This window comes from Rhamphochromis sp. 'chilingali' (assembly GCF_963969265.1).
Source record: "Rhamphochromis sp. 'chilingali' genome assembly, chromosome: 4".
In the NCBI taxonomy this organism is placed as follows: Eukaryota; Metazoa; Chordata; class Actinopteri; order Cichliformes; family Cichlidae; genus Rhamphochromis; species Rhamphochromis sp. 'chilingali'.
In genome coordinates this window covers 21467555-21538964 of record NC_137948.1, presented here as the reverse complement: position 1 = coordinate 21538964, position 71410 = coordinate 21467555, and the positions used below count along the sequence as shown (strand labels likewise).

The 71410-nt window shown below is 41.2% G+C and overlaps 3 protein-coding genes and 1 long non-coding RNA gene across 4 annotated transcripts; 2 read left to right on the top strand and 2 right to left on the bottom strand.

Annotated features, from left to right (window-relative positions):
- Nucleotides 1-5020: 5020 nt before the first annotated feature.
- On the bottom strand, nt 5021-8697 carry LOC308395522. Its single transcript, XR_013971400.1, has 3 exons — nt 8304-8697; nt 8012-8214; nt 5021-7303 (listed from the first exon to the last, which is right to left on the bottom strand). It is a non-coding gene; the product is annotated as an uncharacterized lncRNA (long non-coding RNA).
- A 4847-nt stretch (nt 8698-13544) lies between these two features.
- doc2g (double C2-like domains, gamma) lies at nt 13545-50826 on the top strand. Its single transcript, XM_080880755.1, has 11 exons — nt 13545-13653; nt 16798-17203; nt 17705-17784; nt 18349-18423; nt 21319-21428; nt 29426-29552; nt 30461-30517; nt 31118-31242; nt 41015-41096; nt 41338-41434; nt 48217-50826. Exons 2-11 carry the CDS (start codon nt 16816-16818, stop codon nt 48354-48356), a joined length of 1281 nt encoding a protein of 426 aa, XP_080736881.1. The 5' UTR covers nt 13545-13653; nt 16798-16815; the 3' UTR covers nt 48357-50826.
- A 225-nt stretch (nt 50827-51051) lies between these two features.
- On the bottom strand, nt 51052-59941 carry serping1 (serpin peptidase inhibitor, clade G (C1 inhibitor), member 1). The gene is made up of 11 exons (XM_080879560.1): nt 59753-59941; nt 56446-56493; nt 56215-56326; nt 55972-56121; nt 55568-55867; nt 55219-55440; nt 54011-54154; nt 53716-53919; nt 53499-53638; nt 51768-51990; nt 51052-51517 (listed from the first exon to the last, which is right to left on the bottom strand). The coding sequence occupies exons 2-11, from the start codon at nt 56491-56493 to the stop codon at nt 51270-51272; spliced, it is 1791 nt and encodes a 596-aa protein (XP_080735686.1). The 5' UTR covers nt 59753-59941; the 3' UTR covers nt 51052-51269.
- An 11-nt stretch (nt 59942-59952) lies between these two features.
- Nucleotides 59953-68540, top strand: tmem134 (transmembrane protein 134). Its single transcript, XM_080879563.1, has 8 exons — nt 59953-60150; nt 60512-60753; nt 62602-62669; nt 62756-62842; nt 62911-62987; nt 63486-63530; nt 68010-68063; nt 68168-68540. Exons 2-8 carry the CDS (start codon nt 60556-60558, stop codon nt 68248-68250), a joined length of 612 nt encoding a protein of 203 aa, XP_080735689.1. The 5' UTR covers nt 59953-60150; nt 60512-60555; the 3' UTR covers nt 68251-68540.
- The last annotated feature ends 2870 nt before the right edge of the window (nt 68541-71410 follow it).

The following is a 71410-nucleotide window of genomic DNA, read 5'->3' as shown; positions in this document are numbered from 1 at the left end:
ATACGTCCACTATCTGCAAACGTCCAAACCATCTCAACCTTGCCTCTCTAACTCTTTATTCCCAAATTTAGTCGTTTCTGATGCAAATTACTAAGAATAATATTAAGAAAGAATTCAGCTGTAAATTGTTGTTATCTGAGCTGAGTGTGTTAACAAATGAGCAAAAGCGAGACGCTAAAGAAGAGAGGCTATTGGAGGGTTTTGTGTTTAATGAAGTATTCACTTATTGTTGACTGATAATGTCCTATCAGGGACTAATTGCCTGCACGGTTGCCTCATTAAACATAGCATGACATCCTGCCACGGGACGCTGGCTGCACACCTCGCTGCAATCGCTGCGATCTCAATACGCTCCCATTCTCCCCCTTCATCTGCTGCCCCGATGCTCATGGTTGCAGTCACGCTCTGTTTGTTGTTTGATAGAAAAGACCATTATGAAAGGACCTGGAGTTCTGGAAGTGCTCATGGATTTCCTGTTTTTGCTGTGGAAATGTTTCATTCTCTTTTTAAGCTCGTGTTTATTCCCTCCTCTTTTCTTTTCTCCCTGCTTCCTGCTCTTTAAAACGCATTTCTGACTTCTTCACTGCAGTCACCTTCACACTCCTGATCTGAAGCAGTTGGCTCGTCTCTCCCCCTTCCCTCTCTGTCTATTCAACCCTCTATTTCGCACATGCCCACCGCTCTGCCTCTGGGCCACACTTCCCTCCACCGCTCCCTGCAACCACCGCAACCTCTCCCCCTGCTTTATTTATGGGAATATGCTGATGGGGCAAACCCAGGTAAAGATAGATTTCTTTTTTTTTTAGGGCCAGAAACATAAATTGAAATAGAAAAAGGAGGGGGGCAGTGTAAGAGAGAAAGACCACGTGCAATTAATCACTGAGTTGTCATTTTTTCTAAAAAGCAAAGTCATTCATCAAAAGCAGTGGAATAAAACTAAGAAATCAGGGAGCTGGCAAGGACAGCGAAAGAGTGTATCATGGTATCTATTCAGGATCTAATTGGGTCAGTGGCAAATAATGTGGCTGTGTTTGTGCTGAGCTTTGCTTCAGAGTTGAAACAGCAGGCTGGAGATCAGCGTCAGCAGGAGAGTAATTCAATCTCATGAGAGACAAAACAAGAAATAAGGAAACCTCAAAGCTCCTGAGCAACCCGACTCAGATCCAGCGGCATGTTTCTGGCTCCACACTGCACAGGAAGTTGCTATATGAAAACAGTCAATCGAAAGTGAAACAACAGCGAAGCTAAATGCCACAGGGGGGCATTGTGCACGTAAACTACAAAAGAGCAAGGGGACACATATAAAATAAACAAAGGGGGGAAAAAAATGAAATAACACATTTAGCCTGAGGGAATATCCTTCTGTCAGTCTGTCATTTAATTTGACAGAGGTCATTCTTTCTTTTGCGTTGCTGGCTGTGCCTGTCACAAAACATTAGAAAAATGAAAACTTGCTTGGTGACATTGTGCGTGAATGTAGACGGGAAAAAAATTCCACACCTGTTTTTTTTTTTCTTCTTTTTTGGGGTGTGTGTGACCCTGCTTGTCAAAGTTAAGGCAAATCAGAGAGAGAGTTAATGGAATCTGTCTGTGTCAAAAAAGAAGAAAAAACCCTCAGAGGGAGAAATGGAGAAGGAGAAAGGCGTAGAAGTTGAGGTTGAGCCTGGTAGTAGATCATATCAGTGAAGGGAGGGAGGGCTGAGAGCGACTGAAAAACAAGGACGGGGGAGCGGCTTCTCGTGCGAGACTAGAAGCTCCGCATGCAGGATTTAGCATGTGGTGAGAAGAATAATGTACCTTGACAGAGCAGCGCTCTCTTCCAATGCGACCGATCACTCCACCCCCACCTCGAAGCGGAGTGATGTGGAGCGCGAGCACCACCTGTGACACCAACTGCCACCCTGGGGGAACATCCGCAGCTAGCCACCTGTTAAAAAATGCAGCCGCCAACCTGTCTGTTATATTCATTCAGTTCCCCGTTATTGACGTTGATTTGAAATGCGATGAGTGCCTCTTAACAATTCTTGAGCAGAATTCAAATGCCACTCAAACTGTTTCTCACAGGAGGAAAATTTGCATCATGCACATCATGTGCTCATCAGGAAACATCCTCTGGCGGCTGCTTAATAAGATGTTGATACAGCGCCTCACTGTTCCACACTTCAAAGAAGGAAAAACTGTCTTTGGCTAACGCATACACGAAGAAAGAAAATAAAGTGTTTTGCTTGATATAAGATACTGTTGATGTCCCCTTACTCCTTTTCCCAGTCTTTTCTATTCCCAGTGGCAGAAAGGTGCAGTTTCTCCAATGGCCACTTGAGGCTGGCTCCAAACGCAAGTCAACCTCCCATGACTTTCATGTTAAAAGCATATTTCAAAACTGGTTACACACTCGCACACACACAAATACAAACACTTTGTTTGTCCTGAAAAATAACATAGCCTACTGTGTGTTTAGGTGAAGGAAATTCTTGTGTTATATTAGCAGACACGTCCCTCAAACACAAACAAACACGACTGAAACAGCATTTTTATATTTCAGGTCAACAATGGTTGAAGTAAGGTGGCAAAAAATATAGAGTAGAACGGTCAGATTGTTGAGGTTGTTTCCACCTATTAAAGGCCCAGTGAGACAAAGCAACTGAACTCATTTTATTATGATGAAATGAAGAAACAAAATTTCTTTTTTTTTCTAGTCCTGTGAGCGATATGGTTTTGGCTTTTGGAGCTGAAAGTAGGAAATGCTAGAAAACGCTAAAACACAGCTGTGTCACGGGTGAATTTTTATTTTAGTTTGACTTTAGCAGCCATGCCATTAATGTGGCTTTGCTTTTTGCAAAAAGTAGCAAAGTTACTCGGGAACTTAATATAGTCTGGCAGTCTGTCTGCACACATTTGCAAGGGCAAGTGTAGGAAACGGTAAGCAGTTCTTTTGATCTCTATCAGAAGATTTATGCTGTTTCTTAGCCTGTGCTGTGGTCAAATGTTAAAAAATTCACCATATGCTAGTGCTGAAGTATGTAAATAGAGTTACTTAATCTCAGAGCTAATGGCTGGGTGAGAGGCTTGGGAGGCTGTGGTTATACACTTAATGGAAAACCTGCACTGCTTTGTGCTGTAGTAATGGGAGGAGATTATCTTGCCATGCAGAAGGACTGGATAAATGCTTCTCCACAAATTGCTCACAGCCTCTCCCTCCTTCCCACCAATCTCTTTCTCACTTATTCTAGATGTTTATTATTCATATTATACTCATGAGCGATGTGGATGCTTTAATCACGCTGACACGGAGGCTGAGGCGTGTGTGGCAGCTGAACGGCTTTGTTCAGAGATTCTGTTTTCCAGCATTGTTTCCCTCTTTACTTCTCTCTATTTTTTTTACTGTTTATTTAGGTTTTTAGTCGGTGATATCACTGACTAATATTTTCAGTTTATGCAGCTCCTTTCATCATTCTTTGTCAGGGTTTACGTTTTTTGTTTTTTTTTTTTGGAACTCACTTCACTCGTTTTCTTTGGATGTTGCTCGCCGTGCTTCACTTTTGTCAGCTCATGGACAATGCAATGTTTACCCCTAAGAAAGATCAATACCTCAACACCACTGAGCAGACTTCATTCTTCAAGCACAATTGATTGGATTTCTTCCTCACAGCTTGCCTGGACATGTTAAACCAGACAAATCCATGACACCCTGAATGAAGAACAGCGTAAACCGAGCATGTGCCTGTTGAATTTACCACCTCACTCCCCTCATTGGTGAGCTGTAGTTATGATGTTTTCACTGCTAGCATTGAATACATTTTTTAGGTGTAGACTCCAAATTTGAGCCATTGATTGGGCAAAAACTCGTTTAATGGAAGTAACTCAAAATTTTGAGCTTTTATGTCATTATATAAACTATTTTGCCAAACCTACAGTTTCAGTGTAGCCAGTTAGGACGATAACTATTTGTACAATAACACACCACCACAGAGGAGTTTACAAACTGTGATTGAAGCATGGAGTTTCATCTTTAATTAAAGGATTTGAACAAAAAGATTTTGCATTAACTTTTTTCTGAATTACAGCCATCAGCCACAACATTTTCAGAGGCTCAAAGGTTATCAGACAAGCTAACATAATTTTAGATATAAGTATTATTTTTTAATGCTTACAAGAAATGAGTCTCTGAAGTCTAGAAGCTATGGACGGCACCAAATGTTGTGTTTGCTCTCTTGCTATACTCTGTCAGGCCTTTACGGCAGCTCGCTTCAGTTGCTGCTTGTTTACGGGGATTTCTTTTATTCAGTTTTGTATTTAATAACTAAACAGCATGCTCTTTTGGATTATGATCAGGTGACTGACTTGGCCATTGAAAATGTAATAATATCCCTTTTTTTGCTTTGAGAAACTCTTGGGCTATTTTGCAAGATGCTTTGGGTCATTATATCCATTTGCACCGTGAAGCACTGATCAGTCAGTTTTGCAGCATTTGGCTGAGTAGAGAGTCCTGTACACTACATTTTCACACAGCAGTCACACAATCAGCAATCATCAATAAACACTAGTGGTTTACATCTTTCTAGATAGATGTTGTGATGGTATTTTTCTTAACCATGGAAATAATTCAGTTATTACAGACTTAAGCTGTAATCTGTGGCCTCCAGACTTTTTGGAGCTGCTGTGCCGGCCAGGATTTAAAATGTCTTCGGGTGGAGAAACAAACTCTTTAGAACTGAGTTGTATGTGAACGGAGGGCCGAGAGCATGTTGGTGAAGGAAATAAAAAGCAAGATACAGGAAATCTTGACTAACTGCATTTTATTTATATATATATATATATATATATATATATATATATATATATATATATATATATATATATATATATATATATATATATATATATATATATATATATATATATATATATATATATATATATATATATATATATATATCTCCATCTTCATCCATTTTATCCGGGACCAGGTCGCGGGGGCAGCAGCCTAAGCAAAGAGGCCCAGACCTCCCTCTCCCCAGCCACCTCCTCCAGCTTATCCGGGGGAACACCAAGGCGTTCCCAGGCCAGCCGAGAGATATAATCTCTCCAGCGTGTCCTGGGTCTGCCCCGGGGTCTCCTCCCGGTGGGACATGCCTGGAACACCTCACCCAGGAGGCGCCCAGGGGGCATCCTTGTCAGATACCCGAACCACCTCAGCTGGCTCCTTTCAATGTGGAGCAGCAGCTGCTCTACTCTGAGCCCCTCCTGGATGGCCGAACTTCTCACCCTATCTCTCAGGGAGAGGCCAGCCACCCTTCGGAGGAAGCTCATTTCCGCCGCTTGTATCCACGATCTCGTTCTTTCGGTCACTACCCACAGCTCGTGGCCATAGGTGAGGGTAGGGACGTAGATCGACCGGTACATTGAGAGCTTCGCTTTTACACTCAGCTCCCTCTTCACCACGACGGACCGGTGCAGCGTCCGCATCACTGCAGCCGCCGCACCAATCCGTCTGTTGATCTCCGGCTCCCTTCTCCCATCACTCGCAAACAAGACCCGAGATACTTGAACTCCTCCACTTGGGGCAGGAACTCATCCCCGACCCGGAGTGGGCACTCCACCCTTTTCCGGCTGAGAACCATGGCCTCAGATTTGGAGGTGCTGATCCTCATTCCCGCTGCTTCACACTCGGCTGCGAACCGTTCCAGTGCTGGAGGCCCTCACCCGATGAAGCCAACAGAACCACATCATCCGCGAAAAGCAGAGATGAGATTTTGAGGCCACCAAAGTGAAAGCCCTCCGCCACTTGGCTGCGCCTAGAAATCCTGTCCATAAAAATTATGAACACAACCGGAGACAAAGGGCAGCCCTGGCGGAGCCCATCACCCACCAGGAACGAGTCCGACTTATTGCCGGCAATGCAAACCAAGCTCTTGCAACGGTTGTATAGGGATCGAATGGCCCGTAGCAATGGGCCAGACACCCCATATTCCCGCAACACCTCCCACAGGACACCCCGAGGGACACGGTCGAATGCCTTCTCCAAGTCCACAAAACACATGTAGACTGGTTGGGCAAACTCCCATGCACCCTCAAGTATCCTCGAGAGGATAAAGAGCTGGTCCAGTGTTCCGCGACCAGGACGAAAACCGCATTGTTCCTCCTGTATCCGAGGTTCGACTAACGGACAAACTCTCCTTTCCAGCACCCTGGCATAGACTTTCCCAGGGAGGCTGAGGAGTGTGATTCCCCTGTAGTTGGAACACACCCTCCGGTCCCCCTTCTTAAAGATGGGGACCACCACCCCGGTCTGCCAGTCCAGGGGTACTGCCCCTGATTTCCACGCAACATTGTAGAGGCGTGTCTACCAGGACAGCCCTACAACGTCCAGAGTCTTCAGGAACTCAGGGCGGACCTCATCCACACCAGGGGCTCTGCCACCAAGGAGTTGTTTAACTGCCTCAGTGACCTCGCCTCCGGAAACTGGCGGGTCATTCCCCTCATCCCCAGACTCTGCTTCCTCCTCGGAAGACGTGTCAGTGGGATTAAGGAGGTCCTCGAAGTATTCCTTCCACCGCCTATATATGTATAATAAAATGATCTTCAAACTAATTTTAGAAGTTAAAAATGTCACACGTTATTCCAAAATAACTTCCACAAGAAGGAGGCCCTTCTATTCTACAGTCTACCTCACTTAATGGTGAGGTAGAGATTTCACTTTTAAAGACCATCAATTATTATCCAGAGTGTTTGAGTCATACTAATTTTTTGCCTTGGTTCAGTTTTTAGTAGCTATTAAATTTCATTTTACCTTGCTGCTTGGTTTAGGAATTGTAGCCAAGTACAGGATAGGGTAGGGGAAATTAAAGTAAGATGGAGAGAATGGGCCAATAGCTAGATTCGCAGGAGGGATAAAGGGAGTTGCGTGGAGAAGAATGACTGGAGCCACAGGTAAAGTTGCTATGAATTGTATTAAACTATTTAGCAACAATTTAACAGCATTTTATGAACAGGAATGAAAACATAAAATAAAATACAGTGACAGCAATAATAATAACAGTCAGAATCCTATCTGAGCTCAGATATGTCAGTCTTGCCGGCTTAATAGTCAGTGTTCAGTCAAGTCAAATCCAACAGGTCAAAAGTTTGTGATTGGTGCGATTTCGTCCTACCGCACTGTTGCAATTGTTCGTGAGAGAAGAGCAACCTGCCCTTCTGGGCCAACTCAGAATGGCTGTGGTTCGGTTCGGTTCAAAGGGAAAGGCTCGCCATCTTCCTCGTCAGGAAGAGATCCAGGTCTCACGATCCCATAAAAAAACCTAGCCTGTAAACAACAGGACTATTACTAATTCAGTTCACACTCTAATGATATACATGGCCATATGTAAATAATGTAAGTGCTATAACAAAACAAGCACAAAACATTAATTCTAATTTCTAACTATAGTCTATACAGTGCATCTTAATCATGAATGCAATCTTTAAATCACAATCAGCTTATTCTATCGTCAAGGTGCACATTTCTATCAGAAATCAGAAATAAACCATAAACTATGGTAGATTATTTTTTTACAGTATTGCCCTTTAACTGAATTACAGGAGCATTGCTTTACACTGCATAGCAATGAAGCAATATATTATTTACACTCAATGTACAGAATAAAATTACCAAAAGAATATACAAAAACCCACAGGCTGTAGTTTTACAGTATGTGGTAACGTATCAGCACAGTAAGAATACACACTGACATCTATCCAGTGCCGCTCGAGCATCAAATGTAACAAAATAAAGTAGATTCATGACCTTTAAGATCAACATTAACTTATTCCATCATCTAATTTTAGTGCGTTTAATATTCAACAAGTAATACTAGAACATCATCAGCACACAAGCTGAGTGCTCAAAATGGCTGAACTCAGTGAGAAACCCCGTGTGTTCTCCCACAGTGAAAACGTGGTCAGCTACAGCTATGAGCATTAGGCTAGTTAGCTTTTCAATTAGCCTGATTCGCCCAGTCCCAGTTTAACTCACCAGCACACTTCTAATGTTCAACTCTCAGAGAGGATCTTGTTCAACTCTCAGAGAGGATCTTGTTCAACTCTCAGAGAGGATCTTGTTCAACTCTCAGAGAGGATCTTGTTCAACTCTCAGAGAGGATCTTGTTCAACTCTCAGAGAGGATCTTGTTCAACTCTCAGAGAGGATCTTGTCCACTTCATCCGCTCCCGCGCAGATCTACAACATTGAAATCGGGCCATTATATTCCCTGTTAACTTCTTGTTAGCTTTTTAGCTTCAAGGTTAGCTTAACAGCTTCTGACTCACCGCGATGGTTTCAAGGTCCGAAATGTTCACAATAAATCAGGTCCGTTTCTCCAAGGTCCATGCAGATCTCCGGTATGGATATTTGCTCAATTTATCAAGTTAATAGTTATTTTCCAGCGAAAAGCTTGGCGGTGAAAATCAGTGATGGTCTCGTGCACCTCCGTCTCTCTCTGTGTCTGAGCACGTGACGGTACAGAGCAGGGGAAGGCGGGGCTTGTTCCTTCCTAACCAGTAGGGGTGTTAAATATACTCTTTGGGTTTTATTCTTATATTTATAGTATTTATCTTTTATTATTGATTTATTTTTGATCAACTCAGTGATTAACAGAGTAATGATAAATCCCAATTAACAATAACATGTTGTAGTGCATTACTGAGTCGTGTAAACTCACTGGGTTACAGAATCAAAATAATTAGTAGTGAGGTTGAAACGTTCACCTGAGATGTTGCATGCACTTATTAAAGTAGCCAGAGGCTTCACACACCTATTCTGGGTTGTTTCCTGTTTATCACTGATGATGTCTACTAGCCACAGAAATGCAAGTAAATAAAGCTGATATCAGAGATTTAACAGCCATAACATTCAAATCGAGTGATTCTGGATACAGGGTACTCATGTTTCACAAACATTTATATTCCCTTCATTTTGCTCATACAGTGTGTAAAAATCACAGACATTTTCTTTCATAGGAAAATGTTACTGTGAAAAACAATGCCTGTGATTAATCCAGAGTAGCAGAGGCATTGTTTCTGGGCTGTGTTTTGGCTGTTTAATGTTTTGGATGGATGATTTCAGTGCTTTGAGGAGAGCAAACAAAATGAAAAAAAACTTCATCTGCAATGGTGTAGAACAGGATTTTAAGAAAACCCCACAAATCCTAAAATTATTCAGTTATTTAGACATGATTCAATAAAGGTTTTCTTATATAGTAACCTACATTTCATTTAAATGGTTCTTTAGAGCCCTTTTGTATAGAGAGATAGATATAGAACAGCAAGAAGCTTTAATACACAGTGTTGATAACAGTATGGATGATTTCCTGAAGTATTCTTTATGCCATCAATAACTGAATAATGTTGAGGAAGAATGAGCTCCGCTGCTTGTGTGGTGATGAATGGAGCTGATGTGACAGGTATCCATGATGGAGAGCAGTTTTTCAGTGACCTCTTGTCCTCACTTACTCAAACACCTCCAGAATCTGGCCAGTGATGACTCCTGGCTTGTGAATTAGTTTGTTGATCCTGCACAGCTCTCTCCCACTGATGCTGCCCCCCAGCAGACAACAGTAAAATCGCCTCCACAGTCAGGTGGAAGATCTCAAGCATCTTTCTGCACACACTGAAGGACCTGAGCTTCCTCGGAAAGTAGGGTGTGTTGCTCATCCCCTTCTTGTACACATCATCACGGTTGCTCCACCAGTTCAGTATGTCATTCAAATGAACACTGATTTAACCTCCTCACCTCCTCACCTGTAGTTTTTTCCCCTCCGGGAATCAACCGCCATCTCTGAATGTCTGACATTCAGGAGCAGGTGATTTCTGCCTGACAAAATTCTTCACCGGCTCCCTGTGCTCCAACTGGTGCCCACCCCTAACACACCCAACCACTGCGATGTCATCAGTGTACCTCTGCAGGTGACATGAATCACTGATATACTCGATATCTGAGGTGTACAAAGTAAACAGGAATGGAAACAGGACTGGCCCCTGTGGTGCTTTGGTATTACTAACCACCACATCAGACATAATGTCTCCCCCAGCCACACAACTAAATAGCCTAAATACACTACCTACAAAAGCCAACCAATATAGCTCTCCTATAACCTTGTTCCTCTATATACCGTCCAGCTTAAAAAATAAAAAATAAAAAGAACAAACCCCCCTGGTGTTCCAGACACCACTCAGATAATTGAAAACTTTTTTTTGCAATTGTTTTGCTAAACTAACTCAGCAAAAGTGCCTCACAAATCTGTGGTTCATTGTTCATCCATGACCTGAACATGCTGCAAGAGCCCTCCTGGTGGACTACAGTGCACAGACACATGAAGAGCGTCTGAGAGTTTTGGAGGTCAGCTATGAGCACTCTAATAACTGACGCTGTGGGTGGAGTGAAATTGCTCACCTATGCTTCTTCATTTTCACCAGACGGCTGAGTAGCTGTGTGGAAACCAACACCATGAAGACTTTGTGTCTGTGTAGCCAGAACTCAGGCAGATGTTTACTGTAGGAGAATCAATTTCAAGCCCCTCGAAGCATGTGGCGCATGTCGAAAGCACCTATTTAAAAATAGTTCATTTTGGCACCGGTACACTGAGTAATCATTTATCTCATTTCAACTCATTTAGCCAACATGTTCTTCTTGCAAATTAATGAATAAACAGTGTAATGGTTTGTTAACGCAATATTGATGTGGTAATCCTGATAGTGATGACATGCCCAGACTAAATCTGCCTATAAACGGATGAGCTGACACACCCACATGCATTTACCCCTCTTCTCCTCCGACCATTAACATAACTGAATATGCTTGATGTTGATCATTTGTTACTTTTTAACAATGCAAAATGACATTGTTAATGTTTACGCCAACCCACTGAGTGCAGCTCAGACCAGCATTTACTACATATATTAGTAATTATAGGACAGGTGTAATTCTGTAATTCTGAGAATAGCTGAGCTGCTATCAGACAACTCTTGTCATCTTGGTTGCCAGAATAAACACACTGTTATTATTAGACAAGGGTCAAAATGCTGCACTCCCACCTGAAAGCAATTTTTCAGCAGCTCCAGTGACGCTCCCCTCATCCACCATAAACTTTGTGCTCTATGACCACAGTACTCCACTTTACCCTTAGCATGACTTGGGGTTTTTTTGCCAGTCAAGATTATCACAATGAAATAGGAGGTAATCATAGACTGTATATAAATGATGGATGCAGCCAGCCTAATATTAGCCACTAGTTTGTACAAAGCTTGGATCTAACTGAAAACCGATGAATGCATGCTTATATGGTGGAGACTCGTCAATCAGACTAAATTAAGCTAAATCACATCCTGCTTTGTTCTGTATTTTTATCTGAATAGGACTTTAATTACATATTTAACTTGTTGCATAACTACTGAGGCTGTAATGTCATCAGGAATTTTTTATAAGATCATAAATTCAGTGAGCAGTGGGGTCAGTTGGGCTTCATTCATCTCACAACCAGATGCCCTCTGATGGCCATTACAAAGATTTAGAGCTAAGACACTTAGACACTGGCTTGACTTTTCAGACCTGACGTTATGTCTGTTTTTTATATACAGATCATAGCTGGAATAAGTGTCTCAAACAAATCGGGTCATTTAAAGGCAAAAAGCCTGTTTGTGTCTCTGAAGAAACTCAGTTATATCAGACAAAACAAATATACTCACGTTTTTAAAATGCTTTTCTCAAAGCTCTTTAGACTGAAGGCGAATTTTAACCGTGGTAAATGGACTGGTTCTTATATAGCACTTTTCTACTCAAAGCACTTTATACAACTTGCCTATACAAGTGTTTTGTATCTAACATTCACACTCCGACAGACACATCTGCAGCAACTTAATATCTTGGCATGCTGACTGCAGCCAGGGATCAAACCAACAACCTTCCAATGGGCTCCCACTCTACATGACACATCATGTAGCGTTCATGTCTTTGTGCAGTTGTTTGTGCTATACACTATCGCTAGCTCACTTCCATGGCCAATTTAAAATCACTTTGTCTTTGGACTCTGGGAGGAAGCCAGAGCACCAGAGGACATGCCAACTCTCCCCCAGCTGGGATTTGAACCATGAACCTTTTTGCTGGGATTCCAAAGAGCTGCCACCCAGGTTTATTGGTTTACTCTCATTTTTCTCATTGAGACTGGATATTTTCTCTTTTATATCCATTTTTCCATCTTTGTTCTCCCCTTTTCCTTAGAATACTGGAGATGGCCCCTTCTTCACCCCTCCTATCAAAGCCTCGTGTTTTATTGATATTGGCTGCATGTCCCATCGACCTTAATGCTCCTCATGCTAACATTTACAAAATGTTATCTTTCCTTTAATTTTTCCTTCAGATATTCTCTTTTCTTTTGACTTGATTAAAATCCACTTCAGAAAGTTTACTAACCAGTCGCTTTGAAGATAATTTAATAATGTAACCAAACAGGACCATAAAACATTTTTATTGCACCAAACAGTTCACATTTTATGCCTTAAGGTCTTTGAATGACTAAAAAGTATAAACTATTTCATACATTTGGATGACTGCCAGGTCTAAATGCATGTTGAACCTCTTAGAAAATAGGATTTGGGGGTTAAAAAAGTATTATCACAACAAATAAAACACAAAAATCGACATACATGTCTGATTTGGAGTTTTCTAATGCTAATAAGCCCTCTAATTTTAAAAACCTCATAAACTTGCAGGGTTTAACGCACTCAGTCAGTCCTATTCTTGCTCATCCTTGTGTCCATCGCTGATTTCCATCAGTGACATCCCACATAAATCCACTGCTACTGATGCGTTGCTGCCTTTGATTCATTTTATTACTGTGGCAGGTGGCAGCCGTTACTATCAGCTCTTCTTGAATTGGACACATGCAGACAAACACACACGCACACACATATGCTTGTCTGATATTGGCTGTAGTCATAGCCCACACAAAGTAATCTGGTAGTGTAATTTAATGGTTGGCGGTGTGTTTTGTTGAGCTCAGTCAACACGTTGAATTTAATTTCCTTTCTGTGTCCTTCAGCTAGTGCCCCCGTCCCCCTTTTTCCCACCCTAAAGTAATGTTTCCTATTGTGTGCAGTCAGTGTTTTCACACCCATTTCCCTCCACATGTACTGTATGTATATATATATATATATATGCGTCTCTGTGTGTTTGTCTTTGCTCCTACTGCCTTGTGTTTGTCTGTATGTCTGTTTGTCTCCCCATCTGTCCCGATGTATTGCTCTTCTTGTCTGTCTGTCACTCTCTCTCCCTCTCTATCCCTTTCTGTCAAAACCCCACAAACACTTCTCCCTCCCAAGCCTGCCTTTTTACCCGGATTTCTCCCCACTGCTGAGAAAGTGAGTGACAGTACTATATGCACAGTATGGAAACGACTGATGTGGATTTTAAGCACATACGTCACAAGTAAAGGGGAAGGGAGAGAGGGAGGGGAGAGGAGAGCAAACGATGAACAGAGACAAGGAGAAAGCAGAGAGAGAGAGAGAGAGAGTACAGAAGGATATATTGACTCAAAGCTGGTCTGCATGCTCCACAGAGTGTGAGAGACAGAGGATGTGAGAGCAGGCAAGATGGAGTGCTGGCACAGATGAAGACTGTCCCTGGGTATGTTTTTTTGAGGGTGGCTATAATTGTGAATGTGTGTACGAGTGTCTGGAAGTCTGTGTGTGTGTGAGCACATGTGCTCGCATGTGCGCGTCTCAGTATGTAGAAGGACGCGAGCGAATGAGTTTGCAAGCAACATGCTGCAAGTGAACATTTGAACGCGGGTTCCCAAGCAGCGAATTTAGGTGCTGTTACGTAAGAGCGGCGTGAGTGACTGAATGAGTGTAGTTGTTGAGGACGGGGACAGGCGGTTTGGGGTCTTTATGTGTGTTGAGGGTGTGAATAAATGTGTGTAATGAAGTATGGTCAGGAATGCAGGATGCTCTTACAGATGCAAGTTCAAAAGCGAGTTAAGGTGTTGACACAGAGGTGCGTTAAAATTCAGCCTCACATGCACGTGAATGTTTGTGCGTGGAGCTTCACCGTAGACTGGAGAGGAGCTACACCAATGCTGATGAAAACAAGGCATTGTTAGTCTGTTTTTGTTTTTCCCCCCGTTGCTGATTTTTGCTCGAGTTCTGACTCATGTAGATGGAGAAATTAAGCTCACTGTGAAAAAAGATGACATCGAACGACATTCCCGCAAAGTCTCATTAAAGCTCGAGCTCATTTCAAAGGAGGTGAAACAATCAATCAGTTATTCTGTGTGCAAATTGACAGGACAATAATCAATAACAATTTTCAAGACTGATTAAGTCATTTGTTATGCAAAAATGGCAACGATTCCGAATTTTTCCATGATTTTCTGTTTTTCGTGAACTATCTTTGAGTTGTAGACCCTTGGTCAGCCCACAGTCAAAAAAACCCAAAAAAGCCTGAAATGCTGACTTTAACTAATTTAATTACATGCAATTTTTTCATCTAATTTTCTTACAAAATTTTACATTTAATGGAATCTGGTCAAGTGAATGTTGCTTGAGTACAGTCTCAGTTTATACCAATTACATTTTCCTTATTAATTAATTATTTGCATGAATAAACCTTTGATTTTATTTATTTCAGTTGCATTTTACTCAGACTCATTGCCTCACATTTGCTGAGGGTGAAAAACTATTTTTTTAGTGCAACTGTGATAACAATTTGGCCAAAAAGCTGGTAAGAGAATATTTTCAGTCTATTTGTTTTTTCCCTAATGAATCGCCCCCTCTGTGCCAAGAGAAACAAATCTTTCAGGTCTTCATCACACTACATTTGAACATTTAGCCAGTGCAAAACTGATGTGACACAACAAATATATATCGTCCGCTGCCGTCAGCGAATGCTGACTTGTTTGCAACACCATTCGACCGATTTATCATTGCATCTTTCTCTTATCTGACAGATAAGAGAAAGATGCTCTTGAAACATGCGTTAGGTTTTTTTCTGTGCACTTTTAATTAATAGGAAAGTCATCCGCAATGAAAACTGCTTCAGCACTTTCACACGCAACTTTTCAAGTTAAGGAAACGTTTGTGCCTTCAACAAACGAATCAAGTTGAATCAGTCAAACACTAAAGAGCGAAACCCTTTTATTTGGAAAGATGTGTGTGAAACACAAACTGCTCAGATATTAAGGAGCAGATGCCACCAGCTGAATCTAAAAAGCTGTGACATCATGGACATGTGAAACATATAGGAAGGATGACGACTGGCGTGCATCCTCACATGACCTGCTGTTGTGATGTGGCTGTCGACAGTGACTTCGTCATGCTCGTTCATGAAGTGCATCTGTATATTTTTGCACACACTAAGCCAGTTTTTTCTTTAATGGAGTTATTTTTATATTTAGCATTTTAATCTGGGACAGCGACAGTAAACAGTCTGAAGTTGGTTTTTCTTTTTTTGTTGTTGTTGGGTTTTTTTGTTTTTCTTTTTTTACTGTGACCAATAAAATCAAACAGGATCTTGAAATATTAAAGACTCAAGAGCACCGTGGGAGTACATGAGATAGCACATCTTCAGTATTTCTTAATTACTGCCAGGAAAATAGGAAATTAGAGCATTTGGCTTAATGATGATGGAGTCTAGAAACAGTCATTATGCTTCATTTAGGTACAAATATGCTAAGGACTGAGAAAGGCTCCAAGTAGTATTATGTAAATATTGCTCCGGGGAGTTGCAGATGAGAGAGAGAAGAGGGAACAGAGGGCGGTAAGGGATGGATTTGAGAACCGATACACAAGTGACATCTCTTGTTCATACTCTACAGCATTGCATTTGAATATTCATTCAGAGCACAGACTCGGTGCTGACACAATGTGTGAGTCATGCTTGAAGTGCCAAAGGTTCTGGCAAATTCTATTTTGGCTTTTGACAGGTCAGGATTTCATCAGTGGATTAAAACAGGAACACATTTCAGTTTTTCACAGGATGTTGCAGATGCGTGTCATGACCACCTGTGACTGGATTTTCACCTCCCTGCTCCATATGCAAATAAACACATGGAAATATAGTGTTGATTTTAACCCGTGGGAGGCAGCAACGCGCTCCCTGTGCATAGTCTGCCAGAAAATAAAAGAAGAAGACAAATAAATACTAGCTGGATCCACTTATGTGGAGGGTGTGGATTGAGTAAGTGGTCCTTCACTCTGGTGCAGGGCACATTTCTCATGGGAAAAGTTTGTCTTCAGTGGCTTTCTGCCACGCAGAGATTGGAAGACACAGTAAACATTTAAATGAAGGTGGGTTTAAACCGCAGGCTTTATTTTTTGCTATATCTACCTATTTTGGTGCCTGTATATAACTGAAGAAGTGAAAATAATGAAAGATATATTAAAAAATTTTTTTTAAAAAGCTTTGAGAGACAAAGCATTTCTGGCAGAAAGGTAAACTTTCTCCTTACATAGTGCTAACAGAAACAGCCCAGACCAGCTCCGAATGTGGTCTGAATGATCTCAGAGATCTGAGAGTTCTTGCATCTCAGTGCAGCCTGAATGCATCTCAGGGGACTCAGACCTTTGCTTGAAGGTGCCCACTAGTGATGGGTTCACCCATCCTTCCATGTGAATACGAGACCAGTGTGCTCTTTGAAAACCGCTGACCCCCTGCAAAGTGGAGTGTGACAGAGTCAGAGGAGGCTGACGGTGTTTTCGTGTAATTATCTTTGTCTTTCTCACCTTTTTTTTTTGTCCTTCTCCGCTTCACTTCTCCATTTTTATTCCACAGTCCCGTCTGACAGTCCACATGAGTGTCTCCAAGCCCCCACCGCCACCCTCGACCTCCCACCTGGCCATCCCCCCTTCCTCCGCCTCCACCCCTTCCTCGTCCGCCTCCTCCCCCTTGGCGACGCCCCACTCTATCGCCCCGCCCCCGCCCTCGCCGGTCAAAATCTCTATGCAGGAGCACTTTGCCATTAACGTGTGCCCAGGGCCCATCCTCCCCATCCCACAGATCTCAGACTTCTTCCCGCGTTTCCACGACTACCCCTGCACGCCGCCACCTCCCAGGGAGAAGAAGATCCTGAAAGAGGAGACTTTCAATGGGGAGACGGGCGGAGGGTACAAGGATGGCGAGAGAAGAGGGGAGAATGAGGGTGACAGGGAGGAGCTGATCGACTCTGATGATGATGACAGTGAGTTTTGCGGTGGGGAAAGTTGTGTTCGAAGTTCAAAGTCGGGGGTTTTCATTCATGTGAAAATGACTAAGCACCGCAGCATAAAAAAACAACGCTGTTTTATGCAGTTTAGAGTGGAACATTATCTTGTTTTACTTGATTTGAGCTTCTGCTTTTTTCCCCCTTCCCCTTTCAGAAGCACAGCATATGCTTGCAGAGTAATTGTGGAGTGAAGCATTTTGTGTTTGTGTGTTTGTCACTCCCACTTTATGTGACACAGCGGCTCTAATGATTTATTACACCGCGCTGCAATAGCAGGGCTCTGGTTTCTGTTCTTTCCCAAACAGTAATCAAACAAGACAGATCAATTCATATTAGGCAGCATCGTATTTTGAAGAGCCCATCTGCTACAAATATGACTCAGAGCTTTTGAGTGTGTGTTAGACTGAACGTGTCTCTGCTTTTTACTGACAGTAATTGGTGTGTTTTGTGCGTGGTTGTTTTTCTTCTTTTTTATAGCCTACCTGGGAACGCTGGAGTTCAACCTGCTCTTTGATCAAGAAAACAACTGTCTGCATTGTACTATTCACAAGGCAAAGGTACGCGCAATTGTAAAATCTTCTTTATAACTAGGCTGTCTGTCTGCATGTGTGCCGTTGCGTAATCCTCCTTGAAGGCCCAGTGAAAATAATTCTCCTGTAATGCTTTTACGTTTGCAGAAGACGTCAGACTCCTGTCTCTCAACCTTTGTAGGGAAACAAATTTGCCACGTAGCCTCGGCAGCTTGTCAGTTCAAGACTAAATCATCTCATAGCGCGACGTAATGCTGGATAATGTTGCTAGGTTGCTCTCGCAGACACATTTTGGTCATCGTGCAAGGACACGAGCCGTCCGTTGCATGCTGCACGCACTCCCATGATGTCAATTATGCAAATCTCACTGAACAGTTCCCTTGAGGACATTACAAAGGAGGTAGAAAACACTAGCCTAGAGGGAGAAAACCGCCAGAAGAACTACTGAGATGTGACTGCTGTCAAACAGATCCGTCGTACGTGCTGTCTTTTTCTGACCCTGACAGTTACGTGTGAATAGTTGGAGGGCACCATGACATCACCTTTGACACTATAGTACTTGTGTGTTTGTGTGTCTGTTTGTGTCCACAGGGACTGAAAGCCATGGACTCCAATGGGCTGGCTGATCCATACGTCAAGCTGCATCTTCTCCCTGGGGCTAGCAAGGTCACTGCTTCACCCTTACCTCAACAGCAATTATCGTAACATGCCGCCACGCTGGGATGTCCCAGTTACTAACTGTCGTTGAGCTTGTATGTCACGCAGTAACTGGTAGTAGAAGTAGATCACTTACTGAGGAAACCAAAAAAAAAAACCCAGATGCAGTTCTATGTGAAATCCCCCCTTGTGGATTCTTCCTTATGAAACATCATGAAGAGGTCAAAAGCCTGAAAAACAAAAATGCAACATGGGAGCAAGCTAATTTGTTGTGTGTGTGTCGCTTCAATCCAACGAGCAGGGAGCGTTTCAGTTGGTTACTGCTTAATGTGGCTCGTCCGGTGCTCCTCTTTATCGAGCGCAAACACGTTCTGGTCCACTGGACTTCTCTTGTCTTGTTTTCAGCTCAAGCAGCAGGGAAGATAAAGCTTGCCACAACAGCAGCAACCCCATAATACAACCTGTTGTCGGCCATTTTGGCTCAAAGTTGACTCCAAATGAGGTTATGAAAGTGCTGCCGGTGGAGACGATGAAGGCGGCACAGCCCGAACAAGGCAAACGTCTGAAGTCTTAAGGTGCCATAACGACGTCTGGGGGATTTTTGTCGTCCAGCCTTCCTCTGTCTGTCTTCTGTCCCATTGTTGTAATTCTCACCTCCCCACTTCGCCAGCCCTATCTCTGTCTCTATCTCACTATCTGCCTGTGACCCTCTTTGACCTTGAAATACCAACAGTGTGCAGAGAGGGAGACAACTGAGAGGAGAGGAAGAAAGGGGGGAGTGGAGGCAGGGAGGGCAGGGGGGAGAGAGGGAAAGACAGATGAGGGGAGGACAGCAGCAGGTGGTTGTCATGGAAACAGGGAGGATTGTTACACGGCTCACGTCAACAGGCAATTGTTGATGGGGGGTATAGGCGGTGGTGGAGGGACGCAGAGACGGCGTCAATGAGTAGTATCCATGAATGACTGTTTGCTAAATACCCACCACATGGGGGTGGGGGGTATCTCTCCTCTGCCCCGGCTCGTTTCCTTGCTTCCTTTCCTACTGTCTCACACCCACCGACACACACTCTTTAACCAGCAGACAGCTAAGCGCGCCTTCCCTCGCTGTCGAGTGCACAACAAGAACACATGCTCACCGTGACCTTGTACATGTGCTGACACATGCTAAGGATTTAGTCATAACCACACAGAGATGCTCCCACTTTCCCTCTCTTACACACACACATAGAGTTGTAGTTCTTAGTGCAAGTCTGTGATGGTCACCGTTATCTTCATCTCTCCATTACTAACCGACATGAAAAGAATATTCATTCAGAGCTTTGGGAAGTAGGGACTGAGGAAGAGGGAATATGAAGTATGTAAAATGATCTATGCAGACAGATGGGGGTGGTGTGGTGGACAGATGGAGTGCTACTGATAAAACATTTAAAAACAAAGCAAAACAAAAAAAGGCAGGAGTACAGAGGGAAAACGGAGGATGGGAGTGACAGAGACGGAAGTGGTGTTTTTTTTAGTTTTTTGTTTGAAGATGGAGCAGAAACCAAACCTGATCCGGGCGCAAACAAGTGATGAGTATTACAAAAATAACTGTTCTGCTGAGTTGTGCTGGCACGCACACGGCAGGCGGTGAAACACCGCTGCAAGTCGTGATGCTGCTTAAGCGTGGCTCGTCTCGCACATTGATGAATCAAACAAATGACACGAATCGAAGACACTTGTTTTCCTCGATCGACCAACTTCTGAAGAGCCGAGTGCGGTCGATAAGCCAGATGTTTCCAGCAGGACACGGAGAATAGAGGAGGAGACAGAGATGAGGCAAGAGGGGAGAAGAGGGAATTTCTGCTCAGGCAGAACAATAGGACGAGGGGACAAAAACAGACAAAGAGAAAGAAGATGGCATGGAGCATTCAGCCTCTGGCCCTGAGGCATTATAGCAAGAAGCTGACAGTGGCAGAGAGGACGAGAGTTAAGGCATCTGACTTCACACACGCCTCAGACACGAGCAGGAGGGTATTAAGAGGGAAATGTGTATTTGTAACATACATACAGTATAATTTTGCATAGCCTGCAGTGGTGAAAGAAGAGCAACAGCACAAAAATACTCCATTAAGCAAAAGACTTGCAGTCAAATTAAAATATGCAAAGTAACTGTTGTTTATTAATGTATTTTTTCAACAGAGGGAGAAAATACACAAAAACACACATCTGCACTTTACTAACCCGTCAGTTCGTTCTGCCAGTGTCTCATCATGGTCCTACTTGTTTGTAGAAATTGAAGACGTTTTATGGGATGCAATCCAAATACAGCATATATGCATATATATATACAAGTATATAAGCATCCTGATTAAACCTGAGATAAAAATCAAACAAGCTTAGAACTCCCTGAAGACAAGCGAGGCAGCACGTAGATGCAAACTTTATTTATGGTTGCTGAAGCCATTAGGAGCTCGGGAGCATTTCCTCTTCTGGAAAGGTTTAATTTTTCATGATGATTGTGTTGCACGGTTTAATTGGCTGCTGTGTCGTGTTGCGTTTGAGACGCGGTGTTTGTTTTGGCGGTCTGGCTGGTGCTAATGCACTCTCTAATCATGTTGAGAAGGAAGCAGACGGACAGGTGAGGTGAAGGTAGCCGTGCGTGCTTTCACCTCTTTTTCTTTTTTTAATAGCCCAGGCAGCAGATGTCTGTGATGTCCAAAGGGACAGTGAAAAATGATGCGTCCCCACTCTTTCACTTTCTTTTTTCTTGATCTATTGTCTCTCTTATTTTTTTCTTGTATTATGTGAATCTGAGCTATTGAATTTGCTCTCCTGCCCTTTGAACATTCCTGACTCTTCTGTTTGTTCTTTAGGTCTTCGCCTTTCTGTGACTCTCTTTTCATCTGTCTCGCTTTTCCTCTGCAGGCAAACAAACTACGCACAAAAACCCTGAAAAACACACTGAATCCTGTGTGGAACGAAACGCTGGTGTATCACGGCATCACTGCAGCAGACATGACCACCAAAACGCTCAGGTAGGCACTCAGCTTTGGATTTCAGTCCTGCTGTTACACCCCCGCCCTCCCTGAGAGCCAAAATTTATTATGTGAATGATGAAAACCCAAACTTGAAACCCTCCAGTGACTTGCCAACAGCCAGTCTGCTTCCCAGTGGGCTTTTCCAGGTACTGTAATTCATTATTCCAGCCCAGTGACACCAGCCAAATGTTCCACTTGCTACTGCTGCAGTAACTGCCCAGGTGTTGGCTTTGCCAGGAGGCTCCGTCCTCCTTCCTCCCACATCGTCCTGCATGCGGAGTGATTGAGGTCAAACGTAGCCATCTTGGCCCAAAAACTCTGACGCACGCGTGCCCGTCTGTGCGCTGATTCAGAGGCAGAGTTTTTTGTGTGTTTTGTTTGTGAACATGTAATCAGTGTCAGTTTAGTCAGAGGATTCATAATAGGTTTGGATAGCATTGTTTATCCTGTGGAAATGCAGCGGAGAAGCTATGCACGCATTCGTGCATGCACACACAGGGAAGTGCATTTACTCACACGCACATGAGTCCCATCTACTCAGCACACACAGAGGCTGGCAGTCAGGTGTGTTGCTTATCCTCTTGTGTCCATGTCAAGGGCAATCACTGGCAGGAAAGATCATGCATGGCCCTTCCTCTGCATGTAGTCAGAAAACACACATACACACACAAACACTCAAACAACAAATGTCCTTGAGCGTGTACGTTTGAGACAAAAACATTTACTCTCCCGACCCAAAAAAGCCACAAAAAACCCACGCTTGACATGCAAACAACAGCTTGAGGAGAGGCCCCTCAAACTAGAGGAAACCCACCTGACCTTTGTTCAAGGACATAGCTCACAGCCACAGACCAGCAGGGGGGCTCTGGGTTGCCAAAATGAGAAAGAGGAGGAGGTGGAGTGTGACCAGTGCCAAGCAAGAGATGATGATGATGATGAGAGAGAGAGAGAGAGAGAGAGAGAGAGAGAGAGAGAGAGAGAGAGAGAGAGAGAGAGAGAGAGAGAGAGAGAGAAGTGGCGTCGAGTGCGAATGATGTCGAGTGACAGATGAGGGTGCGTGGAAGAGGAAACTAGGGAGGCCAAGACTGACAAAGACGAGAGAAAAGAGGGACGCAGAGAATCCAAGAGGTCAACTGGCAGTGTGAGAGAGTAGCTGGAGTAGAGTGTAAGATGGATGAAATGATGAATGAAGACAAAAAAACGAGTAGAGAGCTGGGGAGGAGTTTTCTCAAAAGGGGTGGCCAAAGAAACGAAAGAACGAGGACAGTAATATATATGAGACAGTAAATGAGACACTGTCTGAAAGTAAGGAGAACGGAGGAGAAGGGGAGGCTTAAAATTGGATCAGTGTCTCTCTGGATGAGTTCAGGCACTAGCACAATACCTCAGACAATAAACAGACTTTGTTCTCATTACTCCCTAGAAAGGGGCAAGAAGTCAGAGAATGGGAAAGCAGATAGGGATCCCCAGAGAGATGTTTACTCGCTGGGGTTGTGCCCTGCTGCATCTGCTCTGCTGGGGATGCTGTAGTATTTGATCCCTGTGCTCTGTGCACTGCTGAGAGGGAGGGACTCTGCCCAGACTCGGCATTCTCGTAGACTCGCCCGAAGGCCTGGAGAGTGCAAAGTGCACTGTCAAACTGGGCCGTCCTGTCACATCCAATAGGTCCTGTGTTTAAGTGATGTGTTTTTATGTAAGCGCAAGGATTACGTCCACGCAGTCCTAAACCTGCAGTAACTGAGTTTGTCTGCGGATTTGGTGTCGAGCGGGTAATGTACAGCGAGTGACTCTTTGAAAACAGCTGCGGCCAAAAGGAGGCGCCGTGAGGGTGGTGAGAGCGAACCACTCGAGTAAAGTCGCATAGCTGTGTTACAAACTGATACGTGATACAAAGTTGTGTTGTTTGGCATGTTTGTTCTGCACAAACTAGTCTTCATATTGATTCAGTAGATTGTCATAAGGCTATAGTCCCTTATATTTAAGTGTGTTAACATGGTGTAGCCCATGATTGTTATGTAACAGTCGTTGGTCCACTCCTTAAGCAGCTGTTTGCCATTGTGCTCTCATGTCTAGCAGCTATAGAGAGACCTGATTTACACTGGCTGGCCAACAAAAGTCACACACCCTAATATTTCATTGGACCGCCTTCATATTTGATGACAGCGAGCATCCACTCTGGCATCATTTCCATAAGCTTATGCAGTGTCACAACATTTATTTCCATCCAGAGCTGCTGCGTAAGGTCTTCTCCTAAAGCATATCCCTAAGATTCTCACAGGGGTTAAGGTCTGGGCTCTGTGGGGGCCAAATGTGTGAAAAAGGATGAAAACTGGCATTGTCATACTGAAATATACCCGTGCTGTGAGTGAAGAAAAAATCTGGTCACCTCAGTTTTTGGGCACACAGTGTCGCAGTATGTAGACCTCTGATCTAATGGGAAGCTCTTACTTATTTCTTTATATAAACTCAGCTGTTTTTTGTTTCCAGCTTGCAGTGACAGAGTAATTTGTTTCTGTTTTTTTATAGTGCTGAAGTAAGAGAAGGAGCTGTCTTTTTCCTCCTCATTTATCCTCACAAAAAAGTGTTTCACTGTTACGTTGAGTGAGCCGAGGCACAGTGATGTCACAGGAGCACAGTGGCTCTGAAGGAGGTTTAGCTGATAGCTGCGTTTGCTCTGAAATTGGAGGTATTGTGTTAATGACAGTGCTTCAGGTGATTTACCTGATGAGGAGCTTTCGACTCATTCATGAATAAGCAGATCTGGAGCAAAAAACATTAGGAGTTTGTATCAGACAGAAGGAGCTCTGGATTGTGTAGCTGTCAAACTGGGTTGCATCAGCATTCTGGCACTCGGGACAGATGAAGCAGTGACATTTAGTTACTTGATTCTGTAGTTTTCCATGCCAAATATCTACTTAGGAAGCCAAAATCCCAGAAAGGCTCACGCTCTTGGAGGATGCTGGCTCACAGATGCTGTGGGCACAGCTGGAGAAAAGGAAAAAGGGGGTATCAGGATTTCCCAAAGTTAATGCTCTAGTCTTCAGCAGTGATTGAAGAAAATCAAACTTGATGTTCACTCTGAACCAACAAGTCTTTTTCTGTTTGATGGCTGTAGTGTCTCGCCACTTCACACATATTTTACTTTTACTTTTTTGTTGTTAGTGATTGGCCAAAAGCTTGTAGGTGTGCATTACTGCCACTTTTTTGGTAGTGGCAGCATGTTATTTACCACCAGGTGCTCATAAAAACAAATAAATAGATAAATAAGTACTTTTGGCTGCTGTCATATTCACGCAGGGCTCCACAGCAGGCAGCTCTGCATGTTGAGATTTTTATGCCGGATGCCCTTCCTGATGCAACCCCAAAGGGATTTGTGTCTCCTCCCAGGATATAGCCTGGGATTTTTGCTTGTTAGGTGAATGTGTCAGTGAAACAGATGCAAAACCTGTTTTTGTTTGTTTGTTTGCTGGGTTTTTTCTTTTTACATTTAATTACTCCTCTCAGTCTTTTCTTGCCCAGAAACAGTTGAAAATAACTGAGGATGGCACATTTGCCCATCATCACACTGCCTCAAAAACAGTGAGGTGGTGTGCACTTTGTGCAAAAACAACCACATTGCAGTAACCATGAGGACGTTGCTCTGGCAGAAGTTAAAGCGGATTGTGAACAAATTACGACATAATCAGCATGAAATATTCATGAATTCTCACACATATTAATGCCAGGCCTCTAGAGACGTATGATATATACGTGTATAATAGTCGTGCATTTATGGGGTTGGAAATGATTAGCTATAAAACACCAATGGGATAACCTCTGTGACAAATTCATCAGGGTTTCCATGATTGCTTTTTGCTGCTTTGTCATTTTTTTTATCTGACTCTGTTGCAAAAGGAAATTTGCTGTGAATCCCTCTTAGTCAGAATCTAGTGCAGGAATGGATAGCTTAACCACTAAAAGCTACTGCATAAAGCCATAGTTAGTAGATGTGAATGCATTACATGGCCACTGCAGAAAAACCCTGTACACGTACCAAATATGGGCTTTGATTTCATGGAAATTTTAAGCACCGTGTCTTCTGATGGTGCTAAAGTGGGAGTGAGAGTCCATCCTCCTGCGCTGCTCTTTGTAGAACAGGACATAAAAAAAGAGTTCTTCAGTGAGTGGGTTTATGCATTTATTTCTTTTTTTCATCTTTCATTCAATAATTTGCGCTAAGTGTGATTATATAAAACCATTATGCTAAGGCAAAATACAAAAAGGGAACGGCTAAATTAAAGACAGTTCTGAAAAAGCCATCAAAGTTGTTTCAGCGTTATTGTTTTTTTCTTTACATCCTTTATGCAACGCCTCAATGCTTCAGTGTGCAGACTGTATCTCTAAGGGCTGCTGGAGGTCCATTCTGTTATTAACAATGAACTAGCTGAGTAAACTAATAACTAACGTCCTCAATCCAGACTTTACGGTTGGCCTCATACCAGCTAATCCTTTAATTGGTGCGGCGGGCTGCCAGAGGTGCTTTCGTCTTGAGTGAAAAGTCCACTGCAGTAAAACAGACTGGAAAAACCTCCAACCTTGCCACTTATTTATACAGGTTATGACTCGCAAAAATTGTCAGGAAGGGTAAGACATTTGAGATCATTTTTGCACAGCTTCAGCGCTGATAGTTCGCTATAGATATATCTGCTTCCTTTTGAATTCTCAGGATGAGACAGACTCAGCCTGTTTTATCACTGCGGGGCCACGTGATTGTGGGATTAGGCCCAAAATTTCTCCATCAGTTGCCGCAGTGTGAATCTGCCTTTAGGCGGTATTTTTAATAATTTAGAGAGCAGTGAGAGTGATAATGTGATACCACGATCCAGCCCCTTATTTCAATGACACCACTCTTGTGTGCATTTTAATGCACACAAAAAATAAATAAATGCGATGAGTCAAACATGAATGCATACCTTGGGGACAATCTTTCAAAAGTCCTTCTGACATTTACAACTGAAACGTCTGTCAGGCTCTGAATGATCAGCAGAGAAATTGATCATGTGGAGGTGTGATGAGAGCCGGGTATCACGAGATGTGGTGTGTTTGTGCGCGTGCGTGCGTGTTAAAGGAGTACAAACATGATTTCAGAGCCAGCTCGAGTCTGTCTCCTTTCACTTTCTTTCCTCTCTCTCTCTCCATGCCTCTGCCTCATAATAGACTTCCACCGTCCTCGGATGTGGGCAGATAGGAATAAATCTGTGGCTTGATTTGGTATTAGATGGAGGCTGAAATTGCCATAACAGGTGGCTTAGATGAGATTCAGTCAGGTACAAATATGATCAAGGAGTAAAAAAATATATATGTTGGCTGGGTGTTAGATGTTGGGTGGTGATGATATTGTTGTTGGAGTTGACTCAGCTTTATAAATTGGCTTTAAACTGAACTATCAACAGCCATGAAAGTTTACACAGACAACGCCTCGTGAATGCTGTGCTTCAATTGTTGTTTAAAACTAAATACTGGTAAAGATTAATGTCTGTAATAGAAGAGAGCTGTAATAACTCTTGCTTTTGTGACTTCATTATGAGATCAAACTTGTCATTTTAGAGTTTGCCTGCCTCAAATACGATCTGGACTGTTTTTGGGTTCATTTTAATCGGCTGGTTTTTATCACACAGAGACCTGACAACCCTGATAAGGAAATTGTGTTTTTTATGCCACTTAATACTGACCTATGAATCATTCAAGCATTAAAAGTCACCTAACTCGATCTTGTATCTTTAAACACACTAACTAGATGTCACAAAAACACATCAGTAATTTGTAGAATTACAAGAAATGTGAACGATTACACAGTTCGACGGGCAGAAAATAGTATTTATGTAGCAAAACTGTGATTTCCAAAAAGACATTAGCTGAAAACCTGGCATATCTCCGCACTGTGTGCAGTGTGTCGTCAGAAAATCTGTAGAAAATGAAAGACAAAAGAAGAAGTGGCAGCCATAAAAACCACAGCAGATGAACACGATCTGAAAGGCACACCCTTAAGAAATTGGAAAACCTGCAGCAAAGACCTAAGACAGGATCTGAAAGATACATCTGGCCTTTCAGTTTGCTGAAGCCTCATTAGAAACTATCTCAGTAAAGGGCTGGCTTTTAAGAAGCCATTCTTAATGAAGGGAAACAGAAAGAAAAGGCTGAGGTATGCCAAATCACACAAGAACAGGACTGAAAATGAGTGGTAACAGGTCCGATGGAGTGATGAATCCCAATTTAAAAATTTTAGTTCAGATTATCTTCAATATCAGGAGAAGGGTGAGTGTGTACAGCCATCTGTGGACACAGCGGAGCTACATTTCAGCCAGTGGTGTTGGGGATCTTGTCTAAACTAATGGAATTATGAATGCAGAAAAATGCAGTTTGAACCACTATTAAATACCATCTCATCACCAACAGCTTCATTTTTCAGCATGAAAGTGATCCCGCATACTGCCGCTGTGTAATACCTGGACAGAAAGAATCACAGTAGAACACTATCAGTCATGGATTGGCCTCCCCAGAGCCGGGACCTCAACATTATTGATGCATTGTGGGATCGTCTGGACAGACGACACTATCATAGGAAACACTACTTAACCAAATTACACAAAAGCTTGTCTGAGGGAGGTCAGGCCCTGTTGAATAAAGGTTGTTATACCAAAAATAGATTTTCAAGTATTGTAAATCTTTTTTGCCTTATATACCATATTTCCATGAATGTTTGCACATGTTTCAATAAATCACTGCACCTATTTCCCCTTTTCTTACCAAAGTATAAAAAAACGAATGGTGCTTCTAGACTTTTTCACAGCACAGTATAAAGCCATTTTAGTGCCAGTCTTCGTAGTTGTTTTTAACACTATGAATGGGAAACCCTCATTTTACTCTCATGTGGTGGATTTTATCAATAATATCAAACCAAACTTGGCACAAGAGGTTGAACAGATTCTACCAGCATCTGCTTGGTTTTATAGGAACTCCTAAACTGGGGAAATGAAAGAAAAATCATCACAGAAGAAGTTTGAGCAGAAATGGTGTCACATTGCCCGCCAACCTTTGTCTCAGTACAGACACCCTACATGTATGACAGAGCAAAGGGACATAAATCATCTGACAGCCGTGGTCGTGAGTCAGAGCTGTTCTGAAGCTTCTGCTAGAGATACTCATCCGTTATGACTAAAAGACTGGAACCAGCATGTCAAAAGTCCAAATGTCAGCAGGACAGGGACAGAACAGGAAGAGGGGGAAGGTGTGTGTGAAGAATGTGCGTGTGTGAGAGAGAGAGAGCGAGAGAGGTTTAGAATGAGACAGTGAAGAAAGAGGTGAAGCAGCTACAGTCCCTCTGGGAATATCGGAGCAGAGAGAGTATTGTGGCGGGCGATGGGCTGTGAAGACTCAACTGTAGCTGATGAAAAACTCGCTTTCTATCAAACATAACCATCAGTTTGAATAAGTGCTCTCGGTGGAAGAAATCATTTTACATAACCAGTTTTGTAGCAGTAGAGACAAAGTTATTGATTTAGTTGTCTCGCTTTAAATTCCGAGTGCATCTAAAGAGAAATAAACTATAGAGGCAGCTATACATTGATTCATATTATACGTACAAACAAATCCATGATTTCTGCAGTGAAACAATGTGTGTGTGAGAGATTAAAGATTTTATTCCAGGAGATCCCTGTAGATTTAATGTGCCAGCACGCATCATTATTTTTCTTTTAGCTCCTGTGGAAAATGCTTTTTTTAAAACATCTTATGCCTCTTACATGGGAGTGGTATGTCTGATGGGCGCAAGACAATGAGAAAAAAACCCAAAACACACAGTGGACTGATCTCGTGTTGCGGATGCACTGTTCAGATGCCATTTGGATATTTTGGTGCATTATTTGCTTGCTTCAAGACTTTGGGGCAGAGCAGCACAGTTGCAAGAGGGATTGAAAACTTGCCACTAATTCGCCTGCACCTCTTGTCTATTGAAGGCTGTGCGTCTGTGACATGGACAGACTAGGACGAAATGAATTCATCGGAGAGGTGAGAGTGGCTCTGAAGAAACTGAAAGAAGGCGAGAGCAAACGCTACAACATGGGCCTGGAGAGAATTGCACAGGTATGTGTACATTACTCTGTGTGCGTGTTTGTGTGGACAAATATGTGATATTTATTATGTATGTGCATGGTCTTCACATAGAAAGAAGGTTTAGGTGATGTGGGTTGCACGAAGGGGTCCGCAAAGGAAATGACAGATGCGCAGTGAGATTTAAAGCGGAGAAAGATGATTGGACTAGAGCTTTGATGTCACAAACAGCTTGACAGCGTGGGAAAGTGGAAGTGACGAGAAGCTTAGATTTAGCCGGCAACACCTGGGAGCAGACAGATGTGAGACAGTCGATCAGCCGTCTCGAACTTACGCATAAGCTTCATTAGAAGACTAAGAATCTGGAGAAATCTCTGTGAGCAAGGGTGAAGGCTTCAGCACGGGATGACTGTGATCATCGTGACACTGCATTAAAAACAGATTTTGTCATGGAAAACACTGCATGGACTCAGCAACACTTCTGGAAATTTAATGTGTTGTCCAAAAGTGTAGGTTAAAGTTCCATAATGCAAAAAAGAAGACATATGTGAGCAAGACCCAGAAACACTGCTATCTCCGCTAAGCCCGTCAAAATGGACTGAGCCAAAGTGGAAAACTGTTCTGTCAGAGGAAACCAAATGTGAATTTATTTCTGGAAAACATGAGCGTCACGCCTTACAGACTAAAGAGAAGAGGGACCATGCAGGTTGTTATCAGTTCAAAAGCCTCCATCTGCAATACTGTGTCTATGGACATGGCACTTGCACATCTGGTAAAGCACCATCAATGCTGACAGATGCACTTTTTTTCCTTACATGCAATATAACGTCTCAATGATGTGCTTACGAACTGCAATGTGATTACTAAGTTACATTAGAGCATTACAGAAAAATGCAATGTACTATGCACTGTGATCTCTCTTCCTGTCTTTATTATTTCAGAATAAAGAAACTAACAATCAAACACAGGAGCAGGGAGCGCTAGTTGCAGAAGAGGAGGTAATGATATCAACCTCTTTATCATTATCGTTGTTTTTTTTAACTAAAACATGACCCACTGCCTTATTAATCTCCCATGTCTCATGCAATTTATCCTTCCAACAGTCCTAATCCTAATCTGTCATCTACTTCCATAATCTTAGAGGAAGTTTAATTATGTGTTTTTAATCAGTATATATGTTTAAGGCATGACCTTTGATAGAGAAGCTACAGTTTGTAATTTAGACCAGTACCGCTGCCACTACACTGATTTTTTTCCTCCCCTGGTGGTGATTATCTCACGTCTCTCTGTGATTCCAGAGACGAAGGCTAATAGCTTTTGGTCTCTGATTAGACTCGGCTTACGGTTCAACCTGGAGATTAAAAGGAGAAGGCAGCAGTGTCATTTTTTCCAGCCCAGATAAGACCTTTAATTATGAGCTTTAATTCCAAACCTCTCGGCTAACACGCTATATCCTACACGGTGAAAGTATTTCAGGTGTTTTGAGAAACTTTGCTGACCCGGCCGCAGGATTTCCCGCTGTGGTTATTCGCTGAAGAGGGAAATATCAGAGTGGAAACAGGTGCTCTGTCTGACACTGTAGCTTCTTGTGTCCCCAGCGTGGCCGCATCCTGGTGTCACTGTGCTATAACACGGAGAAGGGCTGCTTGCTGGTTGGGATCATACGCTGCGCCCATCTGGCCGCCATGGACTCCAACGGCTACTCTGACCCCTTTGTCAAAACGTAAGTCGTGTTAGATACCCGTGAACAACCTGGGATCCTGCAAATTATGCTCAGGAACAGCTTTTAATTTAAGGATTCATATTTAATTCAGGAAGTGTTTGGGTGTTTTTATGGTACTGCAAAATGAAAGGCATAGATTGGACTGCTAGTGTGCTGTCTTATCAGTGCTGACATTTATCTTATTTAGCTGTAATCACAACCCCTTTTAACCATAAACAAGAGAAAGCCACCTGGTGTTTATCTGATTCCATGGTGGTTTTAGTTTAGGGATCTTTAATTGTTGACGCTCTTCAGAGATTAGAATAGACGCCTTGCAGTCGTAAAACAAGGAACACCCAGAGGCTGTATGTAAAAGAAAGATGTGGCCTCCAGGATTGAAAGAGAAGTGCCTCAAATTTACATCCTTGAAGATAGTGATTGAATACAAGTCCATTAGAAAATTACCCTGCACTTCTCTTGATTTATGATCTCAGTAACTACTTTCTTTTGCCAAAACCTCAGTTCAACATTTTCTGAGCTACAGAAACTACTGTACATCAGACGTATGCTTTATTGATCTATCCAGGCCAGGCTGCCTGGGTAGATCAATAAAGCGGGCTTCTTTGAATAAATTACATGCTGCAGCAATCAGAATGCATCTTTAATATGATTTTGCTCATTAAGATTCTCAAACAAACATCAAAGTGTATTTACAAGGTTCAGAGTTTTTCACAGGACTCTGTGGCGGTCCTGTGAAAAACTAAGTACACCCCATGATTCAGTAGCTGGTTGAACCTACGTTTAGCAGCATGAACCTGAAGGAACGGATTTCTGTTTGACTTTGTGAGTCTCTAAGAACGCTGCGGAGGAATTTAGGCCCGCTCTTCTTTGCTGCCATTTGTTTATGCACAGCTCACTTAAGCTCTGGCACAGCATTTCAGTCAAGTTTTTTCAGTCAGGGGACTTTTTCTGGGCCATTGCAAAGCCTCTTATTCTCTATTTTTCAGAAATTCTGATGTAGAGTTGCTGCTGTGTTTGGGATCATTATACTGTTTCATGATCAGAATACTTTGGTATGTGGAGGAGTTCTTGGTTTACCCAAGGAGTGCAAGGTACCTCAGCACCTGTGGTTGTAAAACAATCCCAAAATCATCATCATTGGCGTGAGTTGTTTGTGCTGATATGCTGTGTTTGCGTTTCACCAAATGTGGTTTATTATTCTTACCAGACATTTCCGCTTTGATCTCATCTGTGCTAGTGATATTGCACCAGAAGTCTTGTGATTTGTTCAGGGGCAACTTTACAATCCTAAACCTTGCTGCCATGTTCTTTTAAGAAAGAAGAGGCTTTCCCTTCCAGACAAGCCAAACATGTCCAGGTTTTTTCTAATTGTCCTGTCATTAACATTTAACATGCTAGCTGAGGACTGTAGAGTCTGAGATATAGCTTTCAGGTGTTTTTCTAGTTTCTCTGAGCATTGCGAAGACTGACCTTAGAGTGAATGTTTTGGATCTCCACTCCTGGGAGGATTGTGGCTTTGTGTGTACACACACCTGCTTTTATAGAGGTGCTCACATTTTCTGATTATCATATAATCAAGTGCAGTTTATTAGTACCACCAACCTGCTCCTTAGACTTTTAATTCACATTGATTCACTAATTCACTTAGTTTTTGTCTGTTGCACAGAACTGCAAAGAGTTCTGCGAAAACTTTCTTATATGAAACTTTTTGGGGTGCTTGTAGAATCCACAGATTATTTTTAACTGTAAAAAGCTGTTTCATTTCTTTTGTTTCCAGGCTTTTATTACATTAGAGACAGGAATGTGAAGTCAACAAGAGCCTGACTGACATTATACACCGCAGTAAGCAGATCAGCACTCTTTATGAGCTTCCATGTGTTTCTGCGACAGTCGCTGAGACACATGGAAGGTCCTGCAGAGTGGAGGTGGATGCATTCTGATCACATTGTACTCTCAGTGAGATCAATTCTTTTCTCAGCCAACGCAGGTCTCTTCAAAGTCTGAAACAGAACTATAGTTGATACTGTACCGGCTTGCCTGTAAGGCACGGTGACAGATAAAACCCACACAGCTAAATCTCCAGCGTGCCTGCTGCACTTAAGCACCAACAGTGCAGAGAGTGAAAGCTCCCACACAGGACAGCAAATCTTGTAACCAACGCCACCTCCAACAGTGGGAGGCTTCAAGGTAGAAGCAGCACAAGGTTGCTAAAAAATAATACTGAAAAGGTTGTAAAGCACCTTTCTGTTTTCTTTAGATGACTCTAACGATGCAATAACGTCATTTATGGTTTAACAATAGGTAATTTCGTTCTTTGAGCCTTCCATTTTTGAACCTGATGATGTTTGTTTATTGCCTAAGGGTGATGGGTAGTTTTCTCATTATTTATAATTTATGAATAAATGACACAGGGATGTAAAGAAAACACATCCCCAGTTGAAAAGGCATAAGGTTAAACATACTGTTTCTCTCCCGTTTCAACCAATCTAGTGGCTGAAGCTTGAAAACGCATTCATGTTTTCTCTTCTGAACTAAACTTTTGGAGAACCAGTCAGCTTGTCTGACACGCAGGCTTCCTGACACCCAGCTTCCTTGCCAATAACACCCTCCTCTGAGTACATCTGAGGTAAAAATGACATGCATTTGCTGAACTGTAAGTACAGGCTTACAGGAAAGTCTGGATGACGTATTCTACAGTGAGGTGAAGGAGTACTTTTTCAGTGCGTAGTAGTTTGATTTGAATAAGAGGAACACCTACAATCACTGCACTGAAAACTGCTTTTTAAGCTAATGGTGTCAAAGGTTCGTGCAAGTGGACATTTTCTGAGTCATTTTATTAACTGTTGACAACTGAAACAAGAAAGTCGGAAATGCTCATACTAGCAGTTTCTCTGAGGAGTTGTTTCTTTACTTTAAAGCCGGCACGTTGTACAGTATCGGTGTCTCTTCTAATACAATGTTTTAGAGAACAAAGGTAAAATTACATGTGCACCCAGAATGCACAACTGATTCTATCTTATATCCCTGCTTGGCTTTGTGCACACTGGTACATATTATTTCTCTCAGTTGTGTCTTCCTCCTCTTGTTCTACATTATTGTACCAGCTGCTTCTTTTATGCTGACTCTTGTCGTTTATTATTCGTTTAAGCCTCTGCCCTGATCCGATTCGTATTTCTGGCACTTGGGTCTTTTCAGCTGCCCGTCTGCCAGCATTTCTTTTTGTTCCCTTCTGTGTTCGCGTATCAGGGACTTTGTATCCATCACACAGAGCCGTGTTTACCTCAGTTCAGCGGATGAGCTGTTGAAGGTGTGCAGCTCAAGGCGCTGTTTTTTTTGTCAGTGCACACCGTAGAACCAGCATAATGAACGCCGTGAAGTTTTAGTGAAGTTAACTTTGAACAAATAAGGAGTTAGGGGGTTAAATATGTTGCTGGCACAGGTAAATTACATCCCTTAAGTGTACTGAGCAATTAAATCGACAGGAATTAATTTACATAGTTCACTGATGTCCTGCAGCTGTAAAACCAGACATCCTCTGCAGCTCAAGCATATCTTGATGCCTGTGTGTGTGTGTGTGTGTGTGTGTGTGTGTGTGTGTGTGTGTGTGTGTGTGTGTGTGTGTGTGTGTGTGTGTGAGAGAGAGAGAGAGAGAAAGAGAGCTGATCATATACAAACTGTTTATTAACATTAGGTGGATGATTATTTGGCACTCGTGATTTTGATTTTAATTTTAATTTTAATTCTTCTTGTTGCGTTTAATGAAACTGGAAGAAAACCCAAAATTCTTTGAACATATCAATCAGCATGTTCAGGTCTATACAGACACACAGTATGTTTGATATTAAATAAAATATGCAGCAGTCGATTATCCATCCATCCTATTCCGCTTATCTGATTCAGGGTCGCGGTGGGGCTGTTGCCTATCCCAGTCACCACAGGGTGAGAGGCAGGGTAAAGTCCAGCCACAGCTGAAGCATACTGGTATGGTCATGCAGGCCTGAAAACTGCTCAGCAACCATCTGGCAACCACAGGTCTCTCTGTTTCCAGCAGGGAGCTGCACAAAAAGCCTCTTTATTATTTTGGGTGATTGCCAGTCATTTGCCAGTTGGCACAGAAGATGCTGACGTGTCTGTAAATACTTGCTACCTGTGGTAGTAAAATTAGAAAAGGAGTGACGTGAACCAGAAATGGGCAATGTTCACCTTCAAGGTAAAAGTTGCATCATCAACACTTTTTAAAAGGTTCGCCTTTTAACTTGAAGCTGAACTTCATCTTTTTCTATCGCTCAGAGACTAGCAGGTGACATTGGGCAACTGTGACAACCTGCTAGCAACCAAAAGCAATTTCAAGGAGTTTTTTGGTACAGCACAATAGATCTATTTGTGAGCAGTTTCACCCCGTAACTGCCAACATCTTCAAGCAGCAATTTGCCAACTGATCATGGAATACCCATTTTTCTGAAGCAACCTCAGGTTGCCAGGGAGTCACTGATGCTTTAGTAACTGATTTCACAGAAACTACGTGCCGATCGGTTGTGAAATATGCGTTTTTCCTCCGGTGACCAGCAGCTGCCAGGTGGTCTCTGAATAGTCTCGAGGCCTGTGTGACAGAAACTTTAGCCAGAAAAGAAATGTGTCTAAACATTCTCAGTTTTCCTCAATGACTTTCCTTTTTTGGATTTGGAATTCATACTGATGAGACATTTATGTGTGAACGTCCATGCTAACCACTGTTTTATTTCCCTGTATAGGCTACACATTTTTACTATTAAATAATAACATTATAAATAATATGGCATAAAGGTTCAAAAAAGCAACCATTCTTCATTTCTGTGTGCATATATTTATATATGAAAGCCACAGGGAACCAGGCCAAAAGAGAAGAGATGACTGCATAAGGAGTCCAGTCAGTCTCTCTCTCTCTCGTTAAGCTTTTAGAAGCCAATCAAGTGACACAAGGTCAGAATTATCTTAGAACTAATTTGTCTTCCATTTAAAGGACAAATTAGCATTTTAAAGACTAAATTATTCGACATCTTTCAAAAGAGCCCTGAGTCTTTTACCCTGATCTTTATGCACAATCTAAAACATGAAAAAGAAAAGTCTGTCGGAAAAAAAAAAGCCATGTAAGGGCAGAAAAAGTGCAAACATGTCAAATCCTTCATGCTGACCAAGCACACCGCCGTGCTTTACAGTTTGGTTATCTCTCTGTTCTTGCACAACGAAGTAAAAAGATCATGAGGCTCCGCTGCAGCAGGCATATATTTAGCTCCTCTCTTCTAATTGTGACTCCTTTTTTTTTTTTGGCACATCTGTGTGTCATAACTTATTTTTGTTCCCTGTTTTTAACGTTGGCTCCCTCTCTTCCATCTACCCCTGTCATTTTCAGCAATTTCCCCCCTCTCACTCACAGGGCTGCTCTCATTCTTCTGTCAGCCTCTGCCTCAACTTGCCACCACGGTGGTACCGAATTTTTTGGAGAGTTGTCAAGTCGTCATGTGGGTCCCATGGTGGAAAGAAACATTTTGGGCAAAAATAAAGAAGTTGATTCTGCTGTCCTGACTACACATTTCATTTAATTTTTAATGCATCTATTAAAATAACAACAACAGCATGGCGATGCAGCGGTTAGCACTGCATGCTTGTTAGGCTGATTAATGAGGTAGGTGTGCCGTAGGTGTGGATGTGAGAGTGTGCTCTTGCTTTGTTACCCCTGTGATGGACTGTCTTACTGTCCGGGCCAGTTTGGATATGTTGCTCCTATCAGTGAGAGTGACGGGACTAAATCATTTTTACTCTGCTAGCTCTCAAGTATAAAATCAGTGTGATGTCCTTTCCCAGCATTTTCCAGAGTTCATGTGTCAGAAGAGCCTATAGGGGACTGGCATAATGATGAAATGAACAGTGCACTTCCATTAGAAAATCAATCAGCTGACCCTAATGGACCCCATTAGAATCAAATGATTATTTTTCAATGACTGTTTGACTAAACTGGGACATTATTTTGACACAGACGGAATTGTGACCAAAAGATGAACCTGGTATCAAATGCACTGTAAGTTGTTTGGACCAGCCACCAATGCTGGATGGTTGTATAACCCGTGCACATTTACCCAGATTTACTTTTTGAAGTTTTCTCCAGCTGCAGTGAGAGTTCTAACAGGGGCTAGAAAGAGAGACCATAGTTTTTTTCCCCATATTAGCTTCTGTTCATCGGCTCCCTGTTAAATCCAAAACTAAAAAAATTCTCCTCACATACACGATAGTGAATAATCAGACCCCATCATATCTCAAAGACCTCAGAGTACCATATTATTCCAATAAACAGAGTGCTTCACTCTCAGACTGCAGGCTAACTTGTGGTTAATTTTCCAGTCTAGTCATGCAGTCATCATGGAAAATAACCAGTTGATTCTAATGGGGTGAGTTAGGGTGCACTGATTGATTCTTATGGAACTGCCTGTACTATAATAGCCTCCACTATTGGCTTTTGTCACACATAAACTCTGGGAGGCAGAGCATTCAGCTGTCAGGCCTGTCTACTGTAGAAACAGGATGTTTCTAACTTTAGAGATATTGCACAAATGTGCATTGGAGGACATCTCCTAACTCTTAAAAAAGAAAGAAAAGGATATGAAAAATATTATTAATATATATCTTTATCTTCTTTTGACTCCTTATTTTAGAGGTCACCACAGTGGAACATCTTCCTTTATCTCTGTTTCATGCTCCTGTCACACCAACCCTTCACTCTGTGAATCTTCTCTGTGGTCTTCCCCTTTTTATACCCTTCATCCAGTACATCCACAATCCCTCTTCTGCACATGTCCAAACTATCTCAGCCTTGCCGCTCGATGTACTAATCCTGTCCATCCTGGTCACTCCCAGTAGACAAACCATAACATTTTGAGTAGTAGTGTAGCTGCATTAGATTTCTTAATAGTATGTGTACGGGGAGGCGTTCTCATTTCTTTGTCCACGCCTTATGGGGCTTTTTAAAGATGAGTCCTGCTTGTTCATGTTGCCTCACATTACAAACACAGTTTGTCTCGTGAACAGCGTTTAAAGGTTGTCAGCAGCAGCTGCGGTAGCTCGCTAACCTTATCAGTCACTGTCAGCCGGTGACACAGAGCTAAAACGGTGTACGTATACGGCACATAAACATGTGGTTACTTAGTTTGCTGTTCCCCACTGTTCTTTTTAAAGAAACTGTTAGTGAAAAACTGAGGGGATTATCCTCCCGTATCTCTGTGGACCAGCATCCTGCGTCGTGAATTATTTTTCACATTGAATTTTCTGTGGCAAATTGGGCACAGTTCGGTTGCTCCTTTGTGGCCTTTATTTCCATTTACCCGATCTTAATTACGAACGTTGGTGTCAAAGAATGTTTTGTTATTCTGAAAATATGAGTTCTCCCGCGTGAGTTGCCCTTGGAGGCGTATGCAGAATGTGAGTCGGCAGAGCTAAGGCTCGGATGTCCTCGAGCTTTCACTTCACCGCCTCACGTGCTGGGGGTTAAAAAGATGCTTTGCTTGGCCGACTGTCTTAATTGATTCATTAGTTTCTTTAAGATTTCTTTTTTATTTCTTGTGAAGTAAACCAAACTATTATGTAAACACCAGGTAGGATGCATCTTGTGGCGATAATGAGCTTTTTAATGCTTTAAACATTTAGCTGAGCCTGTGTCTCGTCTTTATACATTGTTTGAAACATTTAAGTTGATGGCTTTTACTGGAACAACACAGTAATTGGGACTTTAATAGGCACACAGTTAGTTTGTTACCCAGGGGATACTTATTTTGAATTGCTCAGAGATATTTAACTTCTCTCTAAGAAGACAGACTCTGATGCATTTGGTTGTCAGGCTAATCTGATGTACGAAACTGGACCGACTTTGAGTTGTATACACTCATTTGTCACTTTGTTGGGCTCACCGAAACTGGACAACAGACTGGAAAATGTTGCCTTATTTGATGAGTCTTGACTTCTGATTTGGCATTATGATGGAACATAAAAACATCTGTACATCATGGATGTATGTTGATTCATCATTCATGTTTACCCCAAACAGTCTGCTGGGTAGGCCGCACAGATTATAATGTTATTTCCTGCACTCGCGTTACAGCAGCCTAACTAAGTGAAAACAAATGACACCACAGTTTCTGGCTTTTTATTAGCTTCCGTGTAGATTATCTCAACTTATGAAAGATGAAGTACATTAACTTACTTTACCCACAATAAAGAGATTCCAGGCTTGCTTGATAAATTGTGACTATTACCATTGAACATGGGCCTGTTTCCTACATCTAGAACAGGATCAGCAGAGGAAATTAAAAAGATGTTGGATAAGCAGCACAAAGAGGAAGCACAGACCTCAGATTTAGATTCCTGGAACTCATCAGTACGAATCTGATCCAAAGCCTTAATAGTATTTTTATTCTGTTGTGTATTTTACATTAAATTGTTTTTTTTTACCCCCCACAGTTATGTCTTTCTTTGATACCATGAGTTTGTGGAATGAAGTTACTGGAGAGCCATGAATGGTTTGGGATGTGTGGGATGTAAATGTTGTCTTTTTGTCTGCTGAACCTGAACAAGCTGCAGTTTACAAACGCATTCACCTTGTCATGGTGGTTGATGTGCTGCCACCTAGTGGACACAACATTTGAACTCTCCATCATAAAATCTTAAGCATCTGTTGTTTTTTTCTCTTTCTAGTTGACAAAGAAAAGGTCTGCATTGATGAAGGGAGTGCACTCAGATACTAAGCTGACAGATAAGCATTAAAGTTTACATTAAAAGGCACTAGAATCCAACAGTAGATTCAAACTTTGTGCCACCTTGCTCTCTGTCAGTTCCCCCTCCTCCTGCTCCACCTGCATCCCCTCCATCCTTCACTCGCTCTGATTCCAGCTCTGCATGCATCAGCTGTCAGGCCAGGATTCGTCATTGACAGTGAAAGGCTGGAAGAGTGTGATATCTCACTGCCTGAACATCTTGACTTTGAATTTATGCTGATGATGAATCCCGTTGCCCTCCTGCGACCCTTCTGTTGCCTCTTCTCTGGAGCGTATACTCCTCCAACATCAGCACGATTATGATCTTGCTGTGGTCTACAATCCTCCTCTGTCTCTTTCTCGTTCTCTTTCAGCTGCTCTCTGTCCCTGCCATTGTTCAAAACACTTCTGGGTTGAAGTTATCTCATAAAGACATTTTGCAAAATTTCATTCTCCCTTTTTGTTTCTGCTATTCAGCAGACTTTACTGTCAACTTTACGGACAAAGATTTTAAAAAGTTGTGGATTAGCTGGTTTGATAATGAAGTTCTGGCTCTGTTTGACAGGAGTTCAAAGATCTCTGTTGCACAAACCTATTTTACATTTGAGATCACTCACTTTCTCAAACAAAATACAATCACTGTATGTTAATCTGTGCAAAACTGGTGGTGTAAGAATATCTGTTTACCATCCGTCTCCACTCCACTAGAGACAGATGGTAAACTGTCTCTATTTGTGCCTAACACTAATTACTGCACAGCAATGCTAAATATGCATGTGTGTGATCATTTCCATTTGTTTGTCAGTAACACTAACACTAACCTACAAGTAGCAGAATTTCATGAAATATAGGCAAAGATTAACTAAGACATTGACCGTGGCTATTTGAGTAATAGTTTCTGACAGCCTGTTTTCCAGGGGTTGTACAGCATGTTCCCTGATTCCCCAAGATCACGCTGAATTCATGTCTTTATCTGGTTTCTCTCTCTTTCTCAGCGTCTTACAGCCAGATATGGGGAAAAAGTCCAAATACAAGACTTCCGTGAAGAAAAAGACTCTCAATCCCGAATTCAATGAGGTACAGCTCCACACTTTCTCTGCAATTAACCACACCACAGCTAACAACTTCTTTGATTTCTCTACTGAGCTCCCAATGTAAAGCATGGCAATTTAAGCATACCTTAAAGGGACTGTGTCATATCCTGCAGGTGCACCCAGCGTATCACAGAACACGTGCTGAGTTAGGAATTCAGTTCCTTTCAATCACCTGTTTATGAATCATTGATGTAAATATGCTCTCATGTACCCCACCTGCACAGGAGTTTTCATATGAAGTATCCTTGGACCAGCTGGCGAAGAAGACCCTGGAGATCACTGTGTGGGACTATGACTTGGGAATGAGCAACGACTTCATAGGTAGGCTCAGAAACGCTGTAGTGTGGAGGGGAGGAGTGGAGAGGAAAGCAGCAAAGCAAAGAATGTGACCGTAGCAGACTGTTGAAATGAAAGCGGAGCAGAAAGATAAAAAAAGAAGGAGGAAAAAAACAGGCTGAGTGTGGGTAGAGAGAGGGGGAAGAAAACTAGAGAGATGAGAAGTAATTATGAGGCTTGAGGAGAACGATTGAGCGAGCAAAGAAGAGTTTGAGTGGAACAGGAAATGGAGGGGAAAACTCAAAAAGGAAGACGATTTTCTCTGGGTCCACATCCTTCATACACTTGGCACATTAGATGGTTGCAGCTTCATCAGACTGCTAAAAAGCTTTGGCATGGCCCGGTGTGTATATCACAGCAACGGAGAACATGGGAGCTTAAGGAGTGATGGAGAACTGGTAGGGAGGCACAGTGAGAATGGATTACCACCCTATGAGCTCGGAGGCCTTCAGATCAAAGCATTTTACTTTGTCTAATGTGAGTGTGCGCGAGTGTGCGCACGTGTGTGTTTGTGTGTGGGAGAGACGGTAGGCTGAAGGGAGACACCCCCTGTTTAGATAAACCCAATGACTTATAAGCCCTGCTGGGGGAAAAGGCCATCAGATCCACACACAGCCCCAGATAACAACCATTTCCCCGACCATTATCATTACAGGTTTAGCTACAGCAGCCTGCCCATGATGTTAATTGGGTCTGAGAGAAAAATGACACAGAAACAAAAAAAAAGGAGAGATGGAGAAAAACAGTTGATAAAGAGGTCGAGCAAGCATAGTTCCAGTGCAGTGGTCTTCTGTAAGCGTTACCATTAGAAAACAGGCTTACTGTCGTAGCAGAATACAGTGGCTTGCAAAAGTATTGCAACTTTTCCACATTTTGTCACATTACAGCCACAAACATGAATCAGTTTTATTGGAATTCCACGTGAAAGACCAACACAAAGTGGTGTACACGTGAGAAGTGGAACGAAAATCATACATGATTCCAAACATTTTTTACAAACAAATAACTGCAAAGTGGGGTGTGTGTAATTATTCAGCCCCCTGAGTCAATACTTTGTAGAACCACCTTTTGCTGCAGTTACAGCTGCCAGTCTTTTAGGGTATGTCTCTACCAGCTTTGCACATCTACAGACTGAAATCTTTGCCCATTCTTCTTTGCAAAACAGCTCCAGCTCAGTCAGATTAGATGGACAGCGTTTGTGAACAGCAGTTGTCAGATCTTGCCACAGATTCTCGATTGGATTTAGATCTGGACTTTGACTGGGCCATTCTAACACATGGACATGTTCTGTTTTAAACCATTCCATTGCTGCCCTGGCTTTATGTTTAGGGTCATTGTCCTGCTGGAAGGTAAACCTCCGCCCCAGTCTCACGTCTTTTGCAGACTCCAACAGGTTTTCTTCCAAGATTGCCCTGTATTTGGCTCCATCCATCTTCCCATCAACTCTGACCAGCTTCCCTGTCCCTGCTGAAGAGAAGCACCCCCAGGGCATGATACTGCCACCACCATATTTGACAGAGTGTGTTCAGAGTGATGTGCAGTGTTAGTTTTCCACCACACACAGCGTTTTGCATTTTGGCCAAAAAGTTCCATTTTGGTCTCATCTGACCAGAGCACCTTCTTCCTGTTTGCTGTGTCCCCCACATGGCTTGTGGCAAACTGCAAACGGGAATTCTTATGGTTTTCTTTTAACAATGGCTTTCTTCTTGCCACTCTTCCATAAAGGCCAACTTTGTGCAGTGCACGACTAATAGTGGGATGTTCAAGGCTTGGGAAATCTTTTTGTAGCCTAAGCCTGCTTTAAATTTCTCAATAACTTTATCCATGACCTGTCTCGTGAGTTCTTTGGACTTCATGGTGTTGTTGCTCCTAATATTCTCTTAGACAACCTCTGAGGTCGTCACAGAGCAGCTGTATTTGTACTGACATTAGATTACACACAGGTGCACTCTATTTAGTCATTAGCACTCATCAGGCAATGTCTATGGGCAACTGACTGCACTCAGACCAAAGGGGGCTGAATAATTATGCACACCCCACTTTGCAGTTATTTATTTGTATAAATGTTTGGAATCATGTATGATTTTCGTTCCACTTCTCACCTGTACACCACTTTGTGTTGGTCTTTCACGTGGAATTCCAATAAAATTGATTCATGTTTGTGGCTGTAATGTGACAAAATGTGGAAAAGTTCAAGGGGGCCGAATACTATTGCAAGCCACTGTATGTAGAGGATGTCACATCACAGAGGTGAGTAAACTCAAGCAATGAATCGAATGGATAAACTGAGGGAGCAACATGCGCATGAAGAGAGTTGGGAAATTTCATCTTCACCATGAGCCAAATCTAAACCTCTGAGCTGTTTCCAATCGGTTCCCTTCAAAGTCAAGTCTCCAAGCTAAAAAAGCGGATAAAGAGTTGATGAAAAGGCCACGCGAGCACAGTCTCAAAACAGTGGGACTGTGTTCCAAGTCTGATATCTCCGATTCAGTTCAATCTTGGTTTTAATCACGATGCCAAATCGCAAGAGACTTTATGTTTATTGCAATGTAATGATGCCACAACTGCACAGACAGAAACCCATGAATCCAGTTACTGCGCTGCCATCAAATCAAGCTCCAGTTCAAATTTTGAGGGCAGGTAAAAAGTGTCCTTTAGAAATTTTAAAGCCATCTGTGCTTCCCTTAGTGCTGTTCATTTAAAATGTGTTGTATTTGAACATGTTGCATTTAAAACTGTGGAAGTCGAGAGCTTTGAATGTATACACATACAAAAAAAAGACTTTAATTATTGCTTGATGTTTATGAGGGATAAGATCAGGTTACCCAAATTAATAAGCTTAATATTTAACATATAAAGCTATGCGACATGCTTGCTTAAAAAGTCAAATGTAATTTAATATACAGCAAGTCTTAATGGTTTCTCTTTTAAACACTTATTTACCTTAATTTACCTTCACCTACTCGTGTTCACCTACAGGTGTCAGTCCTGTGAGGGACTTTGAGTGATCGAACATTAATAGGTTGGTGTTTGTAAAACTGTTGATCTGATGGCCCAAAAACACTGCTGGACACGCCTCCACCCATAAAAGGATTGGAAAGTTGTGTGGAACAGAGAAATTCAGATGCAGTTCAGTGTTTCAGTAGGAACTTTGACGCCTATTGATTCTTTCAGATCTATGGCTCTGCTAAATGCTTGGTTCACCACAAGCAGTTATTCATCCGCTGGTGGGGTTTAATGAGAGGGATCTGCAGCGGAGGAGAAGTGAGGAGAGAGCAGGGGTAAAACCGTGCGAGTTTTGGCACGCACCAGCCCACCAGCCTGTGCGTCAGCCGCCACGTCTCCCCCCGGCTCCAGTTCCTCATCCTTCTTCTGTCCCCCAGTGTGTGTCAGGATGGCTGGCCATTCGTTTGTCACTATCAGCCAGCGGGCCCGGGGAACACTCCATCGATCACTGTTGGGAGGTGGTGGGAGTGCTGCGGGGGCGTGCAGCGAAACTGACAAAGTGTTGTGCGTGATTATCCTATCGAAACTCTGTCAACAGGTTTAGACCTGTTCTACAAGTTGCATGATTCTGTGAGAGGAAAGCGAGGGATGATCTGTAGATCGCTCCTCTTCTCCTCCCAGCAGCAGCGTCTCAGGCGACGCTCGGTCCCGTGCTCAGAAAAGGCGTAGATCAAAAACCGAGCTTTGTTTGCTCATGGCTGTCAGTTTCTGAGGCACTCTTATGCAATCACAGCCCAGAGAAAGACTTTGTATCCCCAGCGTGACAGCTGTGTGCAGCTTTATCATACGTTGCGCTCCTCCTCCAGTGGCTCCATTACCTCACTTGAAGTATTTCTTGTTTCTCCACTTGTTTATTCCCAGCGCATCCAATTCTTGTAAAATCAGTCATCAAAATTTCAATTTATTGTTATTTTCCAGCTACCTTAAATTTCTCTTTCTCTCCGTCAGGGAAAATTTGACATGAAGGCCTTTTTGCTTCCTTCTGTCCTTACATGACAGTCTGGCAGCAAATAAAGATATTTACATAAATTTTAATATAATGCATTGTTGGCTGTTCCTAATTAAATATTATTAAAGATTACTTTTTAACAACAAAGTTAAAAAACAAAAAACCCCAACAACAACTGATTTGCACTTCTTCACAGAAAACATACATTTATTAATATTGCTGCTGTTCTTAAGGTCATGTAGTTATGATTCGCCCTGAGTGTTCCTCGACTTGCTTCCTGGAAGTCTAACTATGATCTGCAATTGCTCATCTCTATCCCACACTGGATTCCCTTCCTTCCTCACACTTTTAATTATATTTTAGGAAGGATGATCACATTTAGAAGCTGGATCTCAGAGCTACGATGATTGTGCTATGTGTGTGGTCATGCTAGTGGCCATGTTGGGGTTACTACTCAGAAGAAGGTATTTGTCACTTTTTTAAAAGTAATGCATTAATCAGTCCTTGGAGAAAAAACTAGTTGAAATACTCAGTAATTACATTACTCTTGTGTTACTCATTTAGCATAGCATGAGATGCATTTTACCTTCTAAACACTGACACAGATTCCTGTCTCAATAAGGACACCAGAGACCTTTCTTTTAGTGTTTAAATATGAGTACAAAGTCAACAACCCCAAAAACACTTTACAGCAATCGCCACAGTGGTGTTCTGTTAGAACATAAGACAAAAGTCCTGCAAGACTGACTGATCATTGCTGTTTTTGCTCTGGCTGCTGTGCTGGGGGGCAGCATACATACACTCAGCTTTAACTTCACTAGGGACGGGGATTATTAGTGTGCTCTCCTATCAATCAGTATTGATCAGTCATTGCCTATCAACTTATCTTTTCAGTTGCACTTGAGCTACAATCAGGTGATTTCAGTTAATGTTCAGGAGGTGGAAAATAGTGTGTAGAGTGGATATGGAGATTAGCATTATTTGTATTGTACAAATGGACAAGAGCACAATGATAAAGTCCAAACTGCATCCTGTAGACAGCATGCTAACGCTAAGCTAGCCAAGAACCCAGAGTGGTGATAAAGCTGAGTGAATGCTGACCCCAGCCAAGCAGCCAGACCCTAAATTCAACAGGTAACAAACTGATGATCGGTCAGGCTGCAGCTTTCCTTTCCACCTGTTCATGTTTCTACAGTAGAATCACTTGAAAGTCTCTGTGCTGGTTCTCATCTTTGCTTTGTGCTGTTAACTTTGTGTTCATACCTAAACACTAAGAGAAAGATCACATGTGTGTCCTCGTTAGGATTGGCATTTGTGTTGGTGTGTAGCCTCAGTTTATATTGTTAAATGGTAATTATGAGACAGTGTGTTTCAGGTCGTTTTACAGAGAAATTTGCATAAATGTAGCATTTATGACATGCTGCTTAGCGATGGTGGTCACTCTCAAAGCAGAGCCAGTGAGAACTCAATAGGAGAATCAGTAATGGAATCGGCAGCACTGAATTCTTATCAGTTCCCATCCCTACACTTCACTCTGTGTTCTTGGCTAGCTTTGTGTTAGCATGCTGTCTGTACAGAGAGCATTGGCTCTCTTATCACAAGCAATGGGTAGCTGCTTCTGTCCTGGATGCAATCTGCACTTTACGATCAGGCTATTGTTCTTATCATGCAATAAAAAATAAAAATAAAAGCAACATCCATATGCCACCTCTCAAAGGCTGCAGTCCACTCCCTGCCCAACTGAAATCAGCTGATTAGGGAAATGTTTAGGAGGAAAAAGTTGCATTTGATGATCATTAATCACTAACATCTGTAACAGTATTACAGTAGGTGTAATTATTGAATTCATCACAGTTCACGTTACTTTGAAGAAAACTGTAATGTGATTACCCAGCACTGGTAGGTGGATGGTGGCACGAGGGCGACCTCCATAACTAAAGCTGTGTGCAGTTATGGTTCTTCTTTTGAAGCCTCGGGACACAAATTGTGGTCCAGTTGGACTCCTTTGGAGCAAATTCACAATGCAAAACCCTGAAAGAGTTGATAAAGCTGTGAGCATATGCTCCTGCTTGTGCTCCTAACTAATGCCCCTTCTTCAAGCTTGGAGTCTGCAGGCTTCCCCAATAATGACCGCTAAAACTGGACGATTAACTCTCGTTATGTTTGGAACTTCTGGGGAGCAGTCCAAGCATAGCAGATGTGCCTTAATGCTCACAGTGCTTCACAAGGAGAAGATCTAGGAGCAGACAGGGGTAAAATTTAAAGCAGAGATGCTTTGTTTTTTTGCTTTTTGTTGGTAGATTCAATCAATCTTTAAACACGCCTTGTACTAATGTACCAATTTTGAGGTACTGAACTTGATTATATTCCACTCTACACTGCCACTCCAATTCATGAGAAATGTGTTACTTAAACTGTAAAGATAATGTTTTGTAAGGTCCCAGGATAATGTACAGTGCATTGGTAAGGATGATCCAGTATTTCCCAGATTTTTGGGGGCTCTTTAGAAAGATCTGGACCATTCTTTGGTCCCTGCAAACATTTCACATAAGTGAGTGTTGTGATTGTTTTCCCTCTGATAGCTATGCTAAAAGGATCAGGAATTTCAGATTCATAAAGAGTATTTAAAAAAAAATGAAAAGCAAACTCAAATTTTTCTTTCTTTAGTTTGTTAGTTATTTTGTTTCCTTATTAGTCATCTTCACCTCCTCCCAGTTTTTGTCTCCTTTTATCGTCCTCACCAGCAAACAAGTTTTCCTTCGCCTCTTGACTCCTCTCTGTTTCCTCTGCTTCTCTCTCTCTGTGTTTGCAGGAGGAGTGGAGCTGGGCATCAATGCGAGCGGAGAGAGACTCAGACACTGGTTCGAGTGTCTCAAAAACAAAGGGAAGAAAGTCGAGTACTGGCATACGCTCACGCAGCAAGGAGCCCCAAGCAGTGACAAACCGGACTAGATTATACAAGATATTCATGATACAAACGCATAAATGCACACACATGCAAATGCACTATACCACACACACACACATTTATGTCTCACTGAACGATGGCCGATAACAGAATGTGAGTAAGGAAGAAATAAGAACAAAGGATAAAACATGCAATAACAATACTGATTAAAATCTGTCTCATATTGCCAATAAATACGGCGCAGAGTATTAGTATATGATATTCATACTAATATTAGTGATGGTAATAAGGTGTAATCTGAATACTTTTCTTTTCCAAGGTAAACCAAATTGTGACAATGTCCTCATTAAAGTGTTGACGTAACAAAACAAAGCTCACTAAATTGTGCTTTAGACCGTACTGTATTGTAGAAGTTGCTCATGTCCATTCAAATTTTATGCATAATGACCAGATTTGAGACTAATGCACTCAAAATTCATTCAGTGAAAGTACCTGACAGTATGTGCACCCTTTGTGACTCATTATGTGGTACGCAGATGCAGGAGCGGGGGAGGGATGTTACGAAAGGATGATTGTCGTGAGAAGTCTCTTATCTTCGTGGATGTCTATCTAATGCAAAACAACACACCGTATTATAAAGCACAAAAAGATCCGTTCGGTGGATTTCTACCTTTACCTTTTCATTGTTTTTATGTATTTTCATTGTCTTCTGGTGACAGTGGTGTTTTATCCACCTTCACATGAGACGATAATGTGTCAAAATGTGCGCATGCGTGAAGGCTGTGAGACTATGAGTGCCTGCTTTTTCTGCCTGTGCAGCGTCTGTTAATCTGTATTCACGTCATGCCCCATTCAAAACGTCTCCATCCGAATTCAGAAGCGCAGAGGTGCGAGGGAATGTTTTTTAAAAAAGGACAAAAGAGAGAAATCCTCTGTTACCACCGCAGGCCTCAGTGGTGCGAGTGCGCCCGGCCACTTGTTCCAGGCCTTTGCTATCTCTGTCTCCCACTGCCAGAAAGCCAAAAGAGCAACTTTAAGAAAGGCAAATACTGTGGTGCGTAACCTTTGACTGCTCCTGTCTGATGAAAGCCCAAAGCTGTGTCCACAGCAGGCAAAACGATGTCTTTCAGAGTATCCTGCACTGTGTTGCAGCATTTCTGATGTAATTTTTGCTCCAACAGAAACACCAGTTATGCAACATCTTCTTTCGTCAGTGCGGTGTCACATATTTTGAATTTAAAGATACAGGAATTTGATTAGTTCGGTTATCTGATTTTTATAAACAGCTCGAAAAGGTTCCCTAACCCACATCTGCACGACCTCAGACATTCCTTATTGGTAGAAGACATCTGGCTGAAGGTGAGATCAGCCATCAGACGGAGTCAGTGTTTCGTCTGATTGTCCCGTTATTTTTGACCTGTTAAATATCAGGTCTCTTCTAAATCATCTACACGTCTATTAAACACAGGAATTCCTGTTCAGATACAACTTTGCTTTTGGTACAAGAGCCTTCCTATAATTTAACCTCTCGGTGTAAAGGGGGATTACATCCTTCAGGGTCAGTGGAAACGCACAGATCCAACAACAATAAGATCCCATTTTCATCGAGCTGCATGCATGCCGTGGATCTTTGTGCACATTTCAGCATTTTCATATATATAAAACTTATCTACATGCCTGCCAGGATATCAGATGTCGTCCCCTGGTTCATCTGTCACAGCAGCTCTGGCCATACACTTGTTCAGAGAAGCACATGCACGGTGGGTCAGTGGCCTCGGGGAGTTTTCTAACTGTTGAATCGATCTGGCTGCTCATATTCTTGGTGTCCTTCGATAACCTTGTGAATGTCTGATTGCTGACAGCAAAAAAAACAAAAAAAAAAAGAGAGAGAGAGTAGATCCTCCAAAGTTGGATTAGGATAAGAATAAAGGGCTTGGACACTAATAAAAAACACTTTTAGGCTTCAGGATATTTTCATTCAGTAAGATTTAGAAAAGGGTGGTAGGTTTATTCTGCACTCTGTCTATGCACATTGAGACTCCCAGCACGTCAGCAGTGAGATAATCAAACCAAAACAACATTATCGTATTATCCAGGCATTAAGGATACATTTCTGGTTGGCAGTGATCAAATAGAGTTCACATTTCTGGCTGGGTGGTTATTTGTTTCCGTCTCTGGATCTGTTCGTTTTGTTTACAGTCACTGAATTTTCTGACTCTTTGTCTATTGACCCTGCTTTGCTTATGTAATCATTTCAATCTGCAGTACAGCTGCATGTTTAGCAATCCCCATCAGCTTGTATAATAGAGTGCAACCTTAGCTGATCGTTCTGAATGCCGACGTGCCATGCATTCAGACTCCTCGCCATCTGTGTATTTGTTTGTGAATACGACGATTCAGGGTATCTTTTTTGCTCAGTTCGCTTCGCTTTTCCGAGCAAGCTCTCGCTTTAACGAACAAAAAACCTTTACTGTCGCCGATTTTGACACTCGTCTTCCTTGAATTATTATCAGTGGTGATGATGTGGGAGGGCTGAGGAGGGAATGAGATGGGAAAATCACTGTTGCAGTCCCTGTGTATTCACTGTCCATGTCAATCACACAGTATGGCTGCCATCCTGTGGTGGGTTTGTGTAAGTACTTCTCAAAATAAATCAGAGCTGTATCAGTGGGCGTCTGTCCTCCTTTGAACATGTGATTCTTCAAGAACATAAGATAAGCACCATGTGTGTTGTGTAGATATGTGTTTATTTATCATCATCTCGGAAGATAATCCAAATCCACAAGTCACTGCTCACTTTAGTAACTAGACTATTTAAAGCAATATTGATTCTTAACAACTGAATTTTCAGAAAAATTCTTCAAATTACTTCAAACACAGCAGCAAAGCAGCCTTTGTTAAACATTGCCTGTCGTTTCCTGCACATTTTACTCCCCATCCCTCGTTATGTTCTCCTCTCACGGCTCGGTCAACCTGCCAATAAAGAGCGGCACATTGGTGTGGTCACTCCACAGCAGCATGATGAAAGGCCGCAGGGCTGAGAAGGAAGGGAAGGAGCGGGAGAACGACAAGGTGGTGACAGCGCCGGCCTCCACTCCTTGTTCGGTCAGTGCGAGGAAGGCTCTGTGTTTGGCGTCGTCCAGGAACAGTTTCTCCTGAGGGTAGAGGCCACACAGGTCGGCACCCTCGTAAAGCACTGACAGTCCTGGAAAGGGAGTGAAAAGTACAGAAAAGGTAGTAGTGAGGGTGAAAGCAGGTAAGAGAGCCAAGCATGTGGTGGAGATGCTTTGAGATCAAAAAGCAAACGTAGAGACATATTTCATAAATGGGAACCTAATGTTTACTGCTAGCTAAACTGCACAGGATGAAGGCATGGGTGGTGTTTATTTTTGGTAATACAAAAAAAGGTCAGATGTTGGGTTGGAAAGAGAAGAGAGCACAGAAGATGAACCAACCTAGTTTCTTGATAAGCGTGTTCATTTCCGGCTGGAAATTCAGTTTGATTTTGGGCAGAGTGACCTCAATATGCTGAGGAGATGCTGTTTTCATGTTTTGTATCATTTGAACCACAGTCCTGTCGGTCATCTTCTGCTCGATCTCCTGCAGCTTTGCCTCTGTGTTGGTGGAAGGCAGCAGGATGTAAAGACTGCTGTCTCCTGTGAGGGCAAACCTCGCCACCTGTTGGCCAAAAAAGATAAAAAAAATACTGGAAGTGTTAATAAGTGACAAAAGAGATCATTATGAGACCATCTGTTTTTACCACTGGCATTTAAAATAAACCTGAGATGTAAAAAAATGTATCTCATCATCGTAATACGCATGATAGTATCAGTGCCTGTAACTGTTTGGCTGGCATTAACTTTGTTTAAGTCATCTGGTTGTCCATGAGATGGAAATATTCTCTGTGTATTGTTTTGTAAGGAGTGAAAAAAGAAAATGCACCAGTGGTGCAGTAAATTTAGTAACTGTTGACTCTCTAACTCATCTGAGCAAAACCACGGTGCACTGAGGCCACCGACGTGTTTATCAACTTAAAGATATCTACTGTTGTGCAAAAGTCTTGAGCCATCGCTCATTTTCCTTGGAAAATGTTTAGCAATATAATGAAAATATGATATATATGACAAAAACTGAGTTTGTACAATTCTAACGTGCCTGAAAGTCAAAATCTGCTTTTATTCTTCAACACAGCCTGAACTCTCTGAGGAAACATAGATAGCTTTTGTTTTTTGGTCTTCCACTTGTCCATTTTCCTCTTTTTTTTTAAGGGCACACTGCACAGCATGCTGAAATACACCAACCCTTTAGATAAAAGCTTTTTTAGAATCACCTTGTTGGTGCAAAAATACTATTTAATGCTCTTATAACTGTGTTATCTTTGTTATTTTGCATAGAGTCAACAAAAAAAATATACAAATTGTGTTTGTGCCTGAAGATAGAATTTAAAATTGTTTCTTTACTTGTTTGTTCATTTCAATGGTCAGTGTTAAATGGCTTGAGGAACAAAAAAACTTTTCCCATTTTTGTAGTAATAGCATTCTTATGAAAATGGTCAGTTACACAGGCCTGGACTGAAAATGAGTGAAAGAAAAAGCAACCGATGTCCAAAGAAAAACTATAAAGGGACCTTCAGAAAGCCTGGAGAGCTGCAGACCACTTTAAAAAATGATACCGTCTGGTTCCTTGGAAGTAAAATATAAGGAAAGGAGAGGTGGCTCAAGACTTTTGCACAGGACTGCAGGTCGCCGGAATCATGGACTATCAGATGCTGGATTCTGGTTACGACTCTGATACCTGTCATAGCTCAAGAGACAAGACTAGAGACAAGAAACTGACCCTTTGGGGAACAGGAAATTGAATGCTATAGATCTGAAGTATTTTAGCATATTTACTTATACAGGAATAAACTGCATAGTAATTGTGATATAAAATTAAAATAACCGTAAAATGACAGATGAAATTTAAACATAAAGCTACTGTTCAAACTGTATGTTTTGTGAGTTAGTAGAGCAGTTTAGATGTGCATTAAAGATGAAAAGCTCAACATTAAAGAAACATAACACGCATGTTTCCTGTAGGAATCGATGAAGACGGGATGTCACTTCTGTTGCCTGTGGCAGAAAGGTCTGTGTAGGATTTAGACACATATTGCTGTGAAAAGTGTCAGTTGGTGGTTTGTTCCTTACCTGTGCCTTTAGGTGAGGATCATACATCATAGTTGCCATGTACTTGTCATGATAGAGAAGAGGCACCGTTACCACATCACCATTAAATTTTGTGAAATATCCTTTTTTATTGTTTGGGTTAAACTTGACCTTCCACTGACCTAAAACACACGTAAACACAGTTTATCAGTCTCCACATTTTTGAAATGTGCAGAAGGTGTGCGCACAGTTTACTGACCGCTGAAGGAGACGGCGTTGAGCAGGATCAGCTGTGAACTTTGTGGGACAAAGTCAAGCAACTTTGTGATTTTATTTTGGGTCTTTTCTGCCACCCAGCTGTTGATCATCTGTGTGTTTTCCTCAGTGGTATTCAGCAGCTTTGTGGGCTCCGCATCATAAAACTGGATCGACTGGTCGGTAAAGGACTCACTCAGATTCATGTCTAAGGAGGAGAGCCGAAATAGAAATCATTTTATCTCTTACGATCTGTGATTTTCTGCTCTGTGATATACTTCACACTGTGATAGTAATACGTGAATTATAGTAGATCTGAGAGGCCATCAGCAGGGAGCCGGCCAGCTTCTCTCTCAGCTTCTTCATCTGGGAGTGAACGCAGTGGAAGTCGTGAGGCACGCAGATAGCGCTCTCAATGGCCTTACGGGTATCGTTCCTTGCACCTGAAGGTACAATTAGACAATAACAATACGTTTAGTACATTATAGGAAGCTGCAAGCCATGTTTGATTTTAAAAATACAGTTGAATCCATAGATTTTTGAGACACTGGTGTATTTTTTGTCTTTTTAGCTGTGTACCAAAACATTTTTAAGTCACAGTTATTTGAAACATTTACTCCAGGGGCTCCTTTAGTTTAAGAAAAAAATATGGCATGACCTTTACACAGCCCTCTAAATGTCTTAAATGTAATGGGAAAATGCACTGTGCTGTGGACAGCTGTGAGCTTTTTTTTGTTGTTGTTGTTATTTCTTAATAAATTCAGCAGGTGAAAGATCTGAAGATTATTTCAGGTGCAACATTTACATTTGGAAGCTTTTTTTTTTTTTTAACTCATAACATCTGGTCAAAAGACATAATAGAAGAAAAACGGGCCATCCTTAGGCTTCATATATAAAACACTCTCCAACACAGGGAGAGAGCGGGAATATTAGGAGTGGTCAAATAAACAGTTTCACTAGTTACGCTGATGAGCTCAGAAACATTGTAAGTCCAGGACATTCACAGAAGATTGCAGTGCTGTATGATCACAGCATCATTTCTATTTTTGAGTTACACTTCAAAACATCCATTCAGTTCATTTCCAATCATCGATCATCTTCTACTCGTTTTCTTCAGCTGTCATAGGGCTAAAAGCTGGGCACATCCTGGAAAGGTCTATCACAGAGCTAACCACATAAGACGTTAACCAATAATACCTAACGAAAGCCAGACCAGTTCAGAAACAGAATTTTTTTTGGAAGAGGAACTTAATATCAACCTGTAACCTGTTATTTCTTTAGCTTTGTTCATTACTGTATTAATTCACCCTCTAAAATTCTGCCGAACTGAAACATAAAAAGGTATCTTAACTTTTTACCTGCAGGTTTATCTGGTTGGTTTATCTCAAATTTAACATGGTGATGCATGAAACTGGAAAACTTTAAAGGATTCACTGGAGAACATGATGAATGCTAAACATTTGCAACGTGATTACATTAAAATAGCGACTCGCCTCTCTTTTCGTACCTAACAACAAATGGGAGAGCACCCCACCGATGCTGACAGGAGAGAAGAGCATGTTGCCAGAAGGATATATTTCTCTGAGATAATAATACAGCTTCATTGAAAACTCTGTCATGGACTCCTTCAGTATGGGTTCTGCTGTGCGGCTGTTCTCCTCCGGGCAGGGCTCCCATGGTGAGGTGGAGCCTTGGCATGTGTGAGGAAGAGCTGTAGGAGGAGCTAAAACTGAAACAAATCATAAATAAAAATGTTTTATGCAACTAATCGATCCTTTTCCCCCCCTTACTGACTCAACGCGCAGTGGAAATCATTAAATCTATTAAATCTCTATTAAATTTGACAAGCCCCCTACCTTCCACAGTAAGGTTTATAGAGCTCAGCTTTTTTCCATCATCCAGTTCACATTCATAAATACCAGCATCCTCCATGCCAGCGTTTATGACCATGATGCTCTGATCGTGGTCTAGTGGAAAAATCAGCTCTATTTTTTTATTATCATCTGCGGAGTCATCGTCAAGATTCAACTTTATTCTTCCGTTTGCACTTTCTTTGAACCACAGTGCATTGGCGCTGACTTCTCTGGAACTTGGGATATTGCAAGGGAGTTTAACATCTGACTTTGTAAATACTTTCATTTGATAGTCAGTGAATTCTGCAAAAAGAAACAAAAAGCAGACAAACAGCAAACACTTTATTGTTCGTTGCTCCACTAACTGTAAAATTAAAAGTGGTCGTATGATGACGAAAGAGTCTCACCATCAACTATGACGTCAAACCTTCGTACTATTTCCATATCGCTCCCCTTTAACAGACACTCGTACGTGCCCTCTTTGGTTTTAGTGACAGACTGAAAGCGGAGGGAAAAGTCTGAAGCAACGGGCTGATAGTTTTGAAGCAGGATGGCACCTGTAGTTTAAAGAAGGCCATGTGTTATATACATATATGTACATAAAAGCAGCAAAAATTTGCATCACACTAAAAACAGAAGCCGTTTAAAACCATTGAATTTCCATGTGATTGCTTCCACTCCGATGAAGTGATTATTTGCTGGGAGACAGGGAAGCTCCAGCGTAGAGTCAGGTATCACCCTGATTTGTGTGCATGATGACAGCTGACCAGGAGGAAAGAAAGACATCAAATGAAACCTTTACAAATTTAAGAGACAAAACACCTGCCATTTAAGTTTCTGTGGATTAGTAAAGATATTGTCCTGCACTACTTCAGATTTACCTCAAAAATGAGCTGCAGGAGGAAGCAAAGTGTGGCCTTTTGTCCCATCTGCAAACGAGAGAGGATTTCAAAATTAATGTGGCACCAAGCCGGAGGAGAGATCAATATGTGGCGCAGTCTGTGAAGTAGTGATATCAGTCTGCATTCAAAGTTTCTTAAACTGTTGTAATTACAAGGATTTCACTGCCTCGTTAGATTTCCAAAAATCAAAAGACACATATGCACATTTTCCTGTTCATGTCAGATATGTTTACATATTTTAGGAAGTAGCTGAACATATTCGAGTTGGGTTAGTCGTACACACACACACACACACACACACACACACACACACACACACACACACACACACACACACACACACACATGCAAATACATAACTTACAGCTCTTGAATTTCTGTGCGTCCAGATTCGGTCCTGATACGAGTATTTGTCAGTAAGGTTTCTCTGACATTGAACCAGTGTCCACTGCAACCAGCAGCTCTTACTATCTGCTCGCCTGAACTGCAACCAACAATGACTAATCTGTGATTGTTGGTTTAGAGATGTTTGTTTGCATAATGCAAGTCTTCTGACTTGTTGGAAATCACATGATTTCACATGTTGGCAACAGGTACTAAGTGAAAATATTCAAATTTCAGTGTTTATTTCACCTTCAAACATAATTTCAAATAAATTTCATTACTTCTAGTATCAGTGCTTTAGTGCAGAATTTGCAAAACACATCATCTCAGCTAAGAAAAATGAAACACGGGTATTATGGGGGAAGACAGACAGTTTCACTCCCTTTTATGTTAGTTTGCTGAAGGTTGTGGTGGGTAGAGAAACAAGGACATAAAAAAGTAAAAACCCAGCTTGTCCTAACTGGCAGGCGACATCTTTACTTTACTTACTATTTGTGTAGAAACATCTTACAACAGAACGACTTTAAAGTTTTTTTCGGTTGCTTCCTAATTCTCAAAGGGGTGAGACGGTGGGCAGCTCTGCATGTTTGATTTGGCAGATTGTTTTTTACATGTCCTTCTAAACACAACCGCAGAAAGATTTGTGGATCCTCTCAGGTGCAAAGCACCACAACATGGAGCCACAAAAACCTCATATAATATCAGTGGAAAAACAAAAACAACAACAACAACTGCTATTTCATTAATATAGATAAACCTGGTATAGGTGGTGTACCTAATCTGAAGCATAGTTTACTCAACGGTTCTCTACATTACTTTTATTTCCTAATCAAATTTTTTGTATTATTATTTATTGGATTTTCTTGTGCTTGGTTTTGAATGAATGAACAAGTGTTTGTTTGTTTGTTGTTGTTTTTTGCTGAGATATAATTTTTAATTTATTTGGGATTGGGATGTTACCCAACACATAAAATATGAAAATCATTTTAAAACAAATAAACATACATACAAAAAACCCAACAAAACTGCCAATAAAATCGGTTACAGTTAAGTGTTACCATTTTTGGAAACTGGCTCTCTTGCATCTTTTACAGTCATGTAACAAAGGCAGCTTTCACAGTACTCTATGCAATCCTGCACAGAGTACTGTGAAAAAATCGTACACCCCATGATTCAGATTAGCTTGTAGAACCACAATTTCTGTATAACTATCAGTTTCTCACATTGTTGTGGAGGAATTTTGACCCACTCTTCTTTACAAAGTCCCTTTCGTTCATTGAGGTTTATAGGCACTCGTATGTTTACAGTGCTTTTAAGGTCTCACCACAGCATTTCAATAAGAATAAGATTTCTTGTCTTTTTCAGCATTTCTGTTGTAGACTTGCTTGTTGCATAACCCAGTTTGGACTTTAGGTGCCAAAGAGACTGCCTCACATTTGACTCTGGTGTACAGAGGAGTTAAATGGCCAACTCAGTGGCTTCAAAGTGTCCATACCCAAGCCCAAATCATCACCTCACCACGACTGTGCTTTACAGCTGGTATGAGGTACTTGTGCTGCTATGCTGTGTTTGGGATTCAACAAATGTGTCTCTGTGCATTATGGCCAAACATCTCTGCTTTGGTTTAATCTGTGCAAAGGATAATGTCGCGTGCGTTTTGTTGTTTGTTCAGATGCTACCATGTTATTTTTAGAGAAAAGAGGCTTTCTCCTGGCAAACCTTTGTTGTTGAGTCTTTGTCTTATTGTATTTTTATGAACTAAGACGTGCAGTATTTTGCAGTTTCTCTGAGCATCACACAGTTTGGCCTTAGGTGATTTGCTGAGATGACTAATACTTGAGGGAATATGGCATTGCATTAACACACACCTGAATGCGTTGGACAGCATCAAGTCCTGTGAAATATTAATTTTTCACTGTAGTGTGTCGACTATCTCAACTGGTTTTCCTCTTCATCAGCATACCCATAACTGGAGACATTTCAAAGCAAGTTATATATAAAAATAAATACTTCCTTAGAGCCTTTAAAAAAAATCATTCTAGTTATGGGAGAAGAGGCAGCTTTACCAAATTTATTATGCATGTAAATACAAAGATCCAGTAAATCTATATGTGTGTTTATATCCAAATGGAGAATACATTAATTTAGCTGATTTGTTGTTATCAGTTCTTAAGTGCACTGCTAATGAATATTGAATATGTTAAAACAAAATACACTAAAACTCCAGTAAATGAAAAGCTGGAATGCTGTTTGATTAAAAGCAAAAGATAAAAACGCACAAAATAGATTCCAGCTCTTTAATTGACATTATTTAGCCTTGGTAATATATTACTGGCTTGTGGGTACAGGATGCCTTTCCTCCATTAGATGACCACAGTCCATGAACACGAATATGCAAACATACACTTTTGTTGATATTCTGATAGGTTTTGCCCTAAACAACCAAGGTCAAGATGTTTTTGAATTGATTCGTGCTTTTAATAAAATAAATCTTTTTTTTTTATATTTACTGTGTTTTTACACTTGATCAAAATTATGAAAGAAGACTGACAAACTGCGTCGAATAAAATACAGCTTTGCTAGTTCTATACTATCCCTGAAGTTAGTGAGAACCAAACGTGACCATCTTTAACGAGATGCATTGTATTAAATTATATAACATATCTCTAACTTGCAACAAAAAGCTGCACACACATCATGTGACAGCTGTGTGACTTACGTTTGTTCATTTCTTTTCAGTTTCTTCCTATTCATTTTATCGTATTTATCATTTATCCTAACTTATTCGTTAATCTGTTTTAGCTATCTTATATTATTCAGCATACACACACGCACACAGTGAATGCCTTTTTGAATTATTGTCTCACAATTTCATGCTTTAAACTAAAAAATTTCCACTTACTGTAGAGAAATTTCGAGTGACTTATGTAATGCTTTGCCATCTATTTTTTCGTAGGAATTTCATAAATTGTAATGATTGACCCAGTTTCTTGAGTTTTTTCTCCTTCATAACAAAAGTTAGCGGATCGATCGATAAAACGACACTCGATTCGGCGCCCTGGCTCCCACGCGAAGAGAGCGCTTTGGGCGTAATCAGTCGTATCTAATCGATTGCCGGTTGCCAAAAAAAAGAAGAGAGTCCAAACTTCTAAAGAAGTCGCACTACAGAAGAAAAACTAAGATACTGCTAACAGAAGGCTTTAAAACCACTTTTTCCAGGGCTTACAAAAATGTGACTCGTCTCCGAACAAAGTTCAGAAGTCGAAGTTTCTTCGCAGGAGAAAGGATTTACTTAAGACAGTAAGTTTTCCTCCTGGTCATCTGATCGGACAGAAGAATGAGGACAAACAATGGCAGAGACCTACAGGAAAGCCGTGTAGCCTCTGCTCTGTTGTACTTAGCCTCGATCCCATCCGCTGTTACGTGTAGGCAGCACGGCAGCTGTTTTCGCCTTTTAAACTAATTCGAAAGTGGTGGAGTTACTTTATTTAGTTTTTATGTAGTGTAGCATGTATGAGCGAACTTTAAACGTTTAAAGGGAAATGCTGTGATTGGTGAGAGAAAACTCAGCAGCTGCTGAGTTAGTATTTTCACAGGCTGTTTCCTGCGGTTTGAGGGATTAAAAATCCATAAAACATTCGTTATTACTCTTAAATCACAGTGAGCATCCGGCTACAGGACCTCAGGGTGTAAGAGGGAATCACCATGGCAACACAGTTTACCATCGACGATGCGTTTGTGCTGGAGGGAGATGAGGAGGGGGTTGTGACTGACGGAGAGCCGCAGGGATGGAAGGACAGAGAAGGAGGAGAGATGACATTTGGCCCTTTGAGTTTCTCCAAACCTCAGAATCATCCCTCACCTGCTGCCGCCTCCCCTGAACCCACTAACCTCAAGTATCAGGTAGCATGCACACAAGAGATACAAAACATTGTTTGCATTTCTGTTTTCATGTTGCTGTTACATTTCCAGTGAGAGGCTGTCTAATTCCTTTTTGATTGGTATCAGTTTTAGCTTGTAGTGTTTTTATAACAACACTACGAATTCGTAGCTACAAACTCAAGAATTCAGCAAGTCCCTGTGAGCAAGGAAGACAGCTAACTTATCATTTTTAGGACTGAAAGAGAAGATCCAGGCTTAAGGTGGGCAGCAATCGGCAGCAGCCAGTGAAATGAAACAAAAGAAGAAAGAAAACAAGAGCATGAAAAGATGGCAAAGAATAAAGAAGAAAAGAAATAAACCTTGGGAGCACACAATTTTAATGACGTGTAACAATGAGATGATTTGAATCTATGTGGAGTGAAAGAGCAGGCTTCACGAGAGCTTCTGCTAGCAGTTTGAACATAAAGCAGCATTTTTTTTTTTTTTAATTTTGCATTACCTCATCTAGCTCTGACTGTAATCTTCAAAAAAGGAAATATTTCAACCTTAAAGAAAGGAAGAGAGAGGGTGTCTGTCCACAGCCTAAACTGGGAGCTATTTCCACAAAAGATGTGTCTAGTAGCTCAAGGCTCTGCCTCCCATTATACTCTGGAGAACTGTAGGAGCCACAAAGACTGACACTGACAGCACAGTGCTGTATTAGCACAACTTGTACACACCAATTATCTGTGATCTCTTTGTGCTGTTCTGCTGCAAACAGATATAGTTACCAACACTGAGAAAAGTTTAAGAAAAGTAGTGGTGGTAGATATTGTTTATACAGTAAAAGCTGCTCATTTTAGCCTGTTGCTAGGTGGTTGCTAGGCACCCTCATCCATCCTAATACTGAATGCATAATTAAACTTTTGTGGATGTGAATGAGACATTATTGCAATGAAATTAAAACAATAGGATGTTTTTACAATGTGTTATAGGAGCATAAAAGTTAAAACTGGTCATTTTGTGACTGGCGGTAGCTAGGCAACATAATAAAATCATAATATGTGATATAAAAAACAATTGGCAGATGCCTAAGTTGGGCTTGTGTGCCAAGTGTGGCTGTTCAAGTTATGAAAGTCAAGGAGGGATTTATGGAAACACACATAGATACAGTAAGTTCTGGTAAAATGGAATCTGTAAGATGTGATGGAGCTGGGCTGTTAACCGTGTGAAAAGAACTATTTTAAACGTGTCACAACATATTTGTGAAGGCCAGTGACTCTTGTAGATTACTGTTCAAAAGTCTTGAGCTGCCCTTCATTTCTATTTATTTTGCTTACAAGCAGCAAAGTGGTGTTAGGTATTAGTTCTCCAGTTTTTTTTTCTCCACTTTACACTGCCTGCCTGAATCATTCAAGGATAAAAGCAGTATCTAACTCCAGGCATGAGCCTGTACTGTGTCTACACTTAACAGACAACTTAGCAAAGAACCAGTTTTAAATGATATTTCCTGGCACTTCATTCCTAGCAGCCTGTCACACAAACACATAATTTGTTCCCATTTCCTCTGGCGAATATATGAGCAATGCCAGAGATAACACAGTTTAACACAATGAAATAAACATTTGGCACCAACAAGAAGATTCCTAGCATGATGTGCAGTGTGTCCTCAAAAATAAAACTGGACAAACTGGGCATGTGTGGACAAAAGAAGAAGTGGGAGGCCTAATAAATTTCTACAGCAGATGAACATATCTGAAAGTCACGTCCTTAAGAAATAGGGAAAAAAAAACAGCGACTATAATAACAGTATTACTTTTGCTTCCTCTCTGCGAGCTATACATTTTTCTTTGCCGTTTATATGACATCCACCATCTCCTCTTGTTTTAGAATCTGGAAAATGAAGACGCCTTGGGCAACAACGGGAATTCCTCTTTCAATAACTTCTTCAAAATCAGGTGGGCTCTGTAGTTCAGGCGTGATTTTTCTTTTCCCTGCTTCTTCTGTGAATGTGAGATGAAGCGTGTTTCTGCTTTCTCCACAGTGACCCTGCAACGCTGTCTTACTGCAGCTCTCAGTGGTCCTTCAGCACCTTGAGTTCAGTCACGCAGCTTTCTGCGCACTGCTGCGGGTAAGTTCGGTCTTCTCTCACGGAGAAGCATAACAAACACGGTTACTTTAAAAACACGTTTCGCCTAGGTGGGTGTCCCATCCGCTGGTGAAGAAAAACAGAAGGGTTGTTCTCTCTTCATTCCTTCTCCTCATCACTGGAGTTGGTAAGTACATGTTTTTGTTACTTATTAAGTATGAAACACACAAACCAGAACAATTTACTGAGAGAAACTTGTTTTTCTCATGTTTACCTGATTCATTTTGGCTGTGGGAGCATCACAGTAACAAGGGCTGCCTGCTCCCACTGTAGATGGTTTAGTGATTTTAATTTAATTTTGGTTTTAAACTCAAAAGAATTGCTAATCTCCAGTTAAATGACTGCAGTCGAAAAGGACAAACACACCTCTTCTTTCTGATTCTAAGTTCACTTCAAAATGACGCTCTAACATTAACACAAAGGCACCACTCCAAATTGTTTTGCAATGCTACACCAGGTAGTTTGTTCCGTGTTGTGTCAGGCAATGATAGTCTTGGCACTTTGCACAGTGAACTTTGTCCCCCTGCACTGATCAACAGATTATGACAGAGTTATTGCCGGAATAACCAAACTAATAAAAACAGAACCTTTCAAACCTATAATGTTTGTGCTGTTTTTGTTTTAGCTCTTATTTTCACAGGTATTGTCATACAGCTCAATCCAAGTGCAGGTAAGGAAGATAAAATATTGACATGCAAAGCATTTAGACTGTTGTTGTTGTTTTTTAGAAATGCATGTTAGTCCAAATGCAAGCATACACAAAGAAGCGCGTCACTTCTCAACTTCTTTCAAATCATAAACAGACCAAACATGAATGAATGCAGGACTTATATAGTGGATTAAATAGTATAATTCAGAATGGAATGTTTTTATTAGAGTCCATTAGTGCTGGTGTGCTTTCCCACAAGTGGGAGGATCTCTGTGTTATCTTGACACACAAAAGAACACACAGAAAGCTGCCATAGTCCTTGCCTGCTACAGGACAGTATAGTTCTTAGTCCAGATCTCACAGTCTGTCTGCTTTTACGACTGGAGTGACAGAATCATAACAAGAATCATGTACAGTGGGCCTTTTTTGCTTGTTTCTTTGTTTTTTGTACCGCCTTATGACAATTAAGGTGATAATCCAGCCAAAGTAGTCGCTCTGAGGTTTTCAATCTCCTCCAACAACCACTGCCAACCAGTCAGAAAACACATGTTTCCCTAGCAACCGGTGGCTTTATTATATCCATGGTAGATAACTGTCCTACACTTGAAAGTGAAAAGTGCAAATATTTCATGCTGACTGACCTTAGTGCATAGGGGTCATCTCAGACTTGCCATGATGGTTTGTCTCAGTCAGCATCTGCTTTTGTTGAGAACAATTTAACCCTCGCTCAGCATCTTCAGCATCTGAACATTTTTGGGGGGTTTTGTAAATAAATGATAACATGGTGCATAATCTTTGTAGCAACTAGTTGGCCGACTTCCCGCTAACCTCAAACTCCACTGAACCTCTTTAAATCCTCTTTTTCTTGGATGCCTGGAGGTTTTACTTTATGGTTACACCTGGGGGAACAGCCACCCTGATAATTTAAATTCAGCTGAAAAGTCCCTCCGTTTCTGGGAACCGAAGGAGCATTTGCACTTGGAAATGACAGATGGCTTAAGGTTTAGGCTGTAGACGGTGATCACAAGTTCACCTAGAACACCTAAAACTTCTACTTGTCCTCTAAAATAACTTCTTCAAGCTTACGCATTGTTACTACACACAATGTTGTCAGCAGAATGTTTGTAATGTAGCAACAAACCTATACAAGAATCACTGTTTCTTACTGTCAGGGAAATCTTTAGTTAGATCATTGTAAGTGTAGTATGGGTGTGAATAAAGTTCATAGTAGTCCACAGCTGTGTATCCCTTCACATTATACCTGCAATGTTTTGCAGACAGGACAGGCTTTGCCACATTGGAAAAATCTTGTGGAAATAAAATATCTTTTTTTCTGAACCCTCCATTACTCACTGTGTTTCTATCTTTGGCCAAATGGAATTCAATTGGTTGGTGATTTCGGTATGTCTTTGTGAGCTGGGTGGATACTGTGATGTGTCGTATCCACCCTTGCTTTTATGGACATGAGCTGACATTGGATGATTCATGTTAGCAAACATTGCATTGTTTTTCTTGGCCTTCATCTATTCATATACTCTTGTGGTGTGTTTGCAGGTGGTTGAATAACTTAGTTCGTGTTGCCTTGCAGTGCAAACTCCTTGCGTATGAAGTATTCTTGGTTAATATCTCTTGTGCTAAATCTGAAGTATTACCAAACAGCAGATGAGGATCTGCTTCAAGGAGCAAGCTCTTCACCTTCTGCCTTACCAGACATTTGAATTTCGTTATTTATGCAGGCACGTGATGAGGCACTGATTTAAGGGGCGCTTGATTTACTTTTGCTTTGTACTCAATTGACAGAACAAGCATTTGCAGCACTGGTCAATCATGTTTGTGATTGAGTTTCAAATTTGGTTAATTGTGCAGCCCTAGTGCAATGCTCTGACTGCATGCTTGCGATAAGTTTGTATTGAATGAGATCACACTTCACATTCCATATAGTGCAGAGGTCTGCTGGGCCCGGTAGTGGCTCTGTGTGTCACATGTTTAACTATCTTGAACCTCTCTTGCCTTGTCTTTGATTAGTAGTGTCCCTTTTGATTTTTCTGCCTCCAAACCTCTAAAAAGCTGAGTGTTCAATACTTCTCATCTTGTATTTCTGTCCAAACCCAGCGCATTTTATCAAGTATCTATATGTTCAGAACTGTTATTCAGAATTTCTTTGGCTGTACAACCAGGATTCATAATGAATTAAAGTCTGTCAGGCAAGTTTTAAAAAGTCTTTTCAGATCAAATGAGCCTTGCTTTTCCCCTTTACAAAAATCAGCACCTCCCATTAAATTGGTCAACACATTCCACGAATATCAGCTTCAAATGCTCACCGCGAGTTAGGCACTTTAAATTAGTCGTGTCTGCCTTTTTTGTATAGAGTGTCTCCTCTCCAGCTTGAGGCAGAAATCAAGCAATTAATGTGCTCTTTGGGATGAGCTCACCCACAACATATTAAGAAAATGTCACCAGAGTCAAAATAGATGAAATTAGATCAATTTGCCTTTCATAAGTAGCTACAGGAGCAGGTGCATCTCTGCAATTAAGCTGTAAAATCTGCTTAAGAACTTTCTTATCTAAAGTTGACTGGGCATACTTCCATAACCCCGAGTCCTGTTCAGAGCAATTCATGCTCTTATCACTGCTCCCAAGCCTTTTCTTGAGCATCATCACCACAAGAATTGTGGGTGGGTGGGGGGGGAGCTCTCTTACCCCCTTTTTTTTAAGTAGAGAATTTTGAAAGTTAGCAACACATTATTAATCACATCTGCATCAACTTCTGTGCTATTTTGTCATACATTAGTTGATGAATTATTCTACTCACCCCTTTAAGATTTTCTTTAAAATGTACATCTGCTAAGTCACCATCTGCCTCCAAATGAACTAGCATAATAGTAATTGTGCATACGGCTCAAGTATTGCATTATTTAGTAACACCTTATAATCACAAAGAGAGTATTTACCCTGTAACTAAAAGGAATTCAATGTATTTAATTTGAAATTACAATATAATTATATACTTAAAGGTAACAAGCCAGATTTTTACAGGAAACAAAGCAAAATTATACTCTGCAAGTAAATTTAAGTAGAGTGTAAGTACGTTTTTAAGTACTGCATGAGTAATTTTAAATAAGTAATTTTGTAGAAAAACAAGTTAGGCAAGATCAAGCCGCTGCATAATATGGCTCAAGCTTGTCTGTTTGTTTTCCCACTAAATTGCTTACTTACTTAAAATTACTTACACACTACTTACATTTACTTGCAGTATAATTCGTGTGAAAAACTGACTCGTTACCCCCTTATTCTTGTGTAACTACCTTTAAGTATTTGTGGGTAAATCTAATTACAGTGTCGTTTTAAATTAAATCCAATAAAATTCCATCTAATTATAGGGGCCTTTAGACATGTACTTTTAGACATGTACTTTAAAATGTTGTAAAGTATGCACTATTTTTTCCTTTTGCTTATAACCAGAAAGTCTGTAAGTGCAGCCCAGCTGTGCAAGCATTCTTTTTTCAAGTGTTTTACACTGTTCAGACTCCTTTCATGTGCAACATAAAATGAGATCACATAGTGAAGGAAAGAGGCCAATTATTTCCTGGTTTGTTTATGAAAATTACAACAAAATTCTGTGAGCTGTAGTTATAAATGTGGTTTGCTGTTCCCACAGGCAGCTGCAAATATCACAGATTGAGCTACAGCTGAAATCTTTGATACCACCACTTAAATTTTGCCTAACTAAAGTGAAAGTACCATCGATATTGATGGTTATATATTAGGAATTTGCAGTTTGGCTGTTTCTGGTGTCCATTTCTGGGGTGGCTGTAGCTCAGGTGGCAGAGCAGGTCAGCCACTAATCAGAAGGTCGGTGGTTCGATCCCAGGCTGCCTCCTGGCTGCATGTCAAATATCCTTGGGCAAGATACTAACCCCATGTTTGCCTACTGGTGGTGGTCAGAGGGCCCAGTGACGCCTGTGTCCGGCAGCCTCGCCTCTGTCAGTGCGCCCCAGGGCAGCTGTGGCTACAATGTAGCTTGCCATCGCCAGTGTGTGAATGTGTGTGTGAATGGGTGAATGACTGAATGTAGTGTAAAGCGCTTTGGGGTCCTATGGACTAGAAAAGCACTATACAAATGCAGGCCATTTACCATTTCTCCATTTTTATGCCTTCCTTTCAGCCACATAATTTATAATCATAAGATACTTTTTCACCTTCTTGTTCACACCTTTTATTAATGTTGTTAGAAAACTAAGCAGTGATTTCCAACAACAACGTGTTAATCTTGTCAAAAGAGTAGTTAGTCATTTTCAATATTTATGCAGCTGTAGCTTCAGATTTACTGTACAGGCAAACTTCATCAATCCTCTAATTTAACTTAGCATTTCTGGCTGTTTCAGAGCATGTAAATGTTAAATGGACCGGTAGTTAAGTAGTACTTTCTTAATCTAATTAAGAACTCAAAGCGTTGTGTGTGTTTTCTCTTGACTGTAGCTGATAAAACTGTCCCCACAGGTATTTCAAGTGCTATTTTCTTCATTCCTGGATTTCTTCTGTTTATCCCTGGAGGTAATTTTGTTCATTTTATCTCTTAAACCTTTTACTTGTCTTTTTATGTGCAAAGCTTTGTTTTGATGAATGCTAATATTGCCATTCTGTGTGTTCGCCCGCAGTGTACCATGTGATTTACATCAGCTGTGCAGTCCGTGGTAGAAGAGGCTTCAAACTGTTCTACCTACCTTATTTTGAAAAATGAAATTTCATGTGACCAGACATGTTCACTACATTTCTTTCAACTATGTTATAATTAATGGTATTTTGACACTCATAAGATATATTGACCTGTTTTTTGTTGTTTTTCTTTGTTTTTGGTTTGTTTGACATATTGACCACTCCTACTTTTACCACTCAGCGCCTTCACTATATTTCCACTCCATGAACTGACATTACTGTATGTGTATACCAAAAAGACCACCGTCTCGCCTGTGTATTCTGTTTTAAGTGAAAGATGACTGTGAAATTACAATAAAATGTTGTATATTTTAATTTGTGTCAGTTGGTTTTAATGAAAAGCCATTCCTTTAAATCATGATATATTTCACAATATATATTTAAAATGTAGATGTTATATTGTTCAAAATCAGGCATTTACCTCTGCATCTGTTATTGAGTGCATTTTTCAGAGAAATCTATTTTTGACCTTCTGCTATTTCTTGGTTCTAAGAACGTGTTTACTCACTCTATTCATCCACTGTTCTGAAAGGTATTACGCATTTATTCAATTTGTAAGGCTAATTGAGAAGTAGCTTTGGGTCTGCTTTTAAAGGCTGATGGATCAAATCTATTTAACAGAAGCATTAGGATTGCACAAACACACACATACACACACACATATATTTGTTATATACAATTTCATGGTCCAAAGTTTGGATATATGTAATAATTGCTGTTAAATTTACTTTCAATTTAAATGTAATACTTTCTTTTTAAATGGTCCATTGACCTGCTTCCAGCATGTTTCTTTTTCAGATTTTGAGGCCGTGTTTGAACCTGTCTGAACAAGCTATTAAGGATAAAAGCCTGAAATTTGATCTGAACCGGGATACATCAAAAAATCCTATTGCCTTAAAATATGAAAAAGTCCCATATTTGAGCACACACTAAAAAAAACTAATAAACTTCACATTGCAAAAGTCAATTAGTGATCATTTCTGGATGGTATATGGTTATATTTCACAGTAATGTAAAATGAAACATGTAGAATACTTTAACATAAAATTTTTAGTCACAAATATAACAAAAAGGCTATTTTCATTATGCTGGCAAATATTACAAAATGCACCACAAAATAAGTTAATTAAAACAGTAAAAAAAAAAAATAGTAGATAACATTTTTGGACCTACTGCCCTGGAGGAGTCTCATCATTCAGCTTAAATTAAAAATGTGCTTAGAGACACTGGTCTTGAGCAGTAGACCGGTCCTTGTATCTAACCATTTTTATAGATTTTTATTTAAAATACTGACCTATGAATCATTCAAGCATAAAAAGGCACCTAAATCAGTCAGTGTTAGGTCTACCTGTAACAGACAACTAAGCAAGGAACCAATTTTAAGCCTGTGATTAACACACATGATTTGATGCCATTCCCTCTGTTAAATCTACAAAACAATTCCAAAGTGCATTAATTTGTTTTTCACATAAATAAACATCATATTAATTAGAGTATTAATTGATAGGACAATAAAATGAAATTTGGTAAGATTTGGAGGAGCATATGCTGATCACATCTTTTTTTAATGAGCAGAAGCAACAACAGGACAGAGCAGGTGAGAATAGAGAAGATGAGGCATGTGGCATGCACATTAAAAAACAGAGGTAGTGGAGAGGTGAAGATGAAGAGAGAATCAGTACTACAGAAAAGAGCTAGAACAAGTTTTCAGAGCTCACATTTGCCATAATTCAAAAAGTGGCCAGATCAGATAAGACATGACACCTGATTTGATCCTTGTACATTTTTAAAGCAAACTGATAAACCTGCACTTTCTTTTATTCATTTAACCTTAAAACAATATAAAAATATAAAGTCTACACATCTAGTAAAAATGCATAAGATGTATGAGTCTCCAACATTTCAAACATTACTCTGGATGCTTATACCTTAGTGAATGTGGTGTTTCTAATAGGGTGTTACTCTAGGACAGATGGGTTTATGGCTAGAATCACAGTATATCTATTAGAATGAATTGAATTGCAGCACTGTGCTACATATACTGCCACTGGTTTGGTACTTCAAGCCTGATCAGACCAGTTATGAGTATGACAAACCAGCAGGCTTTTAATCTCTGTAGAGTGTGCATATGAAAGTAAGCTAAACAAGCACTTGAATGTTCAGGGTTGATTTAATTGACTCTTAAAAAGAGCAATTGGACCCAATAAACAGAAACTATTTCCATTTAAATTGACAATAGATTATTCTAAATATCTAAATCTCCAGTGATCCCAGTTTTAAAAAGAAATAACAGCAATAATAACAAACCCAATGAAGGACACTTGGGTTCTGCTGCTTTCCTGTCATACTGGTCAGATAACTGCTGAGCCAGGAGTAAGGTAGCACTTTCTTAAAAATAACAGGGTTCTTGGTGATCTGCACTGATGATCACTCTGTATGAAGCTACAATGTTTGGACCATTATGATGAGAAAAAATAGTGGTAATTCACAAAAATGATGAAGTCCATCTGCCGGAGGCTAGCAGGTAGAGTGTGGGAAATCAATGGGTTGCAGACTTTCACATCCACACAGAGGAGGAGAAATAACAGATAAGCATGGTGTGTATGCTGCTGGCAGTGTGTTTGAGATAACTGTCATGCTGAAAATGAAGCTGTTGCCCATCAGATGCTTTCCAGATTATATTGCATGGTGGGTCAAAATCTGATGGCACTTTTCTGTGTTCATATTCCCATCAAATGTGGCACGATCTTCAACATCACTGGCTGAAATGCACCGACCACGACAGAGGCTTCGCTGTGTTTTACAGATGACTGTACCTCCGCCTTTTCTCTCTGGTCTCCTTCCTTCAGAATGGCTTCCTGACAGCCACCCTTCCAGTTAGACAGTTTCTGATGAGTCTTCAGTCAACAGTAGATGGCTCTATTAAGAATCTCTCAGGTCCTGTGTCAAGTCTTCACTGGATTTGTTTTGTGCTTGAATGATTTGTGGGTCAGTGTTAAGTTACTTAACAAACAAACAAACATTCCTCTAAAAATTGTAAGGTACAAGGTCTGGACTGAAAATGAGTAAAAAAAACTTTAAAAAAAAGAAAAAAGAAAAAAGCAGCCAATGTCTAAAGAAAATCTCTGAAAGACCTGCAAGACACAATTAAGTCTCTCTCCTCGGAAAGAAAATATAAAAAGGTG

Bases quoted from the DNA above. Each gene is read 5' to 3' on its own strand.
- doc2g (XM_080880755.1), top strand. From the start codon at position 16,816: ATGAGTGTCTCCAAGCCCCCACCGCCACCCTCGACCTCCCACCTGGCC. The intron at 21,429-29,425 runs GTAGGCACTCAG...TGTCTATTGAAG, and splicing joins ATGACCACCAAAACGCTCAG to GCTGTGCGTCTGTGACATGG. The intron at 41,435-48,216 runs GTAGGCTCAGAA...CTGTGTTTGCAG, and splicing joins AATGAGCAACGACTTCATAG to GAGGAGTGGAGCTGGGCATC.
- serping1 (XM_080879560.1), bottom strand. From the start codon at position 56,493: ATGGGACAAAAGGCCACACTTTGCTTCCTCCTGCAGCTCATTTTTGAG. The intron at 56,122-56,214 runs GTTTTAAACGGC...TTTAAACTACAG, and splicing joins AATCACATGGAAATTCAATG to GTGCCATCCTGCTTCAAAAC. The intron at 51,518-51,767 runs GTTGGTTCATCT...CTCCCTTTCCAG, and splicing joins CACGCTTATCAAGAAACTAG to GACTGTCAGTGCTTTACGAG.
- tmem134 (XM_080879563.1), top strand. From the start codon at position 60,556: ATGGCAACACAGTTTACCATCGACGATGCGTTTGTGCTGGAGGGAGAT. The intron at 60,754-62,601 runs GTAGCATGCACA...CTCTTGTTTTAG, and splicing joins CCACTAACCTCAAGTATCAG to AATCTGGAAAATGAAGACGC. The intron at 62,670-62,755 runs GTGGGCTCTGTA...CTTTCTCCACAG, and splicing joins AATAACTTCTTCAAAATCAG to TGACCCTGCAACGCTGTCTT.